General features: G+C 43.9%; 1 protein-coding gene, 9 non-coding genes and 1 pseudogene across 10 annotated transcripts; 10 read left to right on the top strand and 1 right to left on the bottom strand.

Annotated features, from left to right (window-relative positions):
• Positions 1–3901: 3901 nt before the first annotated feature.
• On the top strand, positions 3902–3974 carry TRNAF-GAA (transfer RNA phenylalanine (anticodon GAA)). Its single transcript has one exon. It is a non-coding gene; the product is annotated as a tRNA-Phe (tRNA).
• Positions 3975–10048: 6074 nt separating this feature from the next.
• TRNAA-UGC (transfer RNA alanine (anticodon UGC)) lies at positions 10049–10120 on the top strand. Its single transcript has one exon. It is a non-coding gene; the product is annotated as a tRNA-Ala (tRNA).
• A 5127-nt stretch (positions 10121–15247) lies between these two features.
• On the top strand, positions 15248–15319 carry TRNAA-AGC (transfer RNA alanine (anticodon AGC)). Its single transcript has one exon. It is a non-coding gene; the product is annotated as a tRNA-Ala (tRNA).
• A 4197-nt stretch (positions 15320–19516) lies between these two features.
• TRNAF-GAA (transfer RNA phenylalanine (anticodon GAA)) lies at positions 19517–19589 on the top strand. Its single transcript has one exon. It is a non-coding gene; the product is annotated as a tRNA-Phe (tRNA).
• Positions 19590–24485: 4896 nt separating this feature from the next.
• On the top strand, positions 24486–24557 carry TRNAA-UGC (transfer RNA alanine (anticodon UGC)). Its single transcript has one exon. It is a non-coding gene; the product is annotated as a tRNA-Ala (tRNA).
• Positions 24558–30584: 6027 nt separating this feature from the next.
• On the bottom strand, positions 30585–31709 carry LOC129038846 (pantothenate kinase 3-like; annotated as a pseudogene).
• Positions 31710–37227: 5518 nt separating this feature from the next.
• Positions 37228–37299, top strand: TRNAA-AGC (transfer RNA alanine (anticodon AGC)). Its single transcript has one exon. It is a non-coding gene; the product is annotated as a tRNA-Ala (tRNA).
• A 5186-nt stretch (positions 37300–42485) lies between these two features.
• TRNAF-GAA (transfer RNA phenylalanine (anticodon GAA)) lies at positions 42486–42558 on the top strand. Its single transcript has one exon. It is a non-coding gene; the product is annotated as a tRNA-Phe (tRNA).
• An 895-nt stretch (positions 42559–43453) lies between these two features.
• TRNAA-UGC (transfer RNA alanine (anticodon UGC)) lies at positions 43454–43525 on the top strand. The gene has a single exon. It is a non-coding gene; the product is annotated as a tRNA-Ala (tRNA).
• Positions 43526–44541: 1016 nt separating this feature from the next.
• LOC129039001 (nucleolar protein 56-like) lies at positions 44542–49464 on the top strand. The gene is made up of 4 exons (XM_054492565.2): positions 44542–44566; positions 46840–47082; positions 47177–47258; positions 48976–49464. Exons 1-4 carry the CDS (start codon positions 44542–44544, stop codon positions 49361–49363), a joined length of 738 nt encoding a protein of 245 aa, XP_054348540.1. The 3' UTR covers positions 49364–49464.
• Positions 49465–69257: 19793 nt separating this feature from the next.
• TRNAF-GAA (transfer RNA phenylalanine (anticodon GAA)) lies at positions 69258–69331 on the top strand. The gene has a single exon. It is a non-coding gene; the product is annotated as a tRNA-Phe (tRNA).
• Positions 69332–70642: the final 1311 nt, after the last annotated feature.

Genomic DNA, 70642 nt, shown 5'->3' with positions numbered 1-70642 from the left:
TTGGGTTGACCTCTACATCTCTCTCTCATACAGAGAGGTAATTCGTGTTCATTCACTTAAGGTTATTTGCTGCTTACGATTATCCACCTATTCTTTCTAAGCAGTCCCAGCAGTCACTAAGGTGAACAATGCACTATGGAAGCAAGTACTGTTCCTGGCCATCCAGCTTATTTCTAGTTGTAAATGAAATAATCAGAAACCATAGAACCACGTGGCGCAAGTCTTTTCCTGTGTATGGTGTTTGTTTGTTTTGTTTTTGTTTTTTTTTTTTTTTTGAAACAGAATTTTGCTCTTGTTGCCCAGGCTGGAGTGCAATAGCACAATCTTGGCTCACCACAACCTCTGCCTCCCAGATTCAAGTGATTCTCCTGCCTCAGCCTCCTGAGTAGCTGGGATTACAAGCATGTACCACCATGCCCAGCTAATTTTGTATTTTTAGTAGAGATGGGGGTTTCTCCCTGTTGGTCAGGCTAGTCTAGAACTCCCGACCTCAGGTGATCTGCCCACCTCAGCCTCCCAAAGTGCTGGAATTACAGGCGTGTGCTACCATGCCTGGCCTTGTGTTTCTTCTTCTAACCCAGGTTGCAGAAGCCCTACAAGCTTTCACTAGAAGAGTTCACTGCCAGTGGCTGAGGACCTGATGTGCTGGTGGTCGCTTTTTCCATTAGAAACCTACAAACTCTAAAACTTAATGTAAACTATTTAACTACAAGAATACAATAAATGGCAAATATAATGACAAATGAGAAAAAGATCACAGTCACTTCAGCTGACATTTGGTAGGGGGAACATACTTCTCTGGGTCCTCTAAGGAAGTTTCTGCCCTGAGATGCAAGCACTCGGAACTCCAGGAACCAAGATCAGTATAGGGTAAAGCTCATTTCTTTGTTTTCCATAAATAAAAATAATGAATGAACTTTTATTCTCCCAATCCCAATGGATCCTTTTCTACCTGCTGCACTTATTCTCCAGGAATAACCTCTTTCTAAGCTACTGAACAACCCACACCTCCAGATTAGAGCTCTTTGCACAGTTTCTGATGCTGGTATCACAGAGCTAAGCAGAATCCACGCGGGGATACTCTGCAAGCATCTCAATACTATCTCGTTAAAAGGAATTCGCCTTCTATTTTCAGCTCTATTTCATTTAAACAAAAGATAAAAAATTAAGTTACTGAACACCCAGAAGGCAGAAAGGCGACCTCTGTCTGCATCTGCAGAAGCCAAGCAAGCGAGTGGGGCTTCCGTATGCATCCTTTCTTTTACTTATTTTCTAAACGCTGTAACGGTCCACCACCTACCAGGTGGTCACAAGCCATCGCTACAGTCAATTTTGAGGTCAACCCACTCAACTTGTGAGGGATTCACCTATATTACCTCTGCGCCTATAATAGGACTAAGAAGACGGTGGCTGCACATGTAGTTAACGCCGATTGTACCGCGACTTCGCCTTTCCGCAGCCGCTGTGCCAACCTGCAGAGCTCTTTTGAGCCAAGAGCTGGACTTGAGGAGTAAAGAAGCTCATTGCAAACGCCAGGAGGAGTTTCTTCAGGGTGAAGTTGACTTTCAATCGGCTTCATTCTAAAGGAAATATGTGGAGCAAAGAAACGGGAACTTTCTCATCTTTTGCATTTCAAGCCTAATAAAATTAGACGTTTCCACTGTCGTGCTCAGTCTCGAAACTGTCGGCAGATTCCGCTTCTAACTCTCAACACAGGCACGCAGGAAATCGGGAAATCCCTGCAGCTCCCTCAGAAGCTATCAGTATCAAGTTTGTTCCCGAACCCGCAAACAAAAAACGCAACATCACGTGCTCCCCCAAAGAGCCCAGTCCTCTCGAAGCCGTGGCAGTCTGGACGAAACGAACCAGGTCCCCTTCCCGGTCTAGTCTACCTCCCTACTTCTCTTCCCTCATATCCAGAAGAAGCGACGGAGAGATGCGTGCTTAGACTCACTCTACCATCCCGTCCATCCAAATCCTAATAATCTTGAGGATGCTTTTCCTTGCCCTCTACCCCTCTCCCTTTTTGTGTTTCTTTCTCCACTTCACCGCACCCCGCCTCTTCCCTCTCTCCGCCAGCTGGCGCTTGGCTCCTCTCCACCTTCCCTCCCATTTACTTCAGAATGAACTTTTCACAATAGTGCAGTGCACTCCTAGAACCATTTACACACACTTTAAGCACTGTGCTGAGATTTATATGTAGCCACTGTTTTAATTTCCACATCACTTTCCTTTTTTTTTTTTCCTTCTCTACATGTTCAACTTCAAACGTTTTCTGCAGCATAGGCTGAGGCTGCGCTCAGATGGGGAGAGACGTCAGGCGGCGGGGATAAACCTGGAGGAATGTTGTTTCCTGTCTGGGGAGGCTCGGGCCTTACAAGAGGGAGAGAAAAAAAGAAAAAAGCCTGTAAGAGAATCTAAATTTTTTTTGAGGAAATTATTCAAAAAATATTTTAATTGACCCTCCCAACAAATTTTGGCTAAAAACAGAAAGCCTGGACTCTCTCGGAATAGGAGACTGAGTCTGAAAACTGTCCAGACATAGGGACGGTTTTATTAAAATTCAATTTGCAAGTCATTGTTGGCTGTAGCTATTTCCTCATTCCAGAGAGGATTGTTTCTGAAATTCGGTAAACTCTGAAATTGTTTCTAAGTTATTTAACAAGAGCAGTCCAATGTTTTCACACTTTTGAAGTGATATAAGAATTTCTAGGCTGACGTGGGAGAACGGATTGAGCCGGGAGGAGAAAGTTGCAATGAAAGGAGATTGCCACTGCGCTCCAGCCTGGCAGAGTGGGACCCTGTCTCTCTCTCTCTCTCTCTCTCTCTCTCTAGCTGGAATCTTCTCTCTCTCTATATATATAGAGAGAGATATACATGTATATTTTATATTATGTATAATATCTATATCAACATATTTATATTTTTAATTTATATATTTTATATTTCATATTTATATGTGTATGTGTGTGTGTGTGTATATATATATCGTGGTCACACTAAAATAAACATATGCTTGCCTTTTCCACCCCTGGGTCTCTGTACCACCTAAGGTGGATGTGTTAGCACTAGACCAGTAAAAGGAAGGAAACAGAGAAAAAGAATTGGCTCGCTCAGGATTTCTTCAATCGGAAGCTATAAACCTACTACCAGGTTAACGTGTTCAATAATCTTCTGTTCCTTTTTGCCATGTCATTGAAGAGCAAGACAGAAAACAAAACAAAAAAGAGCCAAAAGGAGAGAAAAGGAAAAGTCTAGATAATTTCGTTTTAGTTTTAGATAATTTCCTATAGTTTTCTGAGCGGTGTTTCCAAGGTGACCAAGCATGGGAGCATCTTCCTGGTTTGACCTATTCCTCGCCTTTTCTTTTTTTCTTTCTTTCTTTCTTTCTTTTTTTTTTTTTTTTAGAGACAGAATCTCGCTGTCGCCCAGGCTGGAGTGCAGTGGTGCGATCTCGCCTCACTGCATCCTGGAACTCCCTGCTTCAAGCGATTCTCCTGCCTCAGCCTCCGAAGTAGCTGGAACTACAGGCGTGCGCCACCACTCCTGGCTAATTTTTATATTTCTTGTAGAGAAGGGGTTTCACCATGTTGGCCAGGCTGGTCTTGAACTCCTGACCTCAAGTCATCCACCCTCCACGGCCTCGCAAAATGCTGAGATTACAGGCGTGAGCCACCGTGCCCGGCCGTCTCGTCTTTTCTTTCCCGTCTTTTGCCGGGGAAAATTGGATCCTATTTTCACACATAAATTGCAGCAGAATTTATATTTTTGGACTGGGGGGAGGTGAGTGAATGACGGGTGATATTGAAGACAACCGAATTAGGCATTGGAAAATACACTGACCTTACAAATGGCAGTTTTTATATTTTGAAGAAACGACCAAGGGGACAAGTCTAGAGTAGCCGAAATAGCTCAGTTGGGAGAGCGTTAGACTGAAGATCTGAAGGTCCCTGGTTCAATCCCGGGTTTCAGCAGGTGCCTCTTGGTTGTTGCATAATTGTTTTTCCTTTATACCACACTTGCACACCAATCCCAGAGGTCTATATATAGCTCCCATTTTTTGCTTTTTGAAAATTCCATAAAGGTAATGTACATATATATGTATGTATATTTGTATCACTCTCTCCACTGAAGTCTTCCATGAAGTGTTAACTGACGGTATGTAAATTATTTAAAATCTTAAATCTAGAAAGTTACTAATTTTAAAACCTAAGAAATTCCAATATACTATAGACTGTGGCAATTACAATTCATTTCTGATTTGATGTTATTTATGTGTGTTGGGCAGAGGTGTTTTAAATCACAAGAACTATGAAGAAACCTGTAGAAGAAGAACTATTATGCTGTGAGTGTATATATGTGGTAGTGGTATACTCAAGAAACATTTTGCAATTAGAAAAACCTCGGTTTGGCCGGGCGCAGTGGCTCAGGCCTGTAATCCCAGCACTCTGGGAGGCCGAGGCGGATGGATCACGAGGTCAGGAGATCGAGACCACGGTGAAACCCCCGTCTCTACTAAAAATACAAAAAAAGTAGCCGGGCATAGTGGCGGGCGCCTGTAGTCTCAGCTACTCAGGAGGCTGAGGCAGGAGAATGGCGTGAACCCGGGAGGCGGAGCTTGCAGTGAGCTGAGATCGCGCCACTGCAATCCAGCCTGGGTGACAGAGCGAGACTCCGTCTCAAAAAAAAAAAAAAAGAAAGAAAAGAAACACCTCGGTTTGTATCTTGAGTCAACTCCATAGCTCTGCAGTTAAATTGCTGGAAAAATAACTTTTTTTTTTTTGAGACGGAGTCTCGCTCTGTCGCCCAGGCTGTAGTGCAGTGGCATGATCTCGGCTCACTGCAAGCTCCGCCTCCCGGGTCCACGCCATTCTCCTGCCTCAGGCTCCGGAGTAGCTGGGACTACAGGCGCCCGCCACCACGCCCAGCTAATTTTTTGTATTTTTAGTAGAGACGGGGTTTCACCATGTTAGCCAGGATGGTCTCGATCTCCTGACCTCGTGATCCACCCACCTCGGCCTCCCAAAGTGCTGGGATTACAGTGTGAACCACCGCGCCCGGCCCTGTTTTGTTTTTTTGAGGCAGGGTCTCACTCTGTCACCCATGCTGGAGTGCAATGGTATTATGATCACAGCTCACTGCAGCCTCAGCCTCCCTGGACTCAAGCGATCCTCCCATGTCAGCCTCCTGAGTAGCTGAGACTACGGAAATGCAACAACAAGCCTGGCTTTCTCTCTCTCTCTCTTTTGTACTTTTTTTTTTTTTTTTTTTTGTAGAAACTGGGTTTCACCATGTTCCCCCGGCTGTTCTTGAAATCCTGGGCTCAAGCAACCTGCCGGCTTCTGCCTCCCAACGTGCTGGGATTACAGGTGGGAACCACCGCACCAGGCCTAATTACAGGAATATTTTAAGTTTCTTACTGACAGGACATTTCTTTAGCCTGGAACCCTTGTCTAGAATTTCCAAATCTTAAGTTATTTCTTTATTGGTATCCAGGAAAGAACAAAAATAAGTATTTCTTTCTTTTTTCTTTTTTTTTTTTTTTTTTTGAGACGGAGTCTTGCCATGTTACCCAGGCTAGAGTGCAGTGGAACGATCTCAGCTCACTGCAACCTCCGCCTCCCCGGCACAAGCAATTCTCCTGCCTCAGCCTCCCAAGCAGCTGGGATTACAGGCGTCCACCACCATGCCTGACTAATTTTTGTATTTTTAGTAAAGATGGGATTTCACCATGTTGGCCAGGCTGGTCTCCAGCTCCTGACCTCGTGATTCGCCTGTCTCAGCCTCCCAAAATGCTGGGATTATAGGTGTGAGCCACTGCGTCCGGTCAAAAATAAGTATTGCTAAATTAATTATTCTGTCAAGACTCAGGTGGATGTGCCCCATTTTCCTTTTTTCACTTCAACACCTCTCTTGAAATTCTGTGTTGGGATAATGGGCTTTTTTTGTCCTGGGTTTTTTTTTTTTTTTTGTCATTTTTAATATCTTTTCTTCTTTCAAATTGGTGTTTCATTCAGTGTTATTTTCCCCTAACACCTGCATACTGTGTGAGGAGACAATAATCTACAGTACTTCAACATCAGAACTGCATCAAATTGTGAAAGGAAAATTGCTACCAAATGAGAGACCAACCTCAGGGTGGGGACACTGACTGTACAGGAACTAGGCATCAGATACTTTACCCTTTAAGTCACTGAGGCTTCCTCAACTCAGAAGCCTGTGTTTTATTTCATTAAGAAACATTCGATAGGCTGGGCATGGTGGCTCACACCTGTAATCTCAGCACTTTGGGAGGCCGAGGCGGGTAGATCACCTGAGATCAGAAGTTTAAGACCAGCCTGGCCAACATGGTGATACCCTGTCACTACTAAAAATACAAAATAATAATAATAATAATAATAATAATAATAATAATAATAAATTAGCCGGGCGTGGTGGTGGATGCCTGTAATCCCAGTTACTCGAGAGGCTGAGGCAGGAGAATCCCTTGAACCTGGGAAGTGGAGGTTGCAGTGAGCCGAGATCGCACCATTGCACTCCACTCTAGGCAACAAGAGCAAGACTCTGTCTTAAAAAAAGAAAAAAAAAAAAAGGAAACATTTGATTAGACAAACGGCAACATTTGATTAGACAAACGGCAGCATTGAATGTTTTCTTGCCTAGCACGGTAGTGATTCCTTTACATTTTGTTGAAACGAAAGGCCTAGGGTAATTCTAAGCATGATTTGTCTCTCATTCAATACCTTAAAAATGAGGCTAATAATGATTATGTAAAATGGGATGTTGCAAAGGTCTAAGGAGATCATGCATAGAAATGCATTTAGTCAAGTCCACTGGTGGCATGAAACCTAATTACTGGCAGACCATGCTCCATGTCCTTTGGCTCTGGGATTCTCCCAGAACAGCACCTAAATAGATAACATCGTCTCTAGACAATGCTGTCCAATCAAAAGATAATACAAGTCTTCTACTTTAGCTTCTGGGATAAAAAGAATTTTTGAAAAAGATAATACAAATCTTAAATGAGAGCCACTTCTGTAGTTTTAAATTTTCTAGTAGTCACATTTAAAAAATAAACAGGCAATACTTATTTTATAAAATTTTTAAATAATTTCAGCTTTTAGCCAGGCAAGGTGGGTCATACCTGAAATCCCAGCCCTTTGGGAGGCCGAGGTGGGCGGATCACCTGAGGTCAGGGGTTCAAGACCAACCTGACCAACATGGTGAAACCCTGTCTCTACTAAAAATACAAAAATTAGCTGGGTATGGTGGTGCGTGCCTGTAATTTCAGCTACTTGGGAGTCCGAGATAGGAGAATCACTTGAAACCTGGAGGAGCAGTTTGCAGTGAGCCCAGATAGCGCCACTGCACTCTAGCCTGAGAGACAGAGCAAGACTCTGTCTCAAAATACTAATACTAATACTAATAATTTCAACTTTTATTTTAGATTCAGGGGGTACATGTCCAGGTTTGTTACATGGGTATATTGCATGATGTTGTGGTTGGGGTGGGATTAATCCCATCACCTGAGTGGTGAGCATAGTATCCAATAGTTAGCTTTTCAAGCCTTTCCCCTTCTCACCTCCCCCTCTAGTAGTCCCTAGTGTCTATTGTTTCCATCTTTTATATCCAGTTTTACTAATATATGTAAATCACCTTGCATGTCCAAAATATTGTTTTAACAAGTAATCAATCTTAAAATTATCAGTGAGACATTTTATGTTTAAAAAATGATAATACATCTGGCTAGGTGCGGCGGCCCATGCCTGTAATCCCAGCACTTTGGGAGGCCGAGGAGGGCAGATGACAAGGTCAGCAGTTTGAGACCAGCCTGGCCAGCATGGTGAAATCCTGTCTCTACTGAAAAAAAAAAAAAAAAAAAAAAAATTGCCGGGCATGGTGGCGCGCGCCTGTAGTCCCAGTTACTCAGGAGGCTGAGGCAGGAGAATGGATTGAACCCAACAGGTGGAGGTTGCTGTGAGCCAAGATTGCACCACTGCACTCCAGCCTAGGTGACAGAGCGAGACTCCATGAAAAAAAATTACATCTTTGAAATCTGGTATATATTTCTCACTTTCAACACATCTTAACTTAGACTAGGCAATTTTCAGTACTCAATACCCAATGTGGCTAATGGTAACCATATTGGACAGTGCAGATTTAAACATATACTTTACATATTTTTGGGTTTTCAAAATTGAGTGTGTATGACAGGGTTTTCTGTCTTCAAAATTAAATGTTTAATTTCTCAGAAGAATGCTATGTTAAATGAGCTCATCCTACAGATTTCACACAAAAAACATGTTTCAATCGTGTTGTTGGTAGATAGTCTGAAGATAGCTACAGATATTTAATCATTTAAAATTCTCCCATTTTTATGAGGCAACCTTCTTATTATGAATTCCCAAGAATCCAATAGACAGCCAAGTTTCTCTGGGTGTAACACAACATAAAGATGAAGGATAGTTTCTGCAAACTGTCCTAATATTTCTTTTACAGCCTCAAAGAGCCAAGATAATCCTTCCCATCATTTACATGCACACACACAGACACAGTCAGGCAGGCAAACACACATGAATACACATCAATTTTGTATATAACAATTCTCTAGTTTCTCCTTCAGTGAAATCTATCACTCAGTGTTTCCTATTTTTATTCTAGAAATCCCATCAGCCAACTGAAAAGCCAAGTCTGACATACAACTTGCAATCTGGCAACTTTGAAAGGCATCAATGTTATTTTATTAACATTGGCAAAGGCTCGTATATAGGCAAACCAGAATGAGAAAGAGTTAATAGTCACTAGAAATTTGGTGCTGAGAAATAGGTTTTCTTCTCATCTTCTTATATAGTTCAAAGGACACACGATAAGTCCCAAGATTCAAGAACTTTTTAGGAACAAACTTGTTTGTTGACTACAAATATCATGAATAGGTTTGTAATTTCCATATTTCAAAGTACACTTTTTAGTCTTTATCCATCCTCCATGTAATGTGTCTACTACTATTAATGCTTACAAATCCCAGGCTAGAGACAGAGTTAATTGCCTGAATTCTCTGAGTAACATCCTCACAAGTGTGCCCCACAGATACTTTAAATCGAGTATGAGCCAAACTAACTCATCTTCTCCATCTTCCAATCTATCTCTCATTCCTAAAAGAGCTGTTAAAACCTCTCCCCTTTTCTGCACCTGCTTGTGTTTGTTTTTCTAAACCATTCTTCAACCCTGTTTGTATTTATCTTCGGTCTTATTCTCATAATTCAACCCTTCTCTCCATCCCCATGGCTGTTTTTCATTCACGCCTTGTGAATCCCTTCCCCTCCCCTCCCCCCTCTCCCCCCCTCCCCCCTCTCCCCTCCCCTCCCCCCCTCCCCTTCCCTCCCCTTCCCTTCCCCCCTCCCCTCCCCTCCCCTTCCCTTCCCTTCCCTTCTGTCTCTGTTGCCCAGGCTGGAGGGCAGTGGCACAGTCATAGCTCCCTACAACCACCAACTGCCGAGCTCAAGCGATCCTGGTGCCTCAGCCTCTAGAGTAGCTGTGAGTACAGGCGTAAGACACCACGCCAGCTAAAGACCCTTATGAAAAAATGCTAAGTGCATCGCTGTCAGGTTTTCTTCTGATTGTGGCTTTGCTCCATCAAATCTTACCCTTAATATTCCGATTGAGCAAACAACAATGATGAAGCGTTTTAGGCAGGAAAAGGCTGAATTTCAATGGCTTTGTGTCGTATCTGGGAGAAATTAAAAGAAACGAAAATCAGAACTTGATTCTTGCCAAGCATAATAGACGGAGACCCTAAAAACTCAACGTCTTGAGTTCACAATGGAAACTTCTTGTGGTTATTATCTGACACTTTTCTAATCTTTCGTTTTTCGTTTCAAGTCCTACACAGTATTCTAAAGAATCTGTATCCCCCATTAGTACCAAGTATCTCCTGCTCAGAACAGCTCTCCACACTCCATAATACTGACCACTACTACTGGCATGCTCACGGAGTCTCAGGAAATGAAAGTTACCTCCTGAAAATTATTACAAAGAGGCCTTATAGTAAGGGGGTGTAGCTCAGTGGTAGAGCGCATGCTTTGCATGTATGAGGCCTCGGGTTCGATCCCCGACACCTCCAAGTGATGGTTTTGCTCTGGCAGCTTTCAAGCAACAGACTTCTGCCTCCTCACGTTTTTCTATCCAATTTCTGCACATATGGACAGTAAAAGTGTAGCCCAATGCGCAGCCTTGAACTCTCCACTGGTTAAGCTGTGAACCTCGACATCACCAAAGGCGATTGCGACAGCAGAAAGAAGACAAACAAGAAATGAGGGGGAAAGAAGAACGGGATCGCAACACGGTCTCTTGAACCCAAACAAAAGCGTGCACATTCACAAGCGGCTCGCGTTCGCTCCCATTTTGTACTATGATTAATGAGACGCGAAGACAAAGGAGAAGAAGGGAGAAAAGCGCCCTGAAGGCATCTATTTTTTTTTTTAAGTTATTTTTGTTTTCTGGGCCAAAGAACAGAGCAAAAGCCTCTGTCCACTGATTTCTCCACCAGTCTCTCCCTGTCTACCTGCGCAGAGAACACAGCTACCAGTGTGATCCAGTACTGAGACAAGGACTGCTGTGGCTCTCCAGTCGCTTGAGATGGGAGTGGTAGGGCGCTGGACAACCACACGAAGACTGTCGGGGAATTAGAGGCCTTCAACGTGCGAGAAGCAGAAATCAAAACAGATCAACATTCCCTACTGATACTCCATAAGACTGATTTGTATTCCTGTATTTCCTCAGTCACTCCATTTTCCTCTTTACAATAAAATATTGCCTGGGAACTTCTGGTAACAGCAAACGGAGGCCCCATATGAAAAACTAGGAAAAGGTTTTCTGTCACAATGGAAAATATATGCAGACTAAAAGGTAAGTAGATCGCAGGTGTGTTGGGCACTTCCTGCCTTGGGAAAAACCAAACAAACATTTCATGTTCTTTCTCGATCCATCTGATTACATCTGCTTTTTTTGGAGAGGGAACTCCCAAGAAATCCTATGCACTCATGATACCTTTTATGGTTTCCAACGGTGTATGGTTTCAAAACTGCTGTTCTCTCTGTACATATTTCCTGCTGAATTAAAGTGTCTTTGAGAGGCAAGAGAGTATGATGTTTGTTCCTAGTCCACCAGCCTATCAGGCTGGCATGATAGATACACTCTATGAGGCTGACATGACCTTACTTGATTCTTTTGTCCAGTGAGAATATCTATAACCAGCATCCAGGAGGGATACTGTCTGGTGAAACCTGCTTAGCTGAGGACTGGCTGTGTGTGTGCCTCCAGACCAATCATATGTTTGTTTTGAGACACATTTTTTAGAGGAAGGTAATACACACATGCCATGTATTTTCTTTTTGTTTCATACTTTTTCTTCTTTAATTTCCTGGTATCCATTGGTTCTCTCCAGGCAAACGGTGGCATGTTAGCCACAGTGGACACTGCACAGGAGAGCAAGGGGTGGAGGATTAGGGTGCTGCAAGCAGAATAATAAATTTCAGGCCCAACCTTAGGTCTATTGAATCAGAACTGCTGAGTATGGATGGGGCTCAGCCTCCTGTGTTTGAATAAGCCTTCAAGTGACTCTGATGCTAAAGTTTGTGAAGCACTGCTCTAGAAGTTTCAGGAGGTCCCAGGGTCAGGCACCTGCTGAGGAGGAAGAGTTGGTCCTGGGGTTCCCTGCCTATTCTCAATCAAAAACACAAACCTAGGAAAGCCAGTGAGGTTTGTATTTGTCTTATGTCAGGGATGGGGTTGAATTTAACATTTCTTTGACCCTTTGAATATTTTAGGTAACTTTTCAGGTCACACACAACAGACTGATTTTCCTGTGGAAGAACTCACAGGAATTCTCTTGAACCAGGAGACTCTTTTGAGCTGAAATACCTGGAGCTCTCTCAAGCTATTTGGGCCTTGCAATTTGCACTTGATCTTAGCCAAAAGGCCGAGAAGCGATGGGCCTTGCAATTTGAAACCCAGGCTTGGACGATTCTAAGCCCTGTGGCAGAGAGTAATCATTTTCTCTCCACCCTCAGGGTGGGGACTCACCCTCAGGGTTGGGAGTGACTGCTGTCTCTCCAGCCCCCACAAATTCTCCCAATGTTCTGGTTGTTCAAATCCAGCATATGCATGAAATGTAGTAAAAGTATCTTTGCAGCAGTAAGTAGAGAGTTCCTTGTTGTGAGCAGACCATTCCTCTTCCTCCTTGGAAAAAATTCTGTATCCACTTTCTACATTTTCACGTTTGTTTCTTCCTCTACACACTCCTCAGCTGCTGCTTTATTTCCACTTGTCTCATGTAAGGATCTTCTTTTATGTGGTAACCTCGGCTTCCACAAGTTGGATGCAGGCAATATAGGAGCCCACTGCAAAAGTGTAGATGATATTGTCCAGAAAGAAACCCGAATTTCAGAGGCTTGCTGATGTGGAAGAAAACCAACATATTAGACTCATAGAGCTTCGCTCTGCTAGGTAGGTTGAAATCTGGACACCCTGAATTACATAAAAACAAGGTAGTACTCCTTCTGAAAACCCTCTTAAGTTTAAAATATACTGGGACTGCCTTACCTTTCTTGTTTTTCATGCCTTGTATTCCAAGCTTGACAAGCTAAAACAAAAACAATAGCAAAGAACACTCTTCCTATCTATAACAAAGGTGCTTCAGCAAGAGGGTCTCTCTTCCCGGTTCAACACTCTCTCCCTCGCGAACAGTAGGGATTGGAAATAGGCGGCTTCTCTGTCGTTTCCTTGGAAGCCACTAATACCACCCGCCTGTACCAAAACTCAAGGGTACCCGTGCTCCCCAGTGCCCCAGCCAGTAAAGGAGCTGCGAAGCCTTCTCAACGCCGCGACTGCCTTGAGCAAAACGAGAGAGATCTTGCGGGGAAAGTGTTTTCAGCTCACTTCTCCCACAGGGAATGAGCCCTCTCGCTTATCGCGGACAGCGAGGAAACGCAGCGGAGATGGGCTTCCGGGCTGCGCTCCGCCTTCCGGCCCACCCACATCCTCTGGCAGCCTCGGGCGCTCGCCCACTTCGCTTCTCCTCCGCCTTTGCCGCCGCCGCCGCAGGTGCGCACCCCACCGCGTCCCTGCTTCCTTCTCGAACTCTTTTCACAGGCGGTCCCCGTTCTCCTCTCCATCCGTCGTTTCTTAGTGTCAGAACTGGAGCCATAGCGTCCCCAAGATCAAATCCATGCTGGGTTTCGCGACCACAGTGCTGGCCCAGGCGCTGGCAGGGTAAGGACGGGCAGCGACCCACGCTCCTGGGTCTTCATTTCTAAGAGCTGGGAATTCCACTTTCTCACCTCCTCACCTGCACCTAAATCCCCCTAGGCGGTACTGACCCTTCTGTTTTAGTATCCATCTACGTTACTCTTGATAGAAGAGTACAGCCCTTGAAGGAAGAGGGAAAAGAAATTTGAGAAGGGAGAATTTAAAAAAAGCTTTTTAGTTTGAAATTATTTCAAACCTACAGAAAAGTTGCAAAAATAATACAAAGAACTGCCATACACAAGTTACTCAGATTTAGCAATTCCCGATATTTTGCCACAATGTTTCTCCTCTCTCTTTACGACTAAACACACACACACAAACTATTATTTTTCTCATGGACTTTATTATTTATTTATTTATTGAGACAGGTCTTGTCCTGTCGTCCAGGCTGGAGTGCAGTGGTGCGATCTCGGCTCACTGCAACCTCCGCCTCCCAAGTTCAAGCGATTCTCCTACCTCTGCTTCCCAAGTAGCTGGGATTAGAGGCATGCGCCACCACGCCAGGCCAGTTTTTGTATTTTTAATGGAGACGGGGCTTCACCATGTTGGCCAGGCGAGTCTGGAACTCATAACCTCTGGTGATCCGCCTGCCTCGGTCTCCCAAAGTGCTGGGTTTACAGGCGTGAGCTACCCTGGAGCTTCTGTGTTCTTTTAAATCATCCCTATCATTTCTGGCACAGCAAGATATTTTAGGTTCATCTTGTAGTTTCCCAGGCACAGTCCTGGAGTCAGTGTAGTTGACACTAGTAGCTACTTTCTATTAGTATCTCTGGTTCCTTTTAGTAGAGAATGGTATTTGAAAATCAAAATATAGAGTCATCTTGCTCATTGTTTCCAAGGTATTTCTTCCAGGCCCAGTTAGCAGACAGATCTGTAGGGAAAATGTACTATTTTTATTTTTTGAGACAGAGTCTTACTCAGTCGCTCAGGCTGGAGTGCGGTGGCGCGAACTTGACTCGCTGCAACGTCCGCCTCCCGAATTCAAGCGATTATCCTGCCTCTGCCTCCCGAATAGCTGGGACTACAGGCGCGGCCACCACACCAGGCAAATTTTTGTATTTTTAGTAGAAACGGCGTTTTGCCATGTTGGCCAGGCTGTTCTCGATTTCTGACCTGAAGTGATCCACACATCTCAGCCTCCCAAAGTGACGAGATCACAAGCGTGAGCCACCGCGCCCGGCCTATACAATTACATATGTATAATTTCATACTGATGCCTCCAATTCCCATCAACACCAACAGGATTATTCTTTACCTTCTTTCTCTTACAGTGACAGCCTGTTTCCAACAACACACGCGCTCACACACACTCATTTTCCCAATCCTAAAATTCACACAAAATCTCAGAATTCCTGCGGCCTTAGCTCTAAAAAAAATAACCCTCATACATAGAGTTTAAGATTTGTTTCCTCTTCTTTTTGTACTTACAATTAGAACAACAAACTTTGTCAAGCATTTTCTTAAATCAGTTATTTCAATGGGGTTATGTTATTCTTTCACAATGCAGTTTTAATTTGCCTCTATTTGTATTGAATTTTAGGGTATTTTCACACACACTTGAGTCAGTTTTATTTTTTGACTATGTGAGACTAACATGCTTCCAAGAGTCAAAAGAATACAGAACATTATAATCAGAAAATTTGCAAGAGAATGTTGTATGCCAGGACACACTCAAATGATTGAATGCAAGTATGCTCCAGGAAATCTAACGCGATGGGGAGCCCACCTTGGGGTGAGTTGATCTTGGACTGACCACAAATCAGGAACAGTGCCTGTATTTGTACTATTAAGCTACCTTTCTTTTGGTGTAGCGGGGCCTAAGAGAGGAAACACTTCCTGTAGGAAATTGAGAGTGGAATTGAAAACATATTGTCATGACACAGAGCCCAGACTCAGACAATAATAGTCATCAAAATATTCTCTGAAAAGGAAATTTTCTGGAGGGGGCATAGCTCAGCGGTAGAGCGCGTGCTTAGCATGCACGAGGTCCTGGGTTCAATCCCCAGTACCTCCAGGTTTTGTTTTCTTCCCCGGGTACTAGTAAGAAGCGGTCCATGATATTCCCCAACTTTAAATTTTTCTGTCTGTCGAAGTGAATTGTGTTGGCCTCTGCATTTCTCTCTCATACACAGAGGTGACTCGTGTTTATTCCTTTGAATCTATTTGCTGCTTAGGATTATCCACTTATATTTTCTAAGCAGTCCACCAATCACTAACATGAACCACGCACGAGGGAAGCAAGTAGTATTCCTGGCCATGCAACCGATTTCTAGTTGTAAATGAAATAATCAGAAACCGTAGAACTGTGTGGCCCAAGTCTGATTTCAGATCGGAAGCTACAAAGGCTCACGTCCTTTTCTGTTTCTTCTTCTAACTCCCTCTAACCAGGTTGAGAAGCCCTACAAGCTTTCACTAAAAGATCACACTGCCGGTGGTTGACGATTTAATGGGCTGGTGGTCACTTTTTCCATTAGAGACCCACATAGTTTGAAACTTAAACTATTTAGCTACAAACACACGGCAAATGATGAAAAGATAGCAATCAACTCAGCTGAAATTTGGTGGAAGTAAAAAGCACTTCTCTGGGTCCTCAAGGAAGTTTCTGGTCTGAGATGCAAATACTCTGAACTCCAGGAACCAAGATCAGTATAGGAGAAAGCTCATTTTGTTGCTTTTCATAAATAAAAGTAATGAACGTTTATTCTCCCAAGCCCAACGGATCCTTTTCTACCTCGTTGTACTTACTCTCCAGAAATAACCCCCTTCTAAGCTAGGGAACAACCCATACCTCCAGATTAGAGCTCTTTGTAGAGTTTCTGATTCTGGTATTACAGTACTAAGCAGAAATCCACAGGGAAATACTCTGCAAGCTTGTTAATACTAACTTGTTAAAAGAAAATCTGCTTTTATTTTCAGCTTTATTTCATGCCAACAAAGCAAAAAAAAAAAAAAAAAAAAAAAGTTACTAAACACCCAGAAGGCAGAAAAGTCACCTCTCTCCATCTGCAGGAGCCAAGCAAGCGTGTGGGCTTCCGTATGCATCCTTTCTTTTACTCATTTTCTAAATGCTGTAACGGTCCACCATCTACCAGGTGGTCACAAGTCATCGCTAAACTCAATCTGAGGTCAGCCCACTCCACTTGTGAGTGGTTCACTTATATTGCCTCTGCACCTGTAACAGGACTAAGAAGACGGTGGCTGCACACGTAGTTAACACCGATTGTACCGCGACTTCGCCTTTCTGCAGCCGCTGTGCCGCTCTGCAGAGTCCTGAGCCAAGAGCTGGACGTTAGGAGTAAAGGAGCTCGTTGCAAACGCCAGGAAGAGTTTCTTTAGGGTGAAGTTGGCTTTCGATTGGCTTTATTCTAGGAGATATATGTGGAGCAAAGAAACGGAACTTTTTCTCATCTTTTGCATTTTAAGCAAAAACCGATAAAATTAGATATTTCCACCGTCATGCTCAGTCTCTTAGCTGCCGGCAGATCCCGCTTCTAACTCTCAACACAGGCACTTAGGAAGTCGGGAAATCCCTGAAGCTCCCTCAGAAGCTACGGTATCAGCAGTTCCTGAGGCGCAAACCAAAACCCAACATCACTCCAAAGAGCTCAGGCCGTCTGTCGAGCGACGGAAATAGCAGAGAGGCGCTCTTGAAGCCGTGACAGCCTGGGCGAAACGAACCAGGTCTCCTTCCTGGTCCAGCCTACCTCCCTAGGGACACCTCTCTTCCCTCACGGCCAGAGGAAGCGACGGAGATACGTGGCGCTTAGATTCATTCTACGATCGCGTCCATCCAAGTCCGAATCATCTTAAGGTTGCTTTTCCTTGCCCTCTATCTCTCTCCCATTTGTGTTTTTCTTCCTCCACTTCACGGCACCCCTCCTTTTCCCTCTCTCCGCCAGCTGGCGCTCAGCTCCTCTCCACCTTCCCTCCCGTTTACTTCTGAATGAACTTTTCACAATAGTGCAGCGCAGTCCTAGAACCATTTACACACATTTTAAGCACTGTGTTGAGATTTATATGTAGCTGCTGTTTTAATTTCCGCATCACGTTCCATTTTTTTCCTCTCTGTATGTTCAACTTTAAACATTTCTGCAGCATAGGCTGAGGCTGCGCCCAGCTGGGGAGAGACGTGAGGCGGCGGGGATAAACCCAGAGGAATGTTGTTTCCTGTCTGAGAAGGCTCGGACCTTGCAAGCGGGAGGAAAAAACAAAGACTGTAAGAGAACATAATTTTATAAGTTTTATTTATTAATTTTTTAGGAAATCATCTAATCATCCAGAAACAATTTTTTTGGGGGGGAACGAAGTTTCGCTCTTGTTGCCCAGGCTGGAGCGCAGTGGCGCGATCTCGGCTCACTGCAACCTCTGCCTCCCGGGTTCAAGCGATTCTCCTGCCTCAGCCTCCTGAGTAGCTGGGATTATAGGCGCCCGCCACCATGCCCGGCTAATTTATGTACATTTAGTAGAGACGGGGTTTCACCATGTTGACCATGGCTGGTCTTGACTCAGGTGATCCACCCACCTCGGCCTCCCAAAGTGCTGGGATTACAGGCGTGAGCCACCACTCCTGGCTTCAAGAACAATTTCTTATTGACCCTTCCATCAAATTTTGGCTAAAACTGAAAGGCTTGACTCTTTCAGAATAGGAGACTCAGTTTGAAAACTGTCCAGACATAGAGAGGGTTTTATTGAAATTCGGTTTGCAAGTAGTTATTGGCCATAGCAATTCTCTCATTCCAGAGAGAATTGTTTCTGAAATTCTGTAAACATCTTAAACTGTTTTTAAGTTATTTAGCAAGAGGAGTCCAATGTCTTGACACTTTTGAATTGATATAAAACTTCTAGGCTGAGGTGGAAGAACTGATTGAGCCACGAGGTGAAAGTTGCAGTGAGAGGAGATTGCCACTGCACTCCAGTCTGGCAGAGTGGGACACTGTCAAAATAAAAATAAATAAATAAATAAATACAATCTCATGATTACAGATGTGTATGTAAAAAGCAATTTATTTATTTTATTTTTATTTTATTTTATTTTTTATTTTTTTGTGAGATGGAGTCTTGCTCTGTCACCCAGGCTGGAGTGTAGTGGTGTGATCTCGGCTCACTGCAACCTCCACCTCCTGGGTTCAAGCGATTCTGTAGCTGCGACTACAGGGGCGCGCCTCGACGCGGGGCTAATTTTTGTGTTTTCAGTAGAGACAACATGGGGTTTCACTATGTTGGATAGGCTGGTCTCGAACTCCTGACCTCAGGCGATCTGCTCGCCTTGGCCTCCCAAAGTGCTGGGATTACAGTCGTGAGCCCCTGCACCTAGCTGGAAAAAAAACACAATACTTATGCATCAATGTGCAGACCACAATTCTCTGAAACCTAAGGAATAGGCCGGGAACGGTGGCTCACGCCTGTAATCCTAGCACTTTGGGAGGCCGAGGAGAGACCAGACTGACCAACATGGTGAAACTTCGTCTCTACTAATAATACAAAAAAAATTAGCTGGGCGTGGTGGCGCGCGCCTGTAATCCCACCTACTGGAAGAGACTGAGTCAGGAGAATCGCTTGAACCTGGAAGAAGGAGGTTGCAGGAAGTCCAGATCGCGCCACTGCACTCCAGCCTGGGAGACAGAGCGAGATTTCGTCTCAAAACAAAGAAAGAAAGAAACAAACAAACATATTATACTTTCCATTTTCACTCCCTGGGTCTCCGCACCATCGAAGGTGGATGTGTGAGCACAAGACTGGTAAAAGGAACAAAATAGAAAAAAAGAACTACCTCACTCAGGATGTCCTTTTTCGGAAGCTATAAGCCCACTACCATGTTAAAGTGTCCACTAATCTTCTGTTCCTTTATGGCATGCCCTTGAAGAACTAGCCAGAAAAAGAAAATCCTAAAAAAGAGAAAAGGAAAGGCCTAGATAATTTCATTTTGAATTCCTTAGCTTTCTGAGCAGTGTTTTATACGGTGACCAAGCATGGGAGTATCTTCCTGATTTGACCTATTCCTCGCCTTTTCTTTCCCATCTTTTGCTGGGGAAAATTGGATCCTATTTCACACATAAATTGCAGCAGAACTTATATTTTTTGGGTGGAAGGGAGGTGAGTGAATGACGGGTGATGTTGAAGACAACAGAATTAGGCATTGGAAGATACACTAATCCTACAAATGTCAGTTTCCGTATTTTGGAGAAATGACACAAGGCATAGGATCACAGTGGCCGAAATAGCTCAGTTGGGAGAGCGTTAGACTGAAGATCTAAAGGTCCCTGGTTCAATCCCGGGTTTCGGCAGATGCATTTTGGTTTTAGCATAATTGTCACTCCTTTAACACAGCACTTGCGCACCAATCTTTTTTTTTTTTTTTTTTTTGCTGTTTTCTGAAAATTCCATAAAGGTAATGTATACACACACACACACACACACACACACACACATATCTATCTATATACACACACACACACACACACACACATATATATATATTTGTAACACTCTCTCCACTGAAGACTTCCATGAAGTATTAACTGACAGGATGTAAATTATTTAAAGTCTTAAACCTAGCAAGTTATTACTTTTAAAACCTAAGAAATTACTTTTAAAACCTAAGCAATATGCTATATGCTGTGGCACTTACAATTCATTTCTGATTTGATGTTATTTATGTGTGTTGGGCGGGGGTGTTTTAAATCACAAGAAATGTGAAGAAACCTGTAGAAGAAGAACTATTATACTGTATGAGTGTATATATGTGGTAGTGGTATATTCAAGAAACATTTTGCAATTAGAAAAACCCAGGTTTGTACCTTGAGTCAACTCCATAGCTCTGCAGTTAAACTGCTGGAAAAATAACTTTTGCTTTGTTTTGTTTTTCTGAGGCAGGGTCTCACTCTGTCACCCAAGCTGGAGTGCAGTGGTATGATCACAGCTCACTGCAGCCTCAGCCTCCCTGGACTCAAGCGATCCTCCTATGTCAGCCTCCTGAGTAGCTGAGACTACAGAAATGCAACAACAAGCCTGGCTTTTTGTTTGTTTGTTTGTTTTTGAATTGTTTTGGTAGAGACTGGGTTTCACCATGTTGCCCTGGCTCTTCTGGAAATCCTGGCTCACCTCTGCCTCCCAACGTGCTGGGATTACAGGCTGGAGCCACCACACCAGGCCTAATTACAGGAATATTCTAAGTTTTCTTACTGACAGGAAGCCTGGCACCCTTGTCCAGAATTTCCAAATCTTAACTAATTTCTATGTTGGTATCCAGGAAAGAACAAAAATAAGTACTTGTATATGAATTATTCTGTCAGACATTCATGAGGGGCCTTAGAATACTGAAAATGAAAGCAAATGGGCAGCAAAGTCATCAAGACTCAGGTGCATGTGCCTCATTTTCCATTTTCCACTTCAACTTCTCTGTTGAAATACTGTGTTGGGGGTAATGGGTCTTTTGTTTTTTCCTCCTTTTTTCTTTCAAATTGCTGTTTCATTTTGAGAGTTATTTTCCCCTAACTCCTGCGTACTGTGTGAGGAGACTAAACAATCTACAGTACTTCAACATCAGAACTGCAGCAAGTTGAAAAAGGAAAATTAGTACCAAATGAGAAGAAACCTCAGGGTGAGGACACTGACTGTACAGAAACTGGGAATCAGATACTTTATCCTTTAGGTCACTGAGGCTTTCTCAACTCAGAAGCTTGTGTTTCATTTCATTAAGAAATATTTGATTAGACAAATGGTAGCACTGAATGTTTTCTTGCCTAACACAGTAATGATTCCTTTACATTCTGTTGAAAGGGAAGGTCTAGGGTAATTCCAAGCATGATTTGTCTTCTATTCAATAGCTTAAAAATGCAGCTAATAATAATTATGTTAAATAGGATGTTGTAAAGATCTAAGGAGATTATGCATAGAAATGCATTCTGTCGAGAACACTCAAGGCATGAAACTTAATTACTGGGAGACCATGCTCCATGTTCTCTGGCTCTGGGAATCTCCCAGAACAGCATTTAAAGAGATAATATCATCTCTAGACAATGCTGTCCAATTAAAAGATAATACAAGTCTTCTACTTTATCTTCTGGAATAAAAATAGTTTAAAAAAATACAAATCATAAATGCGAGTCACTTTTGTAGTTTTAAATTTTCTAGTAGTCACATTAAAAAAACAGGCAATATTTATTCTATATCTTTTTTTTTTTTTTTTTTTTTTGAGATGGAGTTTCGCTCTTGTTGCCCAGGCTGGAGTGCAATGGTGCGATTTCGGCTCACCGCAACCTCTGCCTCCAGGGTTCAAGCGATTCTCCTGCCGCCTCATCTTCCCGAGTAGCTGGGATTACAGGCATGCGCCACCACCCCGGCTAACTTTTTTTTTTTTTTTTTTTTTTTTTTTTTTTGAGACGGAGTCTCCCTCTGTCGCCCAGGCTGGAGTGCAGTGGCGCGCACTGCAACCTCCGCCTCCCGGGTTCACGCCATTCTCCTGCCTCAGCCTCCCAAGTAGCTGGGACTAAAGGCGCCTGCCACCACGCCCGGCTAATTTTTTGTATTTTTTAGTAGAAACGGGGTTTCACCGTGTTAGCCAGGATGGTCTCGATCTCCTGACCTCGTGATCCACCCGCCTCGGCCTCCCAAAGCGCTGGGATTACAGGCGTGAGCCCCCGCGCCCGGCCCCAATTTTGTATTTTTAGTAGATACGAGGTTTCTCCATGTTGGTCAGCTGGTCTTGAACTCCCGATCTCAGGTGATCCACCCGCCTCGGTCTCCCAAAGTGCTGGTATTACAGGCGTGAGCCACCGCGCCCGGCCTCTATATTATTTTAAAAATAATTTCAACTTTTAAGTTAGATTCAGGGGGTACATGTGCAGGATTGTTACATGGGTATATTGCATGATGCTGGGGTTGGGGTGGGATTAATCCTATCACCCGGTTAGTGAGCATAGTATCCAATAGTTAGCTTTTCAAGCCTTTCCCCTTTCCAGCTACTCCCTAGTAGTCCCCGATGTTTACTGTTTCCGTCTTTTATGTCCAGTTTTAATAATATATGTAAATCGCCTTGTATAACAACATTAAGTAATCCACCTTAAAATTATAAGTGAGTTATTTTATATTAAAAAATGATATTGCATCTTTGAAATCTGGTATATATTTTATACTTACAACACATCTTACCTTGGACTGGGCAATTTCAAGCATTCAATAGCCAATGTGGCTAATGGTAACCATATTGGACAGTGCAGATTTAAACAGATACTTTATATATTTTTAGGTTTTCAAAACTGAGTATGTATGACGTGAGGGTGTTCTGTCTTCAAAATTAAATGTTTAATTCCTCAGAAGAATGCTGTGATAAATAAGCTCATCCTACAGATTATACGCAAAAAACAAAGTGTTTCAATCATGTTGTTGGTAGATAGTCTGAAGATAGATATGGATATTTAATTATTTTAAATACCCCCCTTTCATGTGGCAAAGAAAAAAGCATACCTTCTTATTATGAATTCCCAAGAATCTGATAGACAGCCAGGTTTCTCTGGCTGTGACATGACATAAGGATGAAGGAGTGTTTCTGCAGACTGTCCTAATATTGCTTTTAAGGCATCAAAGAGTCAAGATAATCCTCCCAAGCATTTACATGCACACACACACAAACACAGACAGGCAGACACACACACACACATGAATACACATGAATTGTGTGTGTAACGCTTCTCTAGTCTCTCATTCAGTGAAACCTATTACTCAGTGTTTCCTATTTTTATTCTAGAAATCCCGTCAGCCAACTGAAAAGCCAAGTCTGCCATACAACTTGCAATCTGCCAATTTTAAAATGGATCAATTTTATTTTATTAACATTGGCAAAGGCTCATATATGGGCAAACCAGAATAAGAAAGAGTTAATAGTCACTAGAAATTTGATTCCGAGAAATGGGTTTTCTTCTCATCTTCTTATATAGTTCAAAGAATCCAGTCTCACCATGATAAGTCCCAAGATTCGAGAACTAGTTAGGAGAAAACTTGTTTGTTCCCTACAAATATCACGAATAGGTCTGTATTTCCCTTATCTCAAAGTACACTTTTTAGTCTTTATCCACCTCCATGTAATGTGTCTACTACTACTACTGCTTACAAATCCCAGGCTGGAGACGGAGTTAATTGCCTGAGTTCTCTGTGTAATATCCTCACAGGCGTGCCCCACAGATATTTTAAATTTAGCATGAGCCAGACTAACTCATCTTCTCCATCTTTAAATCTTTCTCCCATACCTAAAAGAGTTGTTAAAACCTCTCCTTTTCTGTGCCTGCTTGTCTTTGGCAATAGCATGCTTGTTTTTCTGAACTACTCTTCAATCCTGTTTCTATTTATCTTTCGTCTTACTCTCATAATTCAACCCTCATCTCCACCCCCAAAGCTAGTTTTCATTTATGTCTTATGAATTCCCTCCCATTCCTTCTCTCTCTCTCTCCTTTCCTTCCTTCCTTCCCTTCCTCTCTCTTTCTCCTTCCTTCCTTCCTTCCTTCCCCCCTTCCTTCCCTCTTTCCCTCCCTCCCTCCCTCCCTCCCACTTTCTCTTGCTTGCTTGCTTGCTTTTCTCACTCCATTGTCCGGGCTCGAGGGTAGTGTCGCAATCATAGCTCCCTACAACCGGCAACTCCCGAGTTCAAGCGATCCTCGTGCCTCAGCCTCTGGAGTAGCTGTGAGTACAGAAGTAAGACACGCTAAGGACCCCTATGAAAAAATGTTGAGTGCACCGCTCTCAGGTTTTCTTCTGATTATGGCTTTCCTCTATCAAATCTTACCTTTGATATTCGATTGAGCAAACAACAATGATGAAGCGTTTTAGGCAGGAAAAGGCTGAATTTCAATGGCTTTGTGTTATATCTGGAAGAAATCAAAAGAAACGAAAATCAGAACTTGATTCTTGCCAAGCATAATAGAAGGAGACCCTAAGAACTCAACGTCTTGAGGCCACAAAGGAAACTTCTTGTGGTTATTATCCGACACTTTTCTAATCTTTCGTTTTTCGTTTCAAGTCCTACACAGTATTCTAAAGAATCTGTATCCTCCATTAGTACCAAGTATCTCCTGCCCAGAGTAGCTCTCCACGCTCCATAGTACTGACCACTACTACCAGGATGCTCACGGAGTCTCAGGAAATGAAAGTTATCTCCTGAAAATTATTACAAAGCAGCCTTATAGTAAGGGGGTGTAGCTCAGTGGTAGAGCGCATGCTTTGCATGTATGAGGCCTCGGGTTCGATCCCCGACACCTCCAAGTGATGGTTTCCCTCTGGTAGTTTTCAAGCGACAGACTTCTGCCTCCTCATATTTTTCTATCCCATTTCTGCACATATAGTAAGTAAAAATGTACTCCAATGCATTGCCTTGAACTATCTCCAACCTCTATGCTGTGAGCCTCAACATCACATAAGGCGATTGCGACAGCAGAAGGAAGACAAAAAAGTAACGAGGGGAAAGAACACGATCGCAACAGTGGTCTCTTGAACCCAAACAAAAGCGTGCACATTCACAGGCGGCTTGCGTTCGCTCCCATTTTGTTTTGTTTTTGTTTGTTTTGTTTTTTGAGACGGAGTTTTGCTCTCGTTGCCCAGGCTAGAGTGCAGTCGCACCACCTCGGCTCACTGCACCTCCGCCTTCCGGTTTCAAGCGATTCTCCTGCCTCAGCCTCCCAAGTAGCTGGGATTACAGGCGCCCGCCACCACGCCCTGCTAATTTTTTTGTATTTTTAGTAGAGACGGGGTTTCACCATGTTGGTCAGGCTGGTCTTGAACTGCCGATCTCGTGATCCACCCGCCTCGGCCTCCCAAATTGCTGAGATTACAGGCGTGAGCCACCGCGCCCGGCCTTCCATTTTTGTACTATGATTAAAGAGACGCAAAGACGAAGAAGAGAGAAAAATGCCAGTGGGCATCTTTTTTTTTTTTTTTAAGTTATTTTTGTTTTCTGGGCCAAAGAACAGAGCGAAAGCATCTGTCCACTCATTTCTCCACCAGTCTCTCCCTGTCGACCTGCATAGGGACACAAGTGCGATCCAATACTGAGACAAGGACTGCTGTGGCTCTCTAGCCGCTTGAGATGGGAGTGGCAGGACGCTGGACCGCCAAACGAAGACTGTCCGGGAATTAGAGGCCTTCAACATGCAAGAAGCAGAAACTAATATGGATCAACATTCCCTAGTGATATTCCATAAGACTGATTCATATTCATATTCCTGTATTTCCTCAGTCACTGTAATATTGCCTGGGAACTTCTGGTAACAGCAAACGGAGGCCCATAAGAAAGAAACAGGGAAAGGTTTTCTGTCACAATAGAAAATACATGCAGAGTAAAAGGTAAGTAGATCGCAATTGTATTGGGCACTTCCTGCCTTGGAAAAAACCAAACAAACATTTCATCTTCTTTCTCGATCCATCTGATTACAACTGCTTTTTTTGAAAAGGGACCTCCCAAGTAATTCTATGCACTCACGCTGCCTGTTAAAGGTTTCCAATGGTATACAGTTTCAAAACTGCTGTTCTCTCTGTACATATTTATTTATTGTTGAATTAAAGTGTCTTTGAGAGGCAAGAAACTACAATGTTTGTTCCCAGTCCACCAGCCTAACACTCTATCAGGCTGGCATGTCTTTACTTCTTGATTCTTTTGTCCAGTGAAAGTATCTATAACTAGCATCCAGGAGGGATACTGTCTAGTGAAACCTGCTTCCCTGAGGACTGGCTGTGTGTGTGCCCCCAGGCCAATCACATGTTTGTTTTGAGATACATTTTTTGGAGGAAGGTAATACACACATGCCATGTATTTTCTTTTTGCTTCATACTTTTTCTTTTTTAATTTCCTGGCATCCATTGGTTCTCTCCAGGCAAACAGTGGCATGTCAGCCACAGCGGACACTGCACAGGAGAGCAAGGAGTGGGGAATTGGGGTGCTGCAAGCAGAATGCTAAATTCCAGGCCCAACCTCAGATCTATTGAATCAGAACTGCTGAGCATGGGGCTCAGCCTCTTGTGTTTGAATAAGCCCTCAAGTGACTCTGATGCTAAAGTTTGAGCAGCACTGTTCTAGAGGTTTAAGAAGGAGTTCCCAGAATCAGGCAGCTGCTGAGGGGGAAGATTTGTTCCTGGGGTTCCTTGCCTATTCTCAATCAAAAACTTAAATTACGTAGGAAAGCCAGTGAGGTTTGTAGTTGCATTATGTCAGGGGTGGGGTTGGATTTACCATCTCTTTTTTGTTTGTTTTTGTTTTGTTTTGTTTTGTTTTTGTGAGAGGGAGTCTTAGCTCTGTCACCCAGGCTGGAGTGCAGTGGTGCAATCTTGGCTCACTGCAACCTCCGCCTCCTGAGTTCAAGCGATTCTCCTGCCTCAGTCTCCTGAGTAGCTGGGATCACAGGCGCCTGCCACCATGCCCAGCTAATTTTTGTATTTTTAGTAGAGACGGGGTTTTGACATATTGGTCAGGCTGGTCTCAAACTCCTGAGCTCAAGTGATCTGCCCACCTCAGCCTCCCAAACTGCTGGGATTACAGGCATGAGCCATCGCTCCTGGAAAGGAGACCCTTCTTAACAAAATGCTAAATGAATTTCTCTGTGTCTCTCCCAATGTTAGTTTTTGCCAACAAATCTTGTCAAATCTTGTTGAGCAAACAGAACCACAAAGTATTTAGCCAGAGAAAAGATTACTTTTAATGTCCTTGCCTCCTAGGGTAAGATATTTCTGAAGGAAGTCAGAAAAGCCCCAAATCAAGACTCAATTCTTATTACTCATAAGAGAAGACTGAAGCTTTAACAATTAATCTGCTTAGAACTGCAACGTAAACTGCATGCAGCTATAATCTGATTTTTATTTCCACTACTTTTCTTCCATCACAAGCCCTACGCAGAAAAAAATGGTAAGTCCATCTTTTAGAGTTAACACTAATAACAAATCATGAAGGATTCAGAGCTTCAGAAAATCAAAGTGCTCTCAGTGAAGAGTTAGGGGTGTAGCTTAGTGGTGACCAAGTGCTGGCCAAGGTGAAACCATTTCTTATTTTCTGCTTTGTTTTAATCAAACTTTAGTCAGGCCCCTAAATTTCTTTCCTTCTTCTACTGTTCTTGCTGCAGGCTCCTGACCTCTGCTTGCCCAAGCCTCGGTAAGCACTAAAAAGCAGACCCTGCCCCTTATCTGCTTATTCTCCTTGGCTGACTACAAGAGAGACACTTGGTGTCAGACCCTGCTAGTCCTATCCCCCTTGCTTGCCCTATTTCCTTGAAAAGTTTTGCTAAAGTTTTGCCTAGCCCTTCCTACCTATAAAAGAAAAGCATAGGCCGGCGTGGTGGGATGACCCCTGTAATCCCAGCACTTTAGGAGGCCGAGGCAGGTGGATCATGAGGTCAGGAGTTCGAGACCAGCCTGACCAACATGGTGAAACCCTGTCTCTACTAAATATACAAAAATTAGCCAGGTGTGGTGTCACGCCTGTAATCCCAGCTACTCAGGAGGCTGAGGCAGGAGAGTTGCTTGAACCCAGGAGGCGGAGGATGCAGTGAGCCAAGATTGTGCCATTGCACTCCAGTCTGGGTGACAGAGCAAGACTCCATCTCAAAAAAAGAAAAGAAAAAAAAAAGAAAAGTGTTTTCTGTTTGATTTTGGGGTGCTTAGATTGCTGAGTGCTCTTCCATTGCAATAGTCTTTCTTTTGAATATTGTCTCTTCTTATTTTAGCTTGAATTTGTCTTTAAATGACAGTGATAGAGGAGCTTATGTTTTGCATTTTTGAGGCCCTGGGTTCAACTCTGTGTACTTTTATTTTTTACTTTTCTCTGACTCACTCCTCAAACCCACTCCTCAAAGAACTCTGATTCAACTCTTCCAATTTTCTTTCTTTGATTTCTTCTCTCTTCTCCCTTCTCTTTCTTTCTTCCTCTCTCTCTCTTTCTCTCTCTTTTTTCTTTCTTTTTCTCTCATTTCTTGATTGAATAAAAAGTAAAAACAGGCCGGGCGCAGTGGCGCATGCCTGTAATCCCAGCACTTTGGGAGGCAGAGGTGGGTGTATCAACTGAGGTCAGGAGTTCGAGACTAGCCTGACCAACAAGGTAAAACCCTGACTCTACTAAATACAAATAATTAGCTGGGCATGGTGTCACATGCATGTAATCCCAGCTACTTGGGAGGCTGAGGCAGGAGAATCGCTTAAACCCAGTAGGCGGAGGTTGCAGTGAGCCGAGATTGCGCCATTGCATTCCAGCCTGGGCAACAAGAGGGAAGAAACTCCGTCTCCAAACAAACAAACAAAAGTAAAGACATGACCCAATTAGTTGCCTTTAATACTCTCCTATTTGCATTTCCTATTTCCAGTCTCAGCATCACCCAAAGCAAATGACACAGCAGGAGAGAGAAGGAGGAAGAGAAGAACCAGCTTAACAAGATCTCTGGATCATGTTTCCATGTCAACTGTAAAATTCTTTGCCTTGACCTAGATCCAAAAGATTTTCTTCCATATTTTTCCTAAAAGTTTTATACTTTTACGTTTACATCCTTGATCCATTTTGAGTTCATTTTTCTGTAAGGCATAATGTTGACATTCTTTTAAATTTTTTTATTAAAAAAATTTTTTTTGATAGCCAGGCGTGGTGGCAGGCACCTGTAATCCCAGCTACTCGGGAGGCTGAAGCAGGCGAATCACTTGAACCCAGGAGGTGGCAGAAGTTGCAGTGAGCCAAGATCACGCCATTGCACTCCAGCCTGGGCGACAGAACAAGACTCCGTCTCAAAAAAAAAAAAAAATTTTTTTTGAGACGGAGTCTTGTTCTGTCGCCCAGGCTGGAGTGCAGTGGTAGTATCACTGCTCACTGCAGTCTCAACCTCTAGGGCCCCAGTTACCCTCCCACCTCACTCTCCCTGAGTATCTGGAACCACAGGCACAAAACCACTATGACCAGCTTTTTTTTTTGGTAGAGGCAGGATCACCCTTTGTTGCTCAGGCTGATCTGCAACTCCTGGGCTCAAGCAATCCTCCCGCCTCAGTCTTCCAAAGTGTTGTTGAGGCTACAGGCATGAGCCAGGGGGCCCGGACTTGCTTCCTCCCTTTCTTATACAGTAATACAAGAATACAACAATGTAATACAATAGTCTTGAAATCAAGCTGACTGTTTCTTCCCCTTATATTTTTTATTCTTAATGATTATTTTAGTTATTCTAATTCCTTTAACTTCCTACATACATTTTAGAGTAACAGTGTCTATATTAATAAAAGTCTTGCTTGGATTTTGATAAGAATTTCATTGAACCTATATATCAATTTGAGAAGAACTGCCATCTTTACCACATTGAGTTTTGCAAACTGTTAACACTGTACATCTCTCCATTTATTTAGTTTTTTTTTTTTTGTATTTTTGGTTTTTTAAAACTTATTTCATCAGCATTGTGTACATTACATTGTGTACGTTTCTTTTTTTTTTTTTTTTTTTTTTTTTAATGGAGTCTTGCTCTATCGCCCAGGCTGGAGTACAATGGCACGATTTGGCTCACTGCAACCTCTGCTTCCCAGGTTCAAGCGATTCTCCCACATCAGCCTCCCGAGTAGCTGGGATTACAGGCATCTGCCATCAAGCCCGGCTAAGTTTTGTATTTCTGTAGAGATGGGGTTTCACTATGTTGGCCAGGCTGGTCTTGAACTCCTGACCTCAGGTGATCCACCCGCCTCGGCCTCTCAAAGTTCTGGGATTACAGGCTGGAGGCACGACGCCTGCCTTACATTGCGTTGTGTCTTTTTCAGCATTATTCAGGTTTTGTCATATTCACATCTAAGTGTTTCTTTTTCGTCAGAGATTATACTTTTTTTTTGTTTTGTTTTGTTTGAGACAGAGTCTTGCTCTGTCACCCAGTCTGGAGTGCAGTGGCCCGATCTCGGCTCACTGCAAGCTCTGCCTCCCTGGTTCACGCTATTCTCCTGCCTCAGCCTCCGGGGTAGCTGGGACTACAGACGCCCACCACCACACCCAGATAATTTTTTTGTATTTTTTAGTAGAGACGGAGTTTCACCATGTTAGCCAGTATGGTCTCGATCTCCTGACCTCGTGATCCACCCGCCTCAGCCTCCCAAAGTGTTAGGATTACAGGCGTGAGCCACTGCACCTGGCCCATGTTTTTGTCTTTTTAAAATTATTTTTTTTCATGTTACTAAGTTCTCTCCTTTAATATAGCAACATTCAGCACCTTATGCTACTCTTTTATCCTTTGGTTCCCAGTGACAAACAATGCAGTAATAATGCCTCTGGTTTCAGTTCCTCTTGGATGACCTTTATTAGCAGAGAGAGAGACCTGGTGCTTTAGCTGAAATTTGGCAGCCCAAGAAGTGCACTAACTGCTCCAAAGTATCCCTCATGTTCAAGAAACAATGCTTTCAGTTGACCTTTTGACCAAAAATCCAGTGTATATGCCAAAAGTTTCATTGAGAGGGTGTTGACACGTAAAACGTTTCCAACAAAGACAACTCTGTTTATTTCCTCATTAACAGCACACATTCGTGCCACAGAACCAAAGTTATTGGTGATAGTAACTAAAGTAGCTCTGCCAGATCTTCTTTACTAACAGATTCTCTCTTCTCCTTATAAATCATATTCCTAAAACTAGATGCTACAGCCCAACCTGGCAAACCAAATCTTTCATGACCTCCTCCATAAATATCACGGGCCAGCTTGTCAGCTTGTGTGCTGTCACCTTTGGATGCCATTTCAAGAGCCTCTTCAAAACTTTCACAGCCAGTCAATAAACTGCATAAACCCAGAAAGGTACCCTCTCCAAGGCTTGTCCCAGTCACTCGTTTGTAGTTGTCTTCGGAATGCACTGCTGAAATACTGACTTCTGAGCCAATGTTCACTACAAGCAGTGGCCAGGGATCATCCAGGTTAAAAGGCATCTTTTGGCATCGCTGAGGTTCTGTGCATTAGCTAAATAACAGCACTCCGCTTGTCCATTGAAACTGACAGAGTCTATACACAGCAAGCCCTTTACAAGGCAGTCAAGTTCATCCAGTTTGTGCAGGTGGAGGTTTGTGCGAAAATCTTTTTCAAACTTGTAGGCACCACCTCCTGTAGCACATAGCACGGTTTGCAATGTTGAGAAGTTTTTATCTCTTCCCATTTGGATAAAAGTAGGCAGGTCCTGGGTTGGAAAGTTGGTAAAGTGCAAGTTCTCTCTTTGGCCAAAAAGTGTTAAATTTTTCAGTTCAAGGTGTACATCCTAAATGCCGGTGGATCCATATGCTACATTAGAAGTCAAATATTTTCGAATACTTTTTAAACTCTCAACTTCTTGTTCTTCCTCTGCTGTGATATCAATAGGTTCAAAGTACTAGAGCTTTACTAGAGTTCCCCCAATGTACATGCCAAACCATGGGAAAGAGGGTTTCTTGGCATCTTTGATCTTCATGGCGTCGGCCCGACGGGCAAGGGACGGACTCGGGCCCGGAGCACTGAGAGCAGAGGCGGCGCCTCTGGAGGTGGCTGGGCCGCGAGGTGAGGCCCGGCGGGTTCCTCCCCTCAAGTCGGGGGGGCGGGCCTAGGGCGGGGCGGCGGTGCCTGAGGGATGCCAGGCCCAGGGGGCGGTCCCCTACCCCCGCGAGGGGCTGCAGGGACAGAGCAAGCTGGGGAAGGCCTACGGCCTCGCAGCTCCGGCCCCCGCCCACACACACACAAGCAGCCGCTCCAAACAAAAGGCCCCGGTCCCGTGCAGCCACCGCCGCCGCCCTGAAAAATGTATTTTTAAAATTATTTTTACTTGACATATAATAATTGCACATATTTATGAGGTACAGAGGTGTTTCGATACGTACAATGTGTAATGATTAAATCTGGGGAATTAGCAAATCCATCGCCTCAGATATTTCTCGTTTCTTTGCAATGGGAATATTCCAAATTTTCACTTCTAGCTATTAGGAAATACGTGGTATTACATTTTAAATCTCACTATCCACATGTTCATTGCCTTTATTTGGAGATAGAATTTATTTCTGTAGACTTTTATTTTATCCTGTGACCTTGCTGTATTACATTTTTAGTTCTAAGAGGTCTCCTCCCCTTCCCCCATAGAGGTTATTGTTTGTTTTTTCGTTTGTTTTTGTGAGACAGGGTCTCTTTCTTCGTCCAGGCTGGAGTGCAGTGGTGCCATCTCTGCTCACTGCAACCTCTCTCTCCTGGGTTCAAGCGACTCTCATGCTTCACCCTTCCAAGTAGCTGGGATTACAGGCATGCGCCACCATGGTAGGTTAATTTTTGAATTTTTAATAGAGATGGGGTTTTGCCATGTTGGCCAGGGCTGGTCTGGAACTCCTGGTCTCAAATGATCCGCCCACCTCGGCCTCCCAAAGTGCTGGGATTACAGGTGTGGGCCACCATTCCCAGCCTCCCTCATCCTTTTCATGTCAGCTGAGTCTACAGTGATGTCCTCTTTTTATTCCTGATGTTGGTAAACTGTGTCATCTCTCTGCTGAAAATTTCTGTCTTGCTAGAGTTCTTCTTTTATTAATCCTTGAAAGGAACCAGCTTTTTGTTTTTCTATTTTTGTGTGTGTGCGCGTGTTCCATTTCATTGATTTCTGCTTTTATTTTTTATTATTTCCTTTCTTCTATTTGCTTTGGGTTATTTTGCTCTTTTTCCCACCTGGTTTCTTCAAGTAAGAGCTTAGAGGACTGATTTGGGACTTTTTTCTTTTCTAATGTATGCACTTAGTGCTGTATAATTCTCTCTCAGCACTCCTTTAGGATATCTTGGAATTTTTAATATATTGTATTTTCATTTTTATTGAGGCTAACTTATTTTTTGATATCTACTAAGGTTTTCTCTTTGTCCTATGAACTGTTTAGTAGTGTGTTGTTCATTTTCCAAGCGTTTGGATGTTTTTCTGTCATCTTTTTGTGACTGATTTTTACTTTAATTTCATTTTGGTCAGGGATCATACCATATTAGTTAATTCTTTTAAATTTGTTGAGGTTTGTTTTATGGCCCAGGATATGTTTTACCTTTACCTATATTCAGTGTGGATTTGACGTGTGTGTTCTGCTCTTCTTGTGTGGACTGTTTTATAAATGCTAACAGAATTTTGGTGGCTGAAGATGTTTTGAGTTCTTCAACATTCTTTTTTTTTTTTTTTTTTTTTTTTTGAAACAGAGTCTCGCTCTGTTGCCCAGGCTGGAGTGCAGTGGCGCAATCTCGGCTCACTGCAAGCTCAGCCTACTGGGTTCACGCCATTCTCCTGCCTCAGCCTCCCGAGTAGCTGGGACTACAGGCACCCGCCACCATGCCCAGCTAATTTTTTTGTATTTTTTAGTAGAGACAGGGTTTCACCGTGTTAGCCAGGATGGTCTTGATCTCCTGACCTCATGATTTGCCCGCCTCAGCCTCCCAAAGTGCTGGGATTACAGGCGTGAGCCACCACGCCCGGCCTAGTTCTTCAACATTCTTGCTGATTTTCTGTTTAGTTGTTCTATCAATCATTATGAGAGAAGTTTTGAAGTCTCCAGAGTAATTGTGGATTTGTCTATTTTTTTTTAAAGTTCTGTTTTTTTCTCTTTACATATGTTGCAGCTCTGCTGTTTGGTGGATACATATTTAGGATCGTTATGCCTTCTATTTCTTTCCCTGCCTCCCTCTCTCCTTTCTTTTTCTTCTTTATTTAACCAAGAAAGAACAAATTTACTATTACTTTCCCTACCAAAGCAGTCTCTCATCACCTCCTGACTCTGAGAATTAAATTCTATTTCCTTCAGGTGTCCTTAGTTGATTGACTCCCAAACAGGGAGTGTGAGCAGGAAAATAGAATAAAACACCTGTTAGATTTGAATACAAATTGAGAAATTTGTATCTTTGTTTTTGCCTGGAAACATTTAAAATGGAATGGGAACCACCTGAGAAGCACATATTGTCCACATCTTGGGATCATTTCAGAACATCTTGCCTCTTCAAACAATCAGCAACAATGGAATATATATATGTATATATATATATACACACATACATATATATACACATATATACACATATATATGGAGAGAGAGAGATCTCAAAGATTATTTCTCTAAACTATTTGATAATGATTTTCCGACATTATATCTTTTTAATCCCTAAATTCATCAATGTGTATTTCTTAAAACAAGATCAATTCCTTAACACAGCACAATTATCAAATTCAGTAAACTTAACATTGATAAAATAGTATTATCTAATATACAATCTATAAAAATTTAACTAATTGTACCAAAACAATCTTTTATAGAAATTTCTCTCCCAAGCTAGGAGCCATTTCACAGACACATATGAATCTAATTGTCTTGACTCTTTAGTCTCCTTTAATTTAGAACAGTTGCTCAATTGTGTCTTTCACAACTTTGATAATGTTTTTGAAGAGTATCTGCCAGTGGTTTTGCGGAATGTTTCTTAATTTGTCCTATTCATGGTAAGATTAAGGTTATGGAAACTGGAAGAAATGTCACAAAAATTCATATTATCCTCTATCACACCAAGAAGCAAGTGATGTCAATTTTCCCAATTATTACTGAAGTTAGCTTTCATCATTTGGTTAAGTTTGTAACTACTATTTCTTCCCTGCAAAAGTATCATCTTCCTCACTGTAATCAATAAGTAAGTTCTAGGGAAATACTCTGAGACTATATAAATATCCTGATCCTCATCAAAATTTTACCTGTACTTTTAGCATTGACTTATAATTTTGCCTGCACCTATCAGAATTCTGATGGTGTCCAGATTTTCTAATTTTCTAATGGGGATTTGCAAATTTTATCCTTCCTTCCACATTTATTAGCTGGCATACCACTGTAAAGAAAATCTTCCCATCTTCCATATTTATTTATTTATTTATTTATTTATTTATTTATTTATTTGAGACAGAGTCTCGCTTTGTCACCCAGGCTGGAGTACAGTGGCATGATATCAGCTCACTGCAAGCTCTGCCTGCCGGGTTCATGCCATTCTCCTGCCTCAGCCTCCCGAGTAGCTGGGACTACAGGGGCCCGCCACCACGCTCAGCTAATTTTTTTGTATTTTCAGTAGAGACGGGGTTTCACTGTGTTAGCCAGGATGGTCTCAAACTCCTGACTTCGTGATCCACCGGCCTCGGCCTCCCAAAGTGTTGGGATTACAGACGTGAGCCACCGCGCCTGGCCAACCATATTTATTTATTTAAGTTACCAAGATTGATAATCATTTATTGTCATAATTAATGCTCAAAGTGTGTCAGATTTGGTCAATGAGATTCCCTTCAAGCCCACTTCTGTGTTCTTTGAAGTCATCCCCGTCATTCTGGCACAGCAAGATATCTTAGGTTCACCTTGCAGTTTCCCTGGCACAGTCCTGGAGTCAGTGTAGTTGACACTAGTAGCTACTTTCTATTAGTATCTCTGGTGCCTTTTAGTAGGGAATGGTATTTGTAAATCAAAATATTGTTACCTTTGTTTATTGTTTCTGAGGTATTTCTTCCAGGCCCAGTTAGCAGACAGATCTGCAGGGAAATTTTACTTTTTTTTTTTTTTTTGACAAAGTCTAAGTCACCCAGGCCAGAGTGCGGTGGCGGGATCTTGGCTCACTTCAACGTCTGCCTCCTGAGTTCAAGCGATTCTCCTGCCTCAGACTTCCGAGTAGCTGGGACTACAGGCACGCACAACCACATCCGGCTAATTTTTGTATTTTTAGTAGAGACGGGGTTTCACCATGTTGGCGGGGCTGTTCTCGAACTCCTGACCTCAGGTGAGCTGCCCGTCTCGGCCTCCCAAAGTGTTGGTATTACAAACGTGAGCCACTGCGCCCAGCCTATAAAATTACATATGTATAATTTCATACTGATGCCTCCAATTCCCATCAACACCAACGGGACTATTCTTTACCTTCTTTCTCTTACAGTGACAGCCTGGTTCCAACAACACACCCGCTCACACACACTCATTTTCCCAATCCTAAAATTCACACAAAATCTCAGAATTCTTACAGCCCTAGCTCTACAAAAATAACCCTGATACAGAGTTCAAAATTTGTTTGCAATTCTTTTTAATCTTACAATTAGAACAACAAACTGTATAAACCATTTTCATAGATCAGTTCTTTCCTTTTCAAGTAGGATTATGTTATTGTTTCACAATGCAATTTTACACTTGATCTTAGCCAAATGGCCGAGAAGCGATAGACAACGCCATTTTAATTTGCCTCTATTTGTATTGAATTTTAAGGTATTTTCACACGCACTTGAGTCAGTTTTATTTTTTGACTATGTGAAACACCAACATGCTTCCAGGAGTCAAAAGAATACAGAAAGTTATCAGAAAATTTGCAAGAGAATGTTGTATACCGGGACACACTCAAATGATAGAATGCAAGTATGCTCCAGGAAGTCTAACATGATGGATAGCCCACCTTGGGGTGAGTTGATCTTGGGCTGACCACAAATCAGGAACAGTGCCTTTATTTTTACCACTAAGCTACCTTCCTTTCTTTTTCTTTCTTTCTTTCTTTGAGACGGAGTCTTGCTCTGTCGCTCAGGCTGGAGTGCAATGGCCCGATCTCGGCTCACTGCAACCTCTGCCTCCCGGGTTCAAGCAATTCTCTACTTCAGAGTAGCTGGGATTACAGGCGCCTGTTACCACGCCCGGCTAATTTTTGTATTTTTAGTACAGACAGGGTTTCACCATCTTGCCCAGGCTGGTCTTGAACTCCTGACCTCGTGATCCACCCGCCTCAGCCTCCCAAAGTGCTGGGATTACAGGCGTAAGCCACCGCACCCGGCTAAACTACCTTTCTTTCGGTATAGCCGTGCCTAAAAGAGGAAGCGCTTCATGTAGGGAATTAACAATGGAATTGGAAACGTACAGTGAGTATCCTGACACAGAGGGCAGGCTCACATATTGGCGGTCACCTAAGAATTTCCTGAAAACCTGGACTCCCGAGGGGGTATAGCTCAGTGGTAGAGCGCGTGCTTAGCATGCACGAGGCCCTGGGTTCGATCCCCAGTACCTCCAGTCTCTGTTTTCTTCCCCGGGACACCAGTAAGAAGCGGTCCATGACATTTCCCAACTTTATATTTTTCTGTCTGTCAAGGTGAATTGTGTTGGCCTCTGCATTTCTCTCTCATACAGAGGGTGATTCGTGTTCATTCACTTGAGGTTATTTGCTGCCTAGGATTATCTGCCCATTCTTTCTAAGCAGTCCCATCAATCATTAACATGGACAACGCATGGGGGAAACAAGTAGTATTCCTGGCCATCCAGCCAATTTCTAGCTGTAAATGAAATCATCAGAAACCATGGAACTGTGTGGCCCAAGTCTGATTTCAGATCGGAAGCTAAAAGGCTCAAGTCTTTTTCTGTTTCTTTTTCTAACTCCCCCTAACCAGGTTGCAGAAGCCCTACAAGCTTTCACTAAAAGATTACACTGCCAGGGGTTGATGATTTGATGTGTGGTGGTCACTTTTTCCATTGGAGACCCACAAACTCTGAAACTTAAACTACTTAACTACAAACACACAACAAATGACGAAAAGATAGCATTCACCTCAGCTGAGATTTGGTGGAAGTAAAAAGCACTTCTCTGGGTCCTCTGAGGAAGCTTCTGGTCTGAGATGCAAACACCGAACTCCAGGGACCAAGATCAGTACAGGAGAAAGCTCATTTTGTTGTTTTACATAAATAAAAGTAATGAACGTTTATTCTTCCAATCCCAAAGGATCCTTTTGTACCTCACAGTACTTAGTCTCCAGGATTGACCTCCTTCTAAGCTAGGGAACAACCCATACCTCCAGATTGGAGCTCTTTGTGGTATCACCGTGCTAAGCATAAATTCACAGGGAAATACTCTGCAAGCATGTTAATACTATCTTGTTAAAAGAAAATCTGCTTTTATTTTCAGCTCTATTTCAAGCCAACAAAGGAAATAAAAAATAAGTTACTAAACACTCAGAAGGCAGAAAAGCGACCTCTCTCCATCTGCAGAAGCCAAGCAAGCGTGTGGGCTTCCGTTTTCTTTTACTCACTTTCTAAACGCTGTAACGGCCACCATCTATCAGGTGGTCACAAGCCATCGCTAAAGTCAATCTGAGGTCAACCCACTCGACTTGTGAGGGATTCAGCTATACTGCCTCTGCATCTGTAAGAGGACTAAGGAGGCGGTGGCTGCAGGAGTAGTTAACACCGATTGTACCGTGACTCCGCCTTTCCGCAGCCGCTCTCCAGCTCTTTAGAGTCCTTTTGAGTCAAGCTGGACGTGAGACATAAAGGCGATCGTTGCAAACGCCAGGAGGAGTTTCTTCAGGGTGAAGTTAACTTTCAATCGGCTTCATTCTAAAAGAAATACGTGAAGCAAACAAACGGAAACTTTCTTTCTCATCTTTTGCATTTCAAGCAAAAACTAATGAAATTAGATGTTTCCACCGTCATGCTCAGTTTCGAAGCTGCCAGCAGATCCCGCTTCTAACTTTTAACACAGGCACGCAGGAAATCGGGAAATCCCTGCAGCTCCCTCAGAAGCTACAGTATCAGCGGTTCCTGAAGCGCAAACCAAAACCCAACATCACGCGCTCCTCCAAAGAGCTCAGCCGGTCTGCTGAGCGACGGAAATAGCGGACAGGCGCTCTTGAAGCCGAAACGAACCAGGTCCCCTTCCTGGTCCAGTCTCCCTCCCTAGGGACAAAAAAAGTACCTCTCTTTCTTCATATCCAGAGGAAGCGACGGAGGGATGTGGCGCTTAGACTCACTGTACCATCCCGTCCACCAAAGTCCTAATTATCTTGAGGATGCGACAGAGCGAGACTCCGTCTCAACAAAACAAAACAAAACAAAACAACCCTAAGAAAGAGACAGAATGTACTGGAGAATAGGAAGTACCTAGGAAAACCTTTTTTTCTTGTATTTCAATTTAAGCCTTCATTTATGTAAAATAAAACGCATGAAAACTATTCAGCTTACGGCTTATTATATATATAACCAAAATTCAGGCCAAGATACTGAATTTTTCAGCAATCAACAGCTGCCTTTTGCCTCATTTCAATTATCCTAACTCTCTGACCTCCATCTCCATAGATTATTTTTCTTATGTTTTAAATAATATAAATGGGATCATATAATATCATCGTAGTCTATTTTGGGCTGCTGCAAAATCACTAAAGACTAGTAATTTGTAACGAACGGAACCCTTTCCTTCCCTTCCCTTCTCTTCCCTTCCCTTCCCTTCCCTTCACTTCCTGACAGAGTTTCACTCTTGTTGCCCAGGTTGGAGTGCAGTGGCTCAGTCTTGGCTCACTGCAACCTCTGCCTCCCGGATTCAAGCAATTCTCCTGTCTCAGCTTCCTGGGTAGCTGGGATTACAGGTGAATGCCACCACGCCCAGCTAATTTTTCTGTATTTTTAGTAGAGATGGGGTTTCGCCATGTTTGCCAGGCTGGTCTTGAACTCCTGACCTCCTGACCTCAGGTGATCCATCCACCTTGGCCTCCCAAAACGCTGGAATTACAGGAGACAGCCACCGCGCCAGGCCCGGAAACGTACTTTCTCACAGTTCTGGAGGCTGGGAAGTCCAAGATCAAGGCACTGGCTCTCATGTCTGGTGATGGCCTTTTTGTTGTGTCCTCACATGGCAGAAAACTGAGGGCAATAGAGAGATGAACTTCCTTTGTCAAGTCTTATTATAAGGATACATAATATTATTCATGAGGAAGGAACCCTCATGGCTTAATCTTCTTAAAGGCCCTATCTCTTGATAATTATCACATGGCAACACCTAAGCTTTGGAGGGGACACTTTCAAACCATAGCAAATCTGTGCTCATTTGAGTATGGATTCTTTCACTCAATTTTTGTTAAAAAAAAAAATTAGATTCATTTTCTTTTCTTTTTTCTTTCTTTTTTTTTTTTTTTTCGAGGTGGAGACTTGCTCTGTCACCCAGGCTGGAGTGCAGTGGCGCGATCTCGGCTCACTGCAAGCTCTGCCTCCTGAGTTTACGCCATTCTCCTGCCTCAGCCTCCCGAGTAGCTGGGACTACAGGTGCTGTCCACCACGCCCAGCTAATTTTTTGTATTTTTAATAGAGACAGGGTTTCACTGTTTTAGTCAGGATGGTCTCGATCTCCTGACTTTGTGATCTGCCCGCCTTGGCTTTCCAAAGTGCTGGGATTACAGGCGTGAGCCTCTGTGCCCGGCCTTCATTTTCTATATATTGTTGCTACTAACTAGTTATTTTCTATTGCTCTCGAGTATTCTATTGTCTGAATACTGTACATCATGATTTATTAATTCATTTTACTGTCCAAGTACATTTGCAGCACCCCTCGTTTTTGGTTGAAATGTCTAATGCTGCTGTAAACGTTGTGATACATGTCCTTCAAGGGAAATGCTCATGCACTTCTCTTGGGTATAAATGTAACCGTCTAGTTTTGGGGTCACAGGTTATATATTATATATATATATATATATATATAGTTTTACTTGATATTTTCAGATAGTTTCCCAGTGTAGATATAGCAGTTTACAGTCTCATCAGCCATGTATGCACGTTCCAATTGCTTCACATACTCAGCAACACGATATTATCCACTTTTTAGGTTAAATGATTCCGATGAAGGGCAATATTATTTTGTGGTTTTTGTGTTTTTTTTGACAGTGTCTTGCTGTGCTGCCCAGGCTGGAGTGCAGCGGCACAATCTTGGCTCACTGTTGCCTTTGCCTCCCAGGATCAAGAGATTCTCATGCCTCAGCCTCCTGAGTAGTTGGGACTACAGGGGCATGTGGCCATCTAAATTTTTGTATTTGTAGTAGAGACCGGGTTTTGCCATGTTGACCAGCTGGTCTTGAACTCCTAACCTCAGGTGATCCACCCGCCTCGACCTCCCAAAGTGCTGGGAGTATAGGCGTGAGCCACAGTCCCCAGCCTTGTTGTGTTTTTAATTTGCATTTCCTTTATAGCAAAAGATGTCGAGCATATTTTATTTTACTCAATAGCAATTTTTTGTGAAGTGCATATTAATTTGCTCTTTCTTATTGAAGTTTTAGTCTTTTTCTTAGTGCTTTGTAGAAGTTCTTAACATATCCCAGATAAAGATCCTTAGTAAAATATAAGTATTGAAATATCTTCTCCTAGATTGTGGCTCATCATCTTTTCTTGAGGAGGATGGGGCTTGAAAAACTTTGTAAGCAGGTGAAAGATAAGAAATGGAGACAGACAGGTTGAAGACCCCAGAGAAAGTTCCATCTGGACATCTTACCCGTTGGCTGTGGGAGAAAATGCCCCCAGGCAGTTTGCTGGAGAAGAAACCTCCGAATAAACAGATGGGATGAAATGTTCCAGAAGCAGAAATTGTGATCTGGTCTGTGATTCTCTTACATTTCTCCTAGCAGCTTCAGGGGATATAGTTTAGAGGTAAGAAATAGTGAGATATGAGACAGTGGATTTTCTATCTGGCCAACTTACCATATTTTTGAAGACCTCTCAGAAATATGACTAATGCGTCAAAAAAATCTTCACGATGTTTCTGTAGTGAGAGAGGTGTGGCTCAGTGGTAGTGTGTCCTTGCCTTGCACAGGGTTCAAAAGCATACACGTTCATCTGTTTTTCACAATTCTCGCCACTCTGTACTTTTCTCCTTTTAAAAACGTCTTGCGTGGTCACACTAAAATAAACATATTATACTTTCCATTTCCACTCCCTGGGTCTCTGTACCACCCAAGGTGGATGTGTCAGCACAAGACGAGTGAAAGGAAGGGAATAGCGAAAATGAATTGTCTCGCTCAGGATTTCTTTAGTCAGAAGCTATAAACCCGCCACCACATTAACGTGCCCAATAATCCTCTGTTCCTTTTTGCCATATCGTTGAAGAGCAAGACAGAAAAACAAGAGCCCAGAGAAAAGGAAAAACTTAGAAAATTTTCTTTTGAATTCCCTTGGTATTCTGAGCAGTGACCATGTAGGGGAGCATGTTCTTGCTTTGCTCTGTTCTTCACCTTTGCCTTTTCTTTCCCTGGCTTTTGCTAACCCATTAATTGTCCTTAAAATTGGGTCCTATTTTCAGGCATAAATTGGAGAAGAATCTATATTTTGGGGGTGAAGGGGTGAGTGAATGACAGGTGATATTGAAGACAAAAGAATTGGAAGATATAGTGACCCTACAAATGACAGTTTTTATATTTTGAAGAAATAGCTAAAAGAACAAGCTCAGAGAAGCCGAAATAGCTCAGTTGGGAGAGCGTTAGACTGAAGATCTAAAGGTCCCTGGTTCAATCCCGGGTTTCGGCAGTTTTTGTTGTTTTTGTTTTTTTAGTTTTGCCTAATAGAACCCTTATTTATTTATTTATTTATTTTTTGGACAGAGTTTCACTCTTGTTGCCCAGGCTGAAGTGCAATGGAGCGAACTCGGCTCACCGCAACCTCCGCCTCCTGAGTTCAAGAGATTCTCCTGCCTCAGCCTCCCTAGTAGCTGGGATTACAGGCTTGCGCCACCACGCCTGGCTAATTTTGTATCTTTAGTAGAGACGGAGATTTTCCATGTTGGTTAGGCTGATCTCGAACTCCCGACCTCAGGTGATCGGCCCGCCTCGGCCTCCCAAAGTGCTGGGATTACAGACGTAAACCACAGCGCCTGGCTAATACAACCCTTATACAACACTTGCTTGCCAATCCCAGAAGGGTGTATAGAACTCCAATTTTTTGCTGTTGAAAATCCGATAAAGGTAATATACACACACACACACACACACACACGCATATATATATATGTATATGCATATATATATGCATCACTCTCTCCTTTGGTTGCATATTCCACTGAAGTCTTCCATGAAGTGCTGACATTAAATAAATTATTTAAAGTCTTAAACCTAGGAAGTGATTTTTTTTTTTTTTTTTTTTTTTTTGAGATTGAGTTTCGCTCCGATGCCCAGGCTGGAGTGCAGTGGCGCATGCTGGCTCAGTGCAATCTCCGCCTCCCGGGTTCAAGGATTCTCCTGGCTCAGCCTCCCCAGTAGCTGGGATTATAGGCGCCTTCCATTTCAAGTCGTATACAGTATTCTAAATAATTTGTATCCCCCATTAGTACCTAGTATATTCTACTCACAGCAGCTGCAGACGCTCCACAATACTCAGAAAAAGAAAGTTACCTCCTGGAAATTATTACAAGAAGGGTTTTCAGGAAGGGGGTGTAGCTCAGTGGTAGAGCGCATGCTTTGCATGTATGAGGCCCCGGGTTCAATCCCCGGCACCTCCAAACGGTGGTTTTGCTCTGGTAGTGTTCAAACCTAATTCTGAAGCAACATAGACTTACTTCTGCCTCCGCACCTTTTTCTATCCTATTTCTGCACATACAGAGAGTAAAGACGTAACCCAAAGGGTTGCCTCCATTTATAATCCATCTCTATGCTGTGAGCTTCGACATCACCGAAGGCGATTGCGACGGCAGAAGGAAGGTGAAAAAGAAATGAGGAAGAAAGAAGAATGGGATCCCAACAGGGTGTCTTGAACCCAAACAAAAGTGTGCACATCCACGGGCGGTTCACATTCGCTCTCATTTTGTACTATGATTAAAGAGAAGGAAAGACAAAGAAGGGAGAAAAGCAACCCGCGGCCATTCTTTTGCAGTGGCGCGATCTCGGCTCACTGCAACCTCTGCCTCCCGGGTTCAAGCGATTCTCCTGCCTCGGCAGCTGGGTTTACAAGTGCGTGCCATCAGGCCAAGGTAATTTTTGTATTTTTAGTAGAGACGGGGTTTCACCATTTTGGCCACGCTGGTGTCGAACTCCAGACCTCAGGTGATCCACCCGCCACAGTTTCCCAAAGTGCTGGGATTACAGCCGTGAGCCACCGCTCCCAGCATCATCTTTTTTTTTTTTTACTTTAGTTTTGTTTTCTGGGCCAAAGAACAGAGCGAAAGCATCTGTCCACTGATTTCTCCTCCAGTCTCTCCCTGTCAGCCTGCGCAGAAAGCACAGCCACAAGTGTGATCCAATACTGAGACAAGGGCTGCTGTGGCTCTCCAGCCGCTTGAGATGGGAGTGGAAGGACGCTGGATGACCGAACAAAGACTGTCAGGGAATTAGAGGCCTTCAACATGCGAGGAGCAGAAACCAATACAGATCAACATTCCCTACTGATACAATTGATTCATTTTCCTGTATTTCTTCAGCCATTCCATTTCCCTCGTTAAAATAAAACATCGCCTGGAAACCTCTGTTAACAGCCAACGGAGGACTCATATGAAATAGTAGGAAAAGTTTTTCTGTCACAATGGAAAATAGATGCAAAGTAAAAGGTGAGTGGATCGCAGGTGTGTTGAGCACTTCCTCAGGTAAAAACAAAACAAAACAAACTTTTTTTTTTGTTCTTTCTCTGTCAGTCCCATCACATCTGCATTGCATGACCAGGGAACTCCCAGGAAATCCTGTCCACTGATGATACCTTTTAGGGGTTTCCAATGCTGTATGTTTCAAAATTGCTGTCCTCTGTACATGTTTGCTGTTGAATCAAAGCATCTTTGAGAGGCAACAGAGTATGATGTTTGTCACCATCCACCCGTCTAACACTCTATCAGGCTGGGATGTCCTTACTTCTTGATTCTTTTATCCAGTGAAAATATCCATAACCAGTATCCAGGAGGGATACCGTCTGGTGAAACCTGCTCAGCTGAGGATTGGCTGTGTGCCCCCAGGCCAATCATATGTTTGTTTTAAGATGCATTTTTTGGAGACAGGTAATGAAGACATGCCATATATTTTCTTTTCATTTCTTAATTTTTCCCCCCTACTATCTACTGGTTCTCTCCAGGCACTTTAAGGAAACAGTGTCATGTTTGCCACAAAGGATGCTGCACAGGAGAGCAAGGGGTGAGGGATTAGGGTGCTACCAGTGGAATGCCAAATTCCAGGCCCAACCTCAGATCTACAGAATCAGAATTGATGAGAGTGGGGCCCAGCCGCCTGTGTTGAATAAGCCCTCAAGTGACTCTGATGCTAAAGTTTGAGAAGCACTGCTCTAGATGTTTCAGAAGGAGGTCTCAGGGCCAGACGCTTGCTAAGGAGAAAGAGTTGCTCCCGGGGTTCCCTGCCTATTTTCAATAAAAAACTCAAACCACGTAGAAAGCCAGTTACGTATTTGCCTTACATCAGGGGTGAGAGTGGATTTATTACCTCTTTGAGACCTTCAATATTTTAGATGACTGGAGATCACACACAAGAGCCTTTGATTTTCCTGTAGAAGAATTCACAGGAGTTCTTTAGAGCCAGGAGACTCTTTCCAGCCAAAATACCTGGAGCCATCTCAAGCTATTTTGGCCTTTCAATTTGAAACCCAGGCTTGAAAGTTTCTAAGCTCTAAGGAAGACACTGTAATCATTCTTGCTCCACCCTCGGGGATGGAATTCACCCTGCTGTCTCTCAAGCAACCACCAATTCTGCCAAAGTTCTGGTCTAAGATCAAGTTGTTAAAACCCAGTCTATGTGGCTGGGGGCGGTGGCTCATGCTTGCAATCCCAGCACTTTGGGAGGCCAAGTCTGGTGAATCACGAGGTCAAGAGATGGAGACTATCCTGGCCAACATGGTGAAACCCGTCTCTACCAAAAATACAAAAATTAGCTGGGCATGGTGGCCGGGGAGGCTGAGGCAGGAGAATAAAAAATTAGCTGGGCATGGTGGCTGCGCCTGTAGTCCCAGCTATGGGGAGGCTGAGGCAGGAGAATCCCTTGAACCTGGGAAGCGGAGATTGCAGTGAGCTGAGATAGCGCCACTGCACTCAAGCCTGGTGACACAGCGAGATTCCATCAAAAATAAAAAACAAAAACAAACAAAAAAACCCGCAATCTAATGCATAAAATGTAATTAAAATATCTTCGCAGCATTAAGTAGAGAGTTCCTTGTTGTTAGGAGACTCTTCCTCCTTGGAAGATATTCTCTGTCTGTCTACCTTCTGCGTTTTCACATTTGTCTCTTCCTCTCCACACCTAAGCCAGTGCTTTATTTCCACTAATCTCGTGTAGGGATATACTTTTGTATGGTGACCTTGGTTTTCCCCACTCTTCTTGCTTCCAAGAGTTGGATGTAGGCAATGTAGGAGCCCACTGCCAAAGTGTGGGTGATATTCTCCAGAAAGAAACCTAAATTTCAGAGGCTTGCTGATGTGGAAGAAAGCCTAGGATATTCGACTCATAGAGCTTCGCACTGCTAGGCAGGTTGAAATCTGGACACCCTGAATTCCTTAGGAACAAGGTATAAGTACTTCTGAAAACCAATTTAAGTTTAAAATATACTGAGACTCCCTGATCTTTCTTGTTTTTCATGACATATTCCAAGCTCAAGAAGCTACACACACACACACACACACACACACACACACACTCAAATACCAAAACAGAACACACTCTCCTATCTATAACACAGGGGCTTAAGCAGGAGGGTCCAGAGAGACCTGGTTCAACACTCTCCCCCTCACGAACAGTAGGGATTGGAAATAGGCGGCTTCTCTGTCCTTTCCTCGGAAGCCACCAATACCACCCGCCTGTACCAAAACTCAAGGGTACCCCTGCTCCCCAGTACCCCAGCCAGTAAAGGAGCTGCGAGGCGTTCTCAACGCCGCGACTACGTTGAGCAAAACGAGGGAGATCTTGCGGGGGAAGTGTTTTCAGCTCACTTCTCCTACAGGGAATGAGCCCTCTCGCCTATCGCGGACACCGAGGAAACGCAGCAGAGATGGGCACCTGGGCTGCCCAGATCCTCTGGCAGCCTCCGTTGCTCGTTCACTTCGCTCCTCCTCCGCCTTTGCTGCCGCCGCAGCAGGTGCGCACGCCACCGCGTCACTGCTTCCCTCCTCGAGCTCCTGTGGTCGAGCTCAGGTGGTCCTCGTTCTCCTCTCCATCCGTCGTTTCTTGAGTCTCAAAACTGGAGCCACAACGTCCCCAAGATGAAATCCATGCTGGGTTTCAGCCACGGTGCCGGCCCAGGGGCTGGCGAGGGTAAGGACGGGCAGCGACCCACGCTCCTGGGTCTTCATTTCTAAGAGCTGGGAATTCCACCTTCTCACCTCCTCACCTGGACCTAGATCCCCCCAGGCGGTACTGACCATTCTGTTTTGTGTGACAGCCCTTGAAGGCAGAAGGAAAAGATGTAAGAAGTGAGAATTAAAAAAACACTTTTTAGTTTGAAAGTATTTCAAGCCTACAGAAAAGTTGCAAAAATAATACAAGGAACTACCATACACAAGTTACTCAGATTTAGCAATTTCAAATATTTTACCACATTGGTTCTTCTTTCTTTATCTGTCTCTACAAATATAAACACACACACATTATTTTTCCTGATCGGTTTTTTATAGCTTGCATACATCATGTATTTTTATCTCTAGTAATTCAATGTGTACTTCCTACTAGAAAGAACATTCTCTTGTAAACCATAATTTTCAAACTCAGAAAATTAAACATTAATACAATACTATTATTTAATATACTGTCTATATCTAAATTTCACCATTAATTCCAACATATCCTTTCTTGTTTCTTTAGTTTCCTTTGATCTGAAGTGGTTTCCCAACCTTTCTTTTGTGTTTTATGACATTAATTTTGAAGAATTCAAGCCAGTTGTCTGTAGAATGTCCTTCAGTTTGAGTTTTCCGATGTTTCCTCATAATTAGATTCAGGTTATGCACATTTGGCGAGAACATAGCATAAGAGATGTTGTGTTTTTAGTACATCACATAAGGATTTTTTTCCCCATTTTTGGTGATGTTAACTGAATGTAAAGTCATAATTTCCTCCCCATGTAACTAGTATGTAATCTGTAAGGAAATATTTGAGGACATGCAAATATTCCATTCTTCATCAAACTTTTACTCATAGTTTTATGGGTTGATCAATGAATTTTGCCTTAATCAATCATTACTGTGTTGGTATCACGATATTTTAAATATATCATTTCTTCCACATTTATTAGCTGGTATACCATGGTGCAGTAACGTGTCCCCCCCTTTCCTCTTCAGTAATTTCTTTACTAATAGTAATGACTCAATCTTTTTTATTCAATGGATTGAAATCTTCTTCTTATTATTGTTATTATTTTATTTTATTTTGGAAACAAGGTTTCACTCTGTCACCCAGGGTGGAGTGCAGTGGCGGGATCTGAGCTCACTGCAGCCTCTGCCTCCCATGTTCAAGGGACTGTCACTTTAGCCTCCCCAGTAGCTGGGACTAGAGGTCACGCCACCACACCCAGCTAATTTTTGTATTTTTTGTATGGACTCGGTTTTGCCATGTTGCCCAGACTGGTCTCAAACTCCTGGGCTCAAGCTGTCAGCCTGCCTGAGCCTCCCACAGTGTTGGGATTACAGGCCTGAGCCACCATGCTTGGCTGCTCTTTAAAAATTAATTAATCTCAATACTCAAAGTATCCCCAGGTCATGTATCCTTTTAAGATATGCCTACATTGGCATAGGCGGTGGCTCATGCCTGCAATCCCAGCACTTTGAGAGGCCGAGGCGGGCGGATCACCTGAGGCCAGGAGTTGGAAACCAGCCTGGCCAACATGATGAAACCCCGTCTCTACTAAAAATACAAAAATTAGCCAGGTGTGGTGGCACATGCCTGTAATCCTAGCTACTTGGGAGGCTGAGGCAGGAGAATCGCTTGAACCTGGGAGGCGGAGATTGCAGTGAGCCGAGATTGCGCCACTGCACTCCAGCCTGGGCGACAGAGCATGTGAGGAGACGAGTGAAAAACCCAAAAAGAAGAAAAAGCAAAAGCCTCAGGAGGTTCCTCAGGAGAATGGAATGGAAGACCCATCTATCTCTTTCTCCAAACCCAAGAAAAAGAAATCTTTTTCCAAGGAGGAGTTGATGGGTAGCGATCTTGAAGAGACCGCTGGCAGCACCAGTCTTCCCAAGAGGAAGAAGTCTTCACCCAAAGAGGAAACAGTTAATGACCCCGAAGAGGCAGGCCCCAGAAGTGGCTTCAAGAAAAAGAGGAAATTCTCCAAAGAGGAGCTGGTCAGCAGTGGGCCTGAAGAGGCGGCTGGCAAGAGCAGCTCCAAGAAGAAGAAAAAGTTCCATAAAGCATCCCAGGAAGATTAGAATGCAAATGGACATTCTCTGGGAGATGGGGCATACCATAGCCCAAGGTGACATTTCCCACCCTGTGCTGTGTTCCCCAATAAAAACAAATTCACAAAAAAAAAAAAAAGAGAGAGAGAGAGAGAAGTGAAATCTCCAATGTAACTGCATTTGTCGATTTTTTAAATTCTATCTTTTTAGTTTTTAAAAATATTTATTTATGTATTACATTTATTTATTTATTTATGAGTCAGAATCTCGCTCTGTCACCCAGGCTGGAGTGTATTGGCACCATCTCGGCTCACTGCAACCTCCACCTCCCGGGTTCAAGCAATTCTCAAGCCTCAGCCTCCCTAGTAGCTGGGACTGCAGGTGCACGCCACTGCACCACCATGCCCGGCTAATGTTTGTATTTTTAGTAGAGACGGGGTTTCACCATGTTGGCCAGGCTGGTTTCCAACTCCTGGCCTCAGGTGATCCGCCCACCTCGGCCTCCCAAAGTGCTGGGATTATAGACGTGAGCCACTGCGCCCTGCCTGGTTCTCTTTTCTTTTTTTTTTTTTTTTTGAGACGGAGTCTCACTTTGTTGCCCAGGCTGGAGTGCAGTGGCATGATCTTGGCTCACTGCAACCTCTGCCTCCCAGGTTCAAGCAATTCTCCTGCCTCAGCCTCCCGAGTAGCTGGGACTACAGGGTGCACCACCACGCCCAGCTATTTTTTTTTTTCGTATTTTTAGTAGAGACGGGGTTGGTCAGGATGGTCTCAATCTCCTGACCTTGTGATCTGCCCGCCTCAGCCTCCCAAAGTGCTGGGATTACGGGCGTGAGCCACCGTGCCCGGTCCTTTTTTTTTTTTTTTTCTTTACATGTTGCAGCTCTGCTGTTTGGTGTATACATATTTAGGATTGTTATGCCTTCTTGGTGGATTTTCTTTGTTCTTAAGTTTATATTAATATAGTCACTTTTGCTTTCTTTTGATTAACGTTTGCATGTAATATATTTTTATCCCCTTAATTTCAGCCTGCTTATATAATTATATTTGAAGTGAGTTTCTTTTAGACAGTGTATAGTTGGATTATGTTTTCTAATCTGTTCTGTCAATCTCTCCCTCCCTCCATTCCTTTCTTCCTTTTGCCCTCTCTCTTTCCTTCCTTTCTTTCTGTCTCTCTCCTTCCTTCTTTCTTCCTTCCTTCCTTTCTTTTCTTTCTTCCTTTATTTTCTTTCTATTTTTAATAGACGGGATCTTGTTTTGTTGACCAGACTGGAGTGCAGTGGCTATTCACCAGGGCAATCGTAGAGCACTGGGTCTTCCAACTCCTGACCTCAAGCTGTTTTCCTGCCTCCTCTTCAGCCTCCTGTGTAGGTGTAGCTGGGACTATAGATGCAGGCCACCACACCTGGCTCATGGTTTTTGTTTTTTTGTTTTTGTTTTTGTTTTTGTTGTTTTTTCTCATCCTTCTTTTAAAGTCGCTAAATAAAAATCATACCTGGATGTCTGGAAATGTCAGTTAACATCAAACATGTTGCTGCCATGAAGTGCCAAACAATTCTTTTTTAGTACCTAAAAAAGCGTCCCTCCTCTGAGAAGAGGACAAATAGTTTACAGATGTCTAAGACATTTTGACTGTAGTGAAACAGCAGCCATTTCCTCTGCTGTTTCCTGTCCGTCTAATCACTTCTGCTTTTATTTTCTTTCTTTCCTTTTTCTTTTTTTTTTAAAGACGATGTCTCGCTCTGTCTCCCCAGGCTGTAGTGCAGTGGCGCGATCTCGGCTCACTGCAACCTCCGCCTCCAGGGTTCACGCCATTCTCCTGCCTCAGCCTCCCTGAGCAGCTGGGACCACAGGCGCCCGCCACCACGCCAGGCTAATTTTTTGCATTTCTAGCAGAGACGGGGTTTCACTGTGTTAGCCAGGATGGTCTCGATCTCCTGACCTCGTGATCCGCCCGCCTCGGCCTCCCAAAGTGCTGGGACTACAGGAGTGAGCCACCGCGCCCGGCTATGCTTTTATTTTCAAGGCACTAATCAAAATTTCTGGCCTACTGATGGCCGTATTTAAAGGGTTTCCAGGGCTGTGATAGTTTCAAACCCTGTATTTCCTGAAGACTAATAAAGAGGGAAGGGAGTTCTGTTTGTCAACTTCACTGTTTCTTTTCCTCTTTCCCTTCCTTCCATTCTTTCTTTCTGTTTCTCCGGTCACTCTCTTTTTTTTGCTGCTTTTCTCCAAAAAAGAACAACTTCACTATTTCTTTCCCTACCAGAGCAGCCCCTCATTACCTCCTGACTCTGAGAAAGATTCTGTCTCTTTCAGATGTCCTTAGTTGATTGACTCACAAGCAAGGAGTGTGACGAGGAAAATAGAATAAAACACCTTCTAAATTCTAATACAAATTGAGAAATTTGTATCTTTGTCTCTGCCTAGCAACATTTAAAATGAAATGGGACCATCTGAGAAGCATATATTGTTCAAATCTTGGGATAATTTCAAAACATCTTTTTCTCAATGACCAATCAACAACACTGGAATACATATCATATATATGTATTATGTATTATATATATATATATCAGACAAAGATTATTTCTCTAAACTATTTGATAATGATTTTCAGACATCTTATCTTTTTATTCTTAAATACTTCAATGTGTATTTCTTAAGAACAAGGTCAATTCCTTAATAGAGCACAATTATCAAGTTCAGTAAATTTAACATTGATAAATGTGAATATAGCCTAATATAAAGTCTATTAAAAATTGTCTAATTGTACCAATAAAAACTCTTATACAAATTTCTCTCCCAAGCCAGGATCCATTTCAGAATCACATATGAATCTAGTTGTCTTGACTCTTTAGTGCCCTTTAATTTGGAACAGTTTCTTAATCTTCTTGTCTTTCACAACACCGACATGTTTTTGAAGAGTTTTTCCAGTGGTTTTGTGCAATGTTTCTTAATCTGTATTAGCCATGATAAGATTACATCGGGTTATGGAAATTGGGAGAAATGTCACAGAAATCACGTTATTACCGTCTCTCACACCAAGAGGCATGAGCTGACTGAAGTTAGCTTGATCACTTGATTTTAAGTTTGTAATTACTGTTTCTTCCCTGAAAAATTATCATTTTCCTCATTGTAATTAACAAGTAATCTACAGAGAAATACTCCGAGACTACGTAAATATCCTGATCCTCATCAAAATTTTACCTATACTTAAACATCGACTTACAAATTTTGCCTGCATCTATCATCATTCTGACGGTGTTGTTTAAATGGGGATTTTTAAATTTTATCCTCACTTTGTTTGTTTGTTTTTTTGAGGCGGAGTCTCACTCTGTCGCCCACGCTGGAGTGCAGTGGCGCAATCTTGGCTCACTGCAAGCTCCGCCTCCCGGGTTCACGCCATTCTCCTGCCTCAGCCTCCCGAGTAGCTGGGACTACAGGCACCCGCCACCACGCCCGGATAATTGTTCGTATTTTTAGTGGAGAGGGGCTTTCACCGTGTTAGCCAGGATGGTGTCGATCTCCTGACCTCGTGATCCGCCCGCCTCGGCCTCCCAAAGTGCTGGGATTAAAGGCGTGAGCCACTGCGCCCGGCCGTCACTTTCACATTTATCATTTGGCAAACCACTGTAAGGAAAATCGTCCCGTCTTCCATATTTATTTGTTTAAATTCCCAAGATTGATAATCAGTTATTGTCATCACTGATGCTAAAAGTGTGCCAGATTTGGCCAGTGAGATTCCCTTCAAGCTGGCTTCTGTGTCCTTTTAAATCACTCCCGTCATTTCTGAGCACTTACATTCTGGCACGGCAAGATACCTTAAGTTCATCTTGCAGTTTCCCTGGCACAGTCCTGGAGTCAGTGTAGTTGACACTAACAGCTACTTTCTATTAGTACCTCTGGTTCCTTTTAGTAGGGAATGGTATTTGAAAATCAAGATACAGAGTTATCTTTGCTCATTGCTTCTGAGGTATCATTTCTTCTAGGCCCACTTAGCAGATAGATCTGTGGGGAAATTTTACAATTTCATATGTACAATTTCATACTGATGCCTCTAATTCCTATCAGTATCAACAGGACTATTCTTTACCTTCCTTCTTCTCCCACAGTGAGAGTCTGGTTCCAACAACAGACACTCGATTTCCCAATCCTAAAATTCACACAAAATACCAGAATTGCTACAGCCCTCACTCTACAAAAAATAATCCTGATACATAGAGTTTAAGATTTGTTCGATGTTCTTTTCGATCTTACAATTAGAACAACAATCTGTGTAAACCATTTTCTTAGATCAGTTCTTTCCTCTTCAATGTGGTTACATTATTCTTTTGAAATGCAGTTAATTTGCCTCTATTTGTACTGAATTTTAGGGTATTCTCACACATACCTGAGTTTTATTTTTTGACTATGTGAAACACTAACATGCTTCCCAGAGTCAAAACAAAAAAGTTATAAGCAGAAAATTTTCAAGAGAATGTTGTATGCCGGGGGTCACTCAACGGATAGAATGGAAGTATGCTCCAGAAAGTCTAATATGATGGGGAGACCACTTTGGGGTGAGTTGATCTTGGACTGACCACAAATCAGGAACAATCCCTTTCTTTTTACCACTAAGAGATCTTTCTCCTGGTGTAGTCGTGCCCGAGGGGGGGGGGGGGCACTTAGTGTCGGTTATTCATAAACAGTGGAATTGGAAACATACAGTGATTGTCTTGATGACATAAAGCACAGACTCAGGCAGCGGAGATCACTAAAGCATTTTCCCAAGCTCCTGATCTTGGGAGGGGGTATATCTCAGGAGTAGAGCATGTGGTTAGCATGCGTGATGTCCTGCGTTCAACTTCCAGTATTTCCACTCTTTTTTTTCCTATGAGCTACCTTAGGAAGTTCTTCATGATATTCCCCACCTATTCAAGGGAATTGTGTTGGCCTCTGCATTTCTCTTTCATACAGGGAGGTAATTCGTGTTCATTCACTTACAGTTATTTGCTGCTTAGGATTATCCACCTGTCCTAATCAGTTCCACAAATCACTAACGTGGATCACGCATTATAGAAGCAAGTAGTATTCCTTGCCATCTCGCAGATTTCCAGTTTAAATAAAATAGTCAGAAACCATTGAATTCTGTGACCTAAGTCTGATTTCAGATCAGAAGGTTAAGGCTCAAGTTCTTTTGTGTTTCTTACTTTCTTCTAACTGCTTCCTCACCCAGGTTGCAAAAGTCCTGTAAGCTTTCACTAAAGGATTCCACTACCAGTGGCTAATGATTGCTGGTGACGTGCTGGTGGTCACTTTTTCCGTTAGAGACCCACAAATTCTGAAACTTAATCCAAGCTATTTAACCACAAACATAACGACAAATGACAAATATAATGACAAATGAGGAAAAGATCTCAATCACCTCAACTGAAATTTGGCAGGGAGAAAATTACTTCTCTTGGTTCTTTAAGGAAGTTTCTGGTCTGAAATGGCAAGCTCTCTGAACTCCAGAGTCCAAGATCCATCTAGGGTAAAAGCTCATTTCTTCTTCTTCTTCTTTTTTTTTTTTTTTTTTTTTTGAGACGAAGTCTCACTCTGCCTCCCAGGCTGGAGTTCAGTGGTGCGATCTCGGCTCACTGCAAGCTCCGCCTCCTGGGTTCAAGCAATTCTCCTGCCTCAGCCTCCTGAATAGCTGGAACTACAGGCACTTGCCACCACGCCCGGCTAATTTTTTGTATTTTTAGTAGAGATGGGGTTTCACCATGTTGGCCAGGCCGGTCTCAATCTCCTGACCTCGTGATCTGCCCGCCTCGGCCTCCCAAAGTGCCGGGATTACAGGCGTGAGCCACCGGGCCCTGAGCCACCGGGCCCAGCCAAAACTTCATTTCTTTGGTTGTTTTTTTTTTTAAATAAATAAAAATAATGAACTTTTATTCTCCCAATCCCAATGGATCCTTTTCTACCTCACTGTACTTACTTTCCAGGAATAACTTCCTTCTTAGCTACTGAACATCCCATATCTCCAGATTAGAACTCTGCACAATTTCCAATTCTGATACCACAGTGCTAAGCAGAAATTCACAGGGGGATACTTGGCAAGCATCTTAACACTATTTTGTTAAAAGAAAATCTCCTTTTATTTTCAGCTCTATTTCATCAAAGAATTAAAAATTAAGTTACTAAACACCTAGAAGGCAGAAAAGCAGCCTCTTTCTCCATGTGCAGAAGCCAAGCAACCCAGTGGGGCTTCTGTATGCATCATCTCTTTTACTCACTTTCTAAAGGCTGTGACCGTCCACCACCTACCAGGTGATCACAAGCCACCCCTTAAGTCAATTTTGAGGTTAACCCACTTGACTTGAGAGGGATTCACCTGTACCACCTCTGCAGCTGTAATGTGAGAAATAAACTCATCCATCTAAACCCAAAGAACGGACTCAGAGACCCAGAGAACAGCGAAAGTGAGACTTTTAATGAAGGTCTTGAGAGATCAAGATCGGATGTCTGGCGTGCAGGCACACCCAGAACAGTTTCAACAAGCAATTTGTCCCCTAGTGCGCAAGTCCCTCCCCGGGTTCCTCATAGGCTGAGTGCTATGGGGTTACAATTTTCTTGGCGTTTGCCGACTGATTGTTAGGCAAGGGCTTTAGGTGTCTCTTTGTTTGGGTTGTCTTGCTGCATTTTGTTGCAGCCCACAATGCATTGCAATCCTGGTTAGCTCAGGGGCTCTTTAAGCATTTGACTTATGACCTAAGTAGCTGGGCAGGCTGATAAGAACAGACAAAGTGAGCTATTTTGCAGACTAATAAACTTATATCTTAGACTAAACTGTTTTGGTTTGGGTGAAACCAACTAAGGATGGGGGGTGGGAAGGGGAGGAAAGAGGTGGGTGACAAGCAGGCATCCTCTATCCAAGCAGGGACCTAGTATACCCTGTTTCTTCTGTACTTTGCTGACCTAAGCCAATTTAAGGCACTTTGTCTTGGAAATGGGCCACTGTATACATTATTTCCTTGAGGAATAACACTAAGGAAACGGTGGCTGCACACGTAGTTAACACCAATTGTACCGCGACTTTGTAGTACCTAACCTTGTTTTTAGACTCTCCCTGAATCACCTAGCCTTGTTTCCACATGAATAGGCTCTCCCTTAGCTGAGAAAGCCGGAAGTACTCCTTTTGGCTCCTTCATTTACAAGACGTCAAGGACTCCTTACCCACCCCCTTCCCCAAGCAGTTAACTTGTGTAAGCTGACTCTCAACATATCAGAGTCCAATTAACTGATAAGGTACTGAAGCAAGCAATGTACAAAGTTCCCAGGATTTCACTCAAGAGATAACACCATAAAGCCTTGAGTTTGTGTCCGGCAGAGCCCCCATACCTAATGCCTTATGATAGATTTAGAGCCCCTGCACCTGGAACTGTTTGTTTCCCTGTAACCATTTGTCTTTTTAATTTTTTTGCATATTTTTACTTCTGTAGAATTGCTGCAACTAAGCTCCCCTTCCCCTTTCAAAACCAAAGTATAAAAGAAAATCAAGCCTCTTCCTCGGGGCCGAGAGAATTTCCAGCGTTAGCCGTCTCTCGGTCGCCGGCTAATAAAGGACTCTTAAATTCGGCTCAAAGTGTGGCGTTTCTCTAACTCGCTTGGGTACAACATTTGAAAGCCCCAGCGAGATATATTCGCCACTGGGTGAGAGCCAGGCTCGCTCCGGGCTCCCCCGGAGGGACGGCCGGCTTGTAGGGGAGGCGCCACCTGAAAACAAATTTTCCAGATCCCCGAAAGGCGACGGTCTTCCGGAGGAGAGCGGATCGACTACTGTGTGTGTGTTTCCACAAAATTCAACCTGTGAGTCCTCAGCTTCTGACCACGGGGTCAGGTAAGTCAGATTTGACTTCCGTTTGGTGAGAGGGAGGCAGCCCTGACGAGGGCATCCCTCTCTTTGACACAGCCCGCTTTTCCAGGACGCTGGAGGACAGAGCCCTGGTTTTTCTGTTAGGCGCCTTTTGGTTCTGGTTTGGTGAGAGGGAGGCAGCCCTGACGACGGTGTCCCTCTCTTTGACTCTATCCATACTCCAGGACGCTGCAGGATAGAGCCCTGGTTTCTGGCAGGCCGGCCTCTCCATTAAGACTAGTCTCACTCTCTTCTCCTCTCCTTTTCTCCCCGTTGCTCTCTCTCTTCTCTCCTCTTGTTCAGGTCTTCCGGGACCTTTCTTTAGAACGGGAAATAAGAAAAATTGTTATAAACTCTTTGTGAATGTGTGCACTACTGAGGAGTCCAGGGGCCTGCCTCTGGATCTCCAGTTTGTAGCTCCACAGCGAAAGCTATGGAGTTCGAGTGGGCCCTCACCTGCGGTTCCGTGGCGACCTCATAAGCTTTAAGGCAGCATCGGGCATAGCTCCATCCGAGCCGGGGGTTTATACCGGTCTGCCAATGCTAAGAGGAGCCCAAGTCCCCTCGGGGAAGCGGCCAGGCAGGCATCTGACTGATCCCATCATGGGACCCCCTCCCCTTGTCTGTCTAATAAAAAACTGCCATAATTGTTTATATACCCTAGGGTCTGTTGTTTGTTTTGTGTTTATTGTCCTGCTCGGTGTCCATTGTCCTGTTTAGTGGTTGTCAAAGTTTTGTATGTCAGGTCATCGATACTGCCCAAGACGTCTAGGCAAGAATTTCTTCAAGGTCCTTAGTGTTGATTTTTTATCACAGGAGGTTAAATTTCTCATCAATCATTTAGGCTGGCCATCCCAGTCCTGCCTTTTCTGTCAGAAACAAATCAGGTGTTGCTACGGGAACGAGTGTGAGGAACATTCGCCTGTTTGGGATTTCTGGCACCATGAAGATTGCTGGCAATTTAGATTGTCATACCCCATGTCCAAGTGACTGGGCCACCTCCAGACTAAACCAGTGGTAGGTTCAAAATAGCCACCCTGCAGACCTCCTTGCTCACCTCTTTTGTCATCCCGTAACTTTTCCCGTGCCCTTAAATAGGGCACTGTGCAGAGAAACCTACGCCCGTATCGCTTTACTTTGTTTAAACTCTTATACTCTTATTCTATTCCTCTGTGGCTATTCTCCTACCTTAGGAAAGATCCGAGTGGCCCTTTTTCCTCCTCATCCCTACCCCTTACCCCATACATCTCGTTTTCCCATGTCACAGCAAGTTCAGCGTCTCCAGGACTTGGCTCTGCTCTCACTCCTCAAACTCTTAAAAGAAAAGGCCGAGTTTGAGCTATTTGCCTTTGAGTCGTGGAGACACCAAGAGTATTTAGGCTACAGGTCCAAGGAAAGAGGGAGGATGCCTAGGTTCATCCGGCCAAGGAGACCTCAGGTTGGCCGCTAGTCCTCTTCCCTCAATCTTGGATAATTATTCTTTTTTTTTTTTTTTTTTTTTTTTTTTTTTTTGAGACAGAGTCTCGCTCTGTCGCCCAGGCTGGAGTGCAGTGGCGCGATCTCGGCTCACTGCAAGCTCCGCCTCCCAGGTTCAGGCCATTCTTCTGCCTCAGCCTCCCAAGTAGCTGGGACTACAGGCACCTGTCACCACACCCGGCTAATTGTTTTGTATTTTTAGTAGAGACTGGGTTTCACCGTGTTAGCCAGGATGGTCTCGATATCCTGACCTCGTGATCCGCCCGCCTTAGCCTCCCAAAGTGCTGGGATTACAGGCGTGAGCCACTGCGCCCGGCCCTCCCTCCATCTTAAAGCTACAGTTAACCGTCATGTGGCAAGTAGTGTGAGCTATTGTTGTCTTTCGGCTCCTTCTGGTTATGTTAATTCTATTCTTCCGATACTCCAGCCCCCCAGGGAGTGAGTTTTTCTGTCCGTGCTGGATTTGATATCCCTGCTCAAACCTTGTTAAACTGCCTCCAAAAATGAGAAACTCCTCTTCCCGGCCCTGTAAGGATTGGAGCCCCCTCCAATGTATGTTGCAGAATTTTTCTTTAGGCTTCTCAGAGGATTATGGGGTCCGCCTTAAAAAAAGCAAACTCCGGACACTCTGCGAAGTAGAATGGCCAAAGTTTGGAGTCGGGTGGCCCCCAGTAGGGTCACTGAACCTCGCAATTGTTCAGGCTGTGTGGCAGGTTGTTGCTGGAACTCCCGGCCACCCCGATCAGTTTCCCCACATTGATCAATGGCTGAGTTTGGTCAGAAGCCCCCCTCCATGGCTCCGCTCATGCACCATTCATAATTCTGCCTCCAAGGTCCTTTTGAGCCAGACCGCACTTTCGCCTCCATGCTCAGTTGGTTCGGCTCCCCCTGTACTACCTCCCTCTGAAGAAGAAGTCTCCCCCACCCAGTTCCTTATAACCTTCCTGCTTTATAACCATCCTTATAACCTGCCTTATAACCGTCCTTCTCCCTTAGAATCTTCCCTTGTCTCCTCGACTACATCCCCTGTAGGCTCGCCGCCTATTGCCTCTCGATTGCGGCCGCGGCAGGAGGAAGTAGCCCCCCTTCTACCACTGAGAGAAGCACAAGTCCCTCCGGGTGATGAGCGCTCAGCCCCATTCTTGGTTTATGTCCCATTTTCTACTTCTGACCTGTGTAACTGGAAGGCTCATAATCCTCCCTTCTCTGAAAAGCCCCAGGTCTTGATCTCACTGATGGAGTCTGTGCTCCGGACCCATCGGCCCACCTGGGATGACTGTCAGCAGCTCCTTTTGACACTTTTTACCTCTGAAGAGAGGAAACATATCCGAAGAGAGGCCAGAAAGTATTTCCTCACATCAGCCAATAGGCCAGAGGAGGAAACTAGAGACTTTCTTGAAGAGGCCTTTCCCTCTACCCAGCCTAACTGGGACCCGAATTCCTCGAGTAGGAAGAGAGCTTTGGATGATTTTCACGGGTGTCTCCTTGCAGGTATCAAAGGAGCTGCTCAGAAACCCATAAACTTGTCTAAACGACTGAAGTCATACAGGGGCCTGATGAGTCACCGGGAGCGTTTTTAGAACGCCTCCAGGAGGCCTATCGGACTTATACCCCTTTTGATGCGGCAGCTACCGAAAATAGCCGTGCTCTTAATTTGGCATTTGTGGCTCAGGCAGCCCCTGATATTACAAGAAAACTCCAAAAACTATCACTCAGCTTTTAGAGATAGCCCAAAAAGTTTTTGACAATTGAGAGTTTGAAAAACGAAAACAAACAGCACAGGCAGCAGCTGATAAAGCATCCAAAAGACAAGCAAAAATCTTAGCTGCGGCCATCCGAGAGGTCAAGAAGGGAAGGCCCCCATCACAGAGGAATAGCCAGGGAACCTCGAGTCCCCACCATAAGGGCAAAAGAGGTGAACAGTCTCCCCTAGAAAAGGACCAATGTGCTTATTGAAAGCAGACTGGGCACTGGAAAAAGGAATGCCCACTACGGCCAGAGGAGAAATCAGAAAAGAAAAAGGTCCTCACCCTCCCTGCAATGGAAGAGTCTGATGACTGATGGAGCCAGGACTCCCTCTCTCTTGGCCCCCAGGAGTCCATGGTGACCGCTACAGTGAGGGGCCACCCTGTACGCTTCTTAGTAGCTACCAGGGTGGAGCATTCGGTACCGCAGACCCCTTTGGGCAGTGTCTCTAATAAAAGAGTGGCTGTACAAGGGGCTACTGGAGTTATTCAGGAATATCCTGTCACACACTCACGAGAAGTGAGCTTGGGACAAAAAAGAGTGACACACTCATTTCTTGTGGTTCCAGAGTGTCCTTTTCCTCTCCTTGGAGGAGACCTGCTCCATAAGTTACAGGCCTCTATCTCCTTCTCAGCCCAGCAGGCTCACCTCATGCTAGGAAATACAGCACCTCCCAACTCCTGCTAACTACCCCTCTGTCAGAGGAATATCTTTTAGTTTCAACATCACAACCACTGGAAAATAATACTAATCCTTTCCTCTTGGACTTACAGACACTCTTTCCCCGAGTTTGGGCCAGTCAAACCCCCCAGGACTGGCTAAACACCATCTGCCAGTGGTTGTAGAACTCCTGGCCACCGCCTTGCCAGTCCAGGTAAAGCAATATCCTATGAGTCAGCAGGCTAGACAGGAGATTAATCCCCATATTCAACAACTGTTACAAGCTGGCATACTCACACCATGTCAGTCCGCCTGGAATACTCCATTTTTGCCAGTCCAGAAACCTGGAACAAATGATTACCAGCCGACTTAAGGGAAGTTAACAAACAGACCGTTACTGTCCATCCAACCATCCCCAATCCTTATACTCTACTCAAACTGCTCCCGCCAGAACATACAGTATACACTGTCCTTGACCTAAAGGACGCCTTCCTTGCTATTCCTCTGGCCCCCAAGAGCCAACTGATCATTGCTTTTGAATGGACAGATCCTAGCTCAGGAGACACTACCCAATTGACTTGGACTCAGTTACCTCAAGGTTTTAAAAATTCCCCCACCCTTTTTGGAGAGGCTCCCCAGCAGGATCCTATACCATTCCAAGCTAGTCACCTTAACTGTACTCTTCTTCAGTAGGTGGACAACATTTTATTAGCTACTGAAACTATAGACAGTTGCCTGCAACATACTAGGGACCTACTTTACCTCCTTCAGGAGCTCGGGTATCGAGTCTCAGCAAAGAAGGTCCAGCTTTGTCTTCCCAGAGTGTTCTACCTAGGATATGAGATAAACCAAGGAAAAAGGGCACTCACCAGTGCCCGGAAAGAAGCCATCCTACGAATCCCCACTCCCACCACCAAGAGACAGGTACATGAATTCCTGGAGGCTGTAGGATACTGTCACCTATGGATGTCGGGGTTCGCAGAGATTGCCAAGCCCCTGTACACTGCTACAGGAGGGAATAGCCCGCTAGTTTAGATGGACACAGAAGAACAGGCTTTTCAAAATCTGAAAAAGGCACTAACTGAAGCCCCTGCTCTAGCCCTCCCAAATATCTCAAAGCCGTTTCACCTGTTTATCCATGAAAGCCAGGGAGTTGCTAAGGGGGTGTTTACTCAGACTTTAGGACCCTGGAGATGCCCAGTGGCCTATTCATCTAAGAGGCTGGATCCTGTGGCCTCTGGATGGCCAACTTGTCTGCGAGTCATAGTGGCAACAGCAAGCCTAGTCCAAGAGGCTGATAAGTTAACTCTAGGCCAAAATTTAACTTTTACGGGTCCTCATGCATAGAGACTTTATTACGAACTGCTTCTGGCAAATGGATGTCAAATGCTCTCATCCTGCAGTATCAGAGTTTACTGTTAGATCAGCCTCCTTTGACTTTCTCTCCCAGAAAGTGTTTAAATCCAGCTACTTTCCTCCCTGATCCAGACTTCACTACACCTGTCCATGACTGTCAGGAACTGTTAGAAACTACAGAAACTGGCCAACCTGATCTCCAAGATGTGCCCCTAAAGAAGGCGGACGCCACTGTGTTTACAGATGGTAGCAGCTTTCTCAAAACAGGGAGTACGAAAGGCTGGTGCAGCCATTACTACAGAGACAGATGTGCTATGGGCCCAGGCTTTACCGGCAAATACCTTGGCACAAAAAGCTGAACTGATCGCCCTCACTCAGGCTCTCTGATGGGGTAAGGATAAACTTATTAACATTTACACTGACAGCAGGTACGCTTTTGCTGCTGTACATGTACATGGAGCCATCTATCAGGAGCGTGGGCTACTCACCTCAGCAGGAAAGACTATCAAAAACGAAGAAATTCTAGCCCTGCTTGAAGCCGTATGGCTCCCTCAGCAGGTGGCTGTAATCCACTGCAAAGGACATCTAGGAGAAAACATGGCAATTAACAGAAAGCTGACTCAGCGGCCCGGGATGCAGCACTTCCAGTCATGCCTCTAAACTTATTACCACAGTCTCCTTTCCACAGCCAGATCTGCCCGACAATCCCGCGTACTCAACAGAAGAAAAAAAACTAGCCTCAGATCTCAGGGCCAATAAAAATCAGGAAGGTTGGTGGATTCTTCCAGACTCCAGAATCTTCATACCCTGAGCTCTCGGGGAAACTTTAATCAGTCGCCTGCATTCTACCACCCATTTAGGAGGAGCAAAACTGGCTCAGCTCCTCTGGAGCCATATTAAGATTCCCCATCTTCAAAGCTTAGCAGATCAAGCAGCTCTCTGGTGTACAACTCGCGCCCAGGTAAACGCCAAGCAAGGTCCTAAACCCAGCCCAGGCCACCGTCTTTGAGGAAACTCGCCAGGAGAAAGGTGGGAAGTTGACTTTACAGAAATAAAACCACACTGGGCTAGGTACAAATACCTTCTAGTACTAGTAGACACCTTCTCCGGATGGACTGAGGCATTTGCCACCAAGAACGAGACTGCCACCACGGTAGTTAGGTTTTTACTCAATGAAATCATCCCTTGACATGGGCTGCCTGCTGCCATGGGGTCTGATAACGTACCGGCCTTCACCTCGTCCATAGCTCAGTCAGTCAGTAAGGCATTACACATTCAATGGAAGCTCCTTTGTGCCTATTGACCCCAGAGCTCTGGGCAGGTAGAACACATGAACCGCACCCTAAAAAGCACTCTTACAAAGTTAATCTTAGAGACCGGTGAGAATTGAGTAAGACTCCTTCCTTTAGCCCTTCTTAGAGTAAGGTGCACTCCTTACTGGGCTAGGTTTTCTCACCTTATGAAATCATGTATAGGAAGGCTTCGCCTATCTTGCTTAAGCTAAGGGATACCCATTTGGCAGAAATATCACAAGCTAATTTATTACAGTACCTAAAGTCTCTCCAACAGGTACAAGATATCATCCAGCCACTTGTCCGAGGAGCCCATCCCGATCCAGTTCCTAACCAGACGGGGCCCTGCCACTCGTTCCAGCCAGGTGACCTGGTGTTTGTTAAAAAGTTCCAGAGAGAAGGACTCACTCCTGCTTGGAAAGGACCTCATACTGTCATCCTCACCATGCCAACAGCTCTGAAGGTGGACGACATTCCTGATTGGATTTGTCACTCCCTCATCAAAAAGGCCAACAAAGCCCAGCAAGAAACATAGGTCCCCAAGCCTGGGTCAGGCCCCTTAAAACTGCGCCTAAGTCGGGTGAAGCCATTAGATTATTTCTTTTTATTTACTTCTCTTTTTGGTTTTTGCCTGTCATGTCCTCTGCACCTTCCTATTCCCTTCTTATCACCTATTTCACGACAGGACGTGTATTCGCAAACACTACTTGGAGGGCAGGAACCTCCAAGGAAGTCTCCTTTGCAGTCAATTTATGTGCGCTGTTCCCAGAACCAGCCCATACCAGCAAAGAGCAACACAATCTGCCAGTCATGGGGGCAGGAAGCGTGGACCTTGCGGCAGGATTTGGACACTCCGGGAGCCAGACTGGATGTGGGAGCTCCAAAGGTGCAGAAAAAGGACACCAAAATGTTGACTTTTACCTCTGTCCTGGAAACCACCCTGACTCTAGCTGTTGAGATATTTACCAGTTTTTCTGCCCTGATTGGACATGTGTAACTTTAGACACTTACTCCCGGGGATCAACCCAATCTTCAACTCTTTCCATAAGTCGTGCTTTCTGTCCTAGATTGTGTACTAGAAAAAATTGTAATCCTCTTACTATAACTGTCCATGACCCTAATTCAGCTCAATGGTATTATGGCATGTCATAAGGATTAAGGCTTTATATCCCAGGATTTGATGTTAGGACTATGTTCACCATCCAGAAGAAAATCCTGGTCTCATGAAGCCCACCCAAGCCAATCAGGCCTTTAACTGATCTCGGCGACCCTATGTTCCAAAAACACCCTGACAAGGTCGATTTAACTGTTCCGCTGCCATTCCTAGTTCCTAAACCCCAGCTGCAGCGACAACATCTTCAACCCAGCCTGATGTCCATACTAGGCAGGGTACATCACCTCCTTAACCTCACCCAGCCTAAACTAGCCCAAGATTGTTGGCTATGTCTAAAAGCAAAACCCCCTTATTATGTAGGCTTGGGAGTAGAGGCTACACTTAAAAGTGGCCCTCTATCTTGTCGTGCATGACCCTGTGTCCTCACACTAAGGGATGTGTCTGGAAATGCTTCTTGTCTAATTAGTACCGGGTATAACTTATCTGCTTCTCCCTTTCATGCTACTTGTAATCAGCCCCTGCTTACTTCCATAAGCACCTCAGTCTCTTACCAAGCGCCTAACAATACCTGGTTGGCCTGCACTTCAAGTCTCACTCGCTGCATTAATGGAACTGAACCAGGACCTCTCCTGTGCATGTTAGTTCATGTACTTCCCCAGGTATATGCGTACAGTGGACCAGAAGGACAACTTCTCATCGCTCCCCTGGAGTTACATTCCAGGTTTCACTGAGCCACCCTGCTCCAAGTTCCCTTCTTGGCCAGCCTTAGCATAGCCGGATCAGCAGCCCTAGTTCAAGGAGAAACTGGACTAATGTCCCTATCTCAACAGGTAGATGCTGATTTAAGTAACCTCCAGTCTGCCATAGATATATTACATTCCCAGGTAGAGTCTCTCGCTGAAGTAGTTCTTCAAAACCGCTGAGGCTTAGATCTACTATTCCTCTCTCAAGGAGGTTTATGCGCAGCTCTAGGAGAAAGTTGTTGCTTCTATGCCACTCAGCCTGGAGTCATAAAAGATACTCTCCAAAAGGTTTGAGAAAATCTAGATAGATGCCAACAAGAACGAGAAAATAACATCCCCTGGTATCAAAGCATGTTTAACTGGAATCCATGGCTAACTACTCTAGTCACTATGTTAGCTGGACCCCTCCTCATCCTACTATTAAGCTTAATTTTCAGGCCATGTATATTAAATTAGTTTCTTAACTTTGTAAAACAACGCATAGCTTCTGTCAAACTTATGTATCTTAAAACTCAGTAGGACCCCCTTATTATAACTGAGGAATCAACAATTTGATTTCCCAAAAACACAAGTGGGGAATGTAATACCTAACCTTGTTTTTAGACTCTCCATTAATCACCTAGCCTTGTTTCCACATGAATAGGCTCTCCCTTAGCTGAGAAAGCTGGATGAACTCCATTTGGCTCCTTCATTTACAAGACATCAAGGACTCCTTACCCACCCCCTTCCCCAAGCAGTTAACTTGTGTAAGCTGACTCTCAACATATCAGAGTCCAATTAACTGATAAGGTACTGAAGCAAGCAATGTACAAAGTTCCCAGGATTTCACTCAAGAGATAACACCATAAAGCCTTGAGTTTGTGACCGGCAGAGTCCCCATACCTAATGCCTTATGATAGATTTAGAGCCCCTGCACCTGGAACTGTTTGTTTCCCTGTAACCATTTGTCTTTTTAATTTTTTTTGCATATTTACTTCTGTAGAATTCCTGCAACTAAGCTCCCCTTCCCCTTTCAAAACCAAAGTGTAAAGGAAAATCAAGCCCCTTCCTCGGGGCCGAGAGAATTTCGAGCGTTAGCCGTCTCTCGGTCGCCGGCTAATAAAGGACTCTTAAATTCGTCTCAAAGTGTGGCATTTCTCTAACTCGCTGCGGTACAACAACTTCGCCTTTCCGCAGCCGCTGTCCGGCTCTGCAGAGTCCTTTTGAGAAAAGAGCTGGACAAGAGGAGTAAAGGAGCTCTTTGCAAATGCCAGGAGGAGTTTCTTCAGGGGGAAAGTTGGCTTTCCATAGGCTTCTAAGAGAAATATGTGGAGCAAACAAACGGGAACTTTCTTTCTCATCTTTTGCATTTCAGAGAAAAGCTAATAACATTAGACGTTTCCACCGTCATGCTTAGTCTCAAAGCTGCCGGTAGATTCCGCTTCTAACTTTCCACACAGGCACGCAGGAAATCGGGAAATCACTGCAGCTCCCTCAGAAGCTCCAGAATCAGCAGTTCCTGAACTGAAAATAAAAATGCCACCTTACGTGCATACCCAAAGAGCTCAGCTGGTCTGTCCAGCAACGTAAAGAGCGGTGAGGCGCTCTTGAAGCCGTGACAGCCTGGGCGAAACGAACCAGGTCCCCTTCCTGGTCGAGCCTACCCCCCTAGGGACAAAAAGGAACCTCTCTTCCCACATATCCAGAGGAAGCGACGGAGAGATACGGCGTTTAGACTCACTCTACCATCCAGTCCATCCAAGTACTAATAATCTTGAGGATGCTTTTCCTTGCCCTCTACCCCTCTCCCTTTTGTCCTTTTCTTCCTCCACTTCACGGCACCCCGCCTCTTCCCTCTCCCTGCAAGCTGGCGCTCGGCTCCTCCCGTTTACTTTTTGTTTGTGTTTGTTTGTTTGTTTTTGTTTTTGTTTATTGAGACGGAGTCTCGCTCTGTCGCCCAGGCTGCAGTGCAGTGGCGTGATCTCGGTTCACTGCAACCTCCACCTCCTGGGATCAAGCGATTCTCCTGCCTCAGTCTCCCGATTAGCTGAGATTACAGGAGCCCCCCACCACGCCCGGCTAATTTTTGTATTTTAGTAGGGACGGGGTTTCACCATTTTCACCAGGATAGTCTCCAACTTCTGCTCTCAAGTGATCCGTCCGCCTCGGCCTCCCAAAGTGCTGGGATTATAGGCGTGAGCCACTGCGCCCAGCTTTCAGAGCGAACTTTTCACAATAGTGCAGCGCACTCCTAGACCCGTTTACGCACATTTTAAACACTGTGTTGTGATTCATATGTAGATCTTTCCACATCACTTTCTATTTTTTTTTCTTTTTTTCCTTCTCTATATGCTCACCTTTAAACATTTTTGCAGCATAGGCTGAGGCTGCGCCCAGCTGGGGAGAGACGCGTGGCGGGGATAAACCTAGAGTAGAGGAATGTTGTTTCCTGTCTGAGAAGGCTCAGACCTTACAAGGGGAGAAAAAAGTCTGTAAGAGAATCTAAAACTTTTTTTGAGGAAATAATCGAAAAATATATCCTAATTGACCCTCCCACCGTATTTTGGCTAAAAATAGAAAGCCTCAACTCTCAGAATAGGAGATTGAGTTTGAAAACTGTTAAGACTTAGAAAAGGTTTTATTAAAATTCAGTTTGCAAGTCATCGTCGGCCTCAGCAATTTTCTCATTCCAGAGAGGGTTGTTTCTGAAATTCTGTAAACCTCTAAATTTGTTTCTATGTCTAAGCAGAGAAGTCCAATGTTTTTACACTTTTGACTTAACGTAAGAATTTCTTATATTGAGATATATACCCTTCTGGGATTGACGTGCAAGTGTTGTATAAGGGAGTGATAATTAGGCAGAACAAAAAAAAAAAAGACTAAAAAAAAAAAACCTGCCGGAACCCGGGATCGAACCACTGACCTGTAGATCTTCAATCTAACGCTCTTCCAACTGAGATATTCTGGCTACTCTTAAGTGCGGTCTGTTAGTAATTTCTTCAAAATATAAAAATCTTCATTTGTAAAGTGAGTGTATTTCCTAATGCCTAATTCTTTTTTGTTCAATATCAATACAAAAATTAGCCAGGGGTGGTGGCGCGCGCCTGTAATCCCAGCTACTCCGCGCCGCTGTACTCCAGGCTGGGCGACAGAGCTAGACTCCCTCTCCCTCCGTTGAAGTGGGAGGATCCATTGAGCCGGGGAGGCAGAGGTTGCCGCGAGCCGAGATTGCACCACTGCACTCCAGCCCACGCAACAGAGCGGGACCCTGTCTCGAAAACAACAACAAAAAAGAGTTGTTACGCACCAGTGTGCAGACCACAATTTTAAAAACTCTAAGGAAGAGATAGAATGTACTGGAGGACATAAGAGATCCTTCTTTTCTTTCTTTTCTTGTCATTTAATTTTTTTTTTTTTTTTTTAGACAATCTCCCTCTATCGCCCAGGCTGGAGTGCAGTGGCGTGATCTCGGCTTACTGCAACCGCCACCTCCCGAGTTCAAGCAATTCTCCTGCCTCAACCTCCCTAGTAGCTGGGATTACAGGCGCACGCCACCACCCCTGGCTAATTTTTGTATTGATATTGAACAAAACAGAATTAGGCATTACAAAATACACTCACTCTACAAATGACGGTTTTTATGTTTTGAAGAAATGACTAAGGGTGTGTGCTTAGAGTAGCTGAAATAGCTCAGTTGGGAGAGCGTTAGACTGAAGATGTTAAAGTTCCCTGGTTCAACCCCGGGTTTCAGCCAGCATCTTTTGAGTTCTGCCTAATTATCACTCCCTTATACAGCACTTGTACGCCAATCCCAGAAGCGTACGTATCTCCAATTTTGGGGAGTTTTTGAAAGTCTGATAAAGGTAATGTACAAGTTTGTATCACTCTCTCCTTTGTATATTCTACTGAAGTCTTCCATGAAGTGCTGTCATTACATAAATTATTTAAAGTTTTTGGACGGAGTCTCACTCTGTCGCACAGGTTGGAGTGCAACGGCGCGATCTTGGCTCACTGCAACCTCTGCCTCCTGAGTTCAAGCTATTCTCAAGTCTCAGCCTCCCGAGTAAGCTGAGATTACAGGCCCCCGCAACCATGCCTGGCTATTGTATTTTTAGTAGAGACAGGGTTTCGCCATGTTGGTCAGGTTGGTCTCGACCTCCTGACCTCAGGTGATTCACCCGCCTCGGCCTCTCAAAGTGCTGGGATTTCAGGCGTGAGCCACTGGGCCCGTCCTTATTTAAAGTCTTAAACTTAGGAAGTTATTAGTTTTAAAACCTAAGAAATTCCAACGTGCTATATGCTGTGGCATTTACAAGTCATTTTTGATTTGATATTATTTATATGTATTGGGAGAGGGATATTTTTAAATCACAAGAAATATGAAAAAAAGAAACATACAGTGAAGTAACTATTATACTGTATAAGCATGTATATGGGGGTGTGGTGTATGCAAGAAATATTTTGAAATTAGAAAAACCCGGGTTTGTATCTTGAGTCAACTCCATCTTTAAACTGCTGTAAGAAGAACTTTTTTTCTCTCTGTTTCTTTCCTTCTTTCTTTCTTTCTTTCTTTCTTTCTTTCTTTCTTTCTTTCTTTCTTTCTTTCTTTCTTTCTTTCCTTCTTATCTTTTAAGCAGGGTCTCACTCTGTCATCCAGGCTGGAGTGCAGTTATACAATCAGAGCTCACTACAGCCTCAACCTCCCTAGGCTGAAGTGACTCCACATGTGAGCACCCTGAGTAGATGGGACTACAGGCGAGCACCACCATGCCTGGCTAAATTTTTTTTTTTTTTTTTGGTATTTTTTTGTAGACAGTGGGTTTCACCATGTTGCCCAGGCTGGTCTTTAAATCCTAGGTTTAAGCAATCCACCTGCCTAGGTAGGCCTCCCAAAGTGCTTGGATTACAGGCGGGAGCCATCGCACCAGGCCCAGTTACAAGAACATTCCAAATTTTCTTGCTGAGAAGACATTTCTTTAGCCTGGCAACCTTGTCTAGAACTTCCAAATCTTAAGCTGTTTCCATGTTTGTATCCAGGAAAAAAGAACTATATGTATTTCTATA

The sequence above is a fragment of the Pongo pygmaeus genome, chromosome 5 (genome assembly GCF_028885625.2).
Source record: "Pongo pygmaeus isolate AG05252 chromosome 5, NHGRI_mPonPyg2-v2.0_pri, whole genome shotgun sequence".
In the NCBI taxonomy this organism is placed as follows: Eukaryota; Metazoa; Chordata; class Mammalia; order Primates; family Hominidae; genus Pongo; species Pongo pygmaeus.
Note: the sequence above shows the minus strand (reverse complement) of the source record. Positions and strands in the feature narration are given on the sequence as shown.

What these genes read in the sequence shown, in the direction of transcription:
- LOC129039001 (XM_054492565.2), top strand. Translation starts at nt 44,542, where the DNA reads ATGGAAAATAGATGCAAAGTAAAAG. An exon ending in CTTTGCTGCCGCCGCAGCAG is followed by an intron (nt 47,083 to 47,176) that starts GTGCGCACGCCA and finishes TCGTTTCTTGAG; the next exon opens with TCTCAAAACTGGAGCCACAA. An exon ending in CGGCCCAGGGGCTGGCGAGG is followed by an intron (nt 47,259 to 48,975) that starts GTAAGGACGGGC and finishes ACTGCACTCCAG; the next exon opens with CCTGGGCGACAGAGCATGTG.